This window comes from Erinaceus europaeus, chromosome 4, assembly GCF_950295315.1.
Source record: "Erinaceus europaeus chromosome 4, mEriEur2.1, whole genome shotgun sequence".
Taxonomy (NCBI): Eukaryota; Metazoa; Chordata; class Mammalia; order Eulipotyphla; family Erinaceidae; genus Erinaceus; species Erinaceus europaeus.
The window spans coordinates 13,985,829-14,057,917 of record NC_080165.1 but is presented as its reverse complement, the minus strand read 5'-3'; the positions used below and the strand labels follow the sequence as shown (position 1 = coordinate 14,057,917).

General features: G+C 45.3%; 1 long non-coding RNA gene across 1 annotated transcript; it reads left to right on the top strand.

The window, feature by feature from the left end:
* Positions 1-40,712: 40,712 nt before the first annotated feature.
* Positions 40,713-58,359, top strand: LOC132538254 (uncharacterized). The gene is made up of 3 exons (XR_009549656.1): positions 40,713-40,807; positions 48,016-48,100; positions 57,919-58,359. It is a non-coding gene; the product is annotated as an uncharacterized LOC132538254 (long non-coding RNA).
* Positions 58,360-72,089: the final 13,730 nt, after the last annotated feature.

The window sequence follows — 72,089 nt, the reverse complement described above, 5'->3', positions numbered from 1 at the left end:
TTTTTTTTTTTAAAAGATACTTAATAAACAGTTTTTTTTTTATTTAGTGATTTAATCATCATTAACAAGATTGTAGGTTAACAGTGATACAGTTTCCACCACCAGAGTTCCATATCCCATCCCCTCTATTGGAAGCTTCCTTATTCTTTATCCCTCTGGGAATATGGACCCAAGACCATTATGGGGTGCAGAAGGTGGGAGGTCTGGCTTCTGTAATTGCTTCTCTGCTGGACATGGGTGTTGGCAGGTGGGTCTATACTCCCAGCCTGTTTCTGTCTCTCCCTAGTGGGGTAGGGCTCTGGAGGGGTGACATTCTAGGACACAGTGGTGAGGTCGTCTGCCCAGGGAAGTCACATTGGCATCATGGTAGCATCTGCAATTTGGTGGCTGAAAAGCATTAAGATATAAAGCAGGGGGGAGTCAGGCAGTGGCGCAGCGGGTTAATATTGTAGCACTTGTGTCTGAGAGGCAATATTTTGCTGGCACTTTTTCCAGAAGATGCCTCACTTCTTCTCTCAGTTGCGTGTTGTGTTAATTTTTTTTTTAATTGGGGCAGAGGAGATAGCATAATGATTATGCAAACCATCTCTCCTGCCTGAGGCACGGAGGTCCCAGGCTCAATCCCCTGCACCACCATAAGCCAGAGCTGAATAGTGCTCCAGGAAAATAAAATAAAATTTTAATTGTTTCTATGCTTTGAATTAAAAAAAAATCCAAGTAGAATTGTCCCCTCCCCCCCTTTTTTAATGTTATGGATGAGAACCCATGACTAGACCTCTTAGCTCTCTGAGCACTTCTCACTGTGACATCTTCATCAACAGAGCGATTTGCCTGTTACCTTCCACTGACCCAAATGCAAGGCTTTACTAGAGCAGCTTCAGAACCCTAGTTGTCATTTCTACCGCTTTCTTCCGAGAGTCTACACGTTGAAAGCACCCTGGAGCTGCCTTTACGATATGCAGCACTTTCTGTCTTAATTAAATGCCCGTGTCTGTCAGAAAAGCCCCGTGTCCTATGACATGTGACAACACTGATATGGGTTGTAGTCTAATTCAAGCAGTTAAATGTCAGGAGAGCAGAGGCCACTCCATTTTTGGGCCTTGCCTATGAAGGCAGACTCATTGCTAGGCGTCACATGCCCTTTCTCTGCTTCCACAGCATCTAACAGAAAATGCCCCATAGCTGGGAGAAACCTTTGCACTTCATGAACTTTCTCTGTATTTTCTGTCAATCTTCCTAGGTGTAGATAGAAATAGAAGGAGATTCCCTTGAACTACATCTTCAGAGGAGTAAGCATAAATGAAATAAAGGAAGGACTATTTGATTTTTTCAGTATTTTATTTATTTGATAGAGACATGAGAAATTGAAAGGGGAGGGGGAGACAGAGGGGAAGAGACAGAGAGTGACACCTGCAGCCCTGCTTCAACACTTGTGAAGTTTTCCTCCCCACAGGTGGGGACCAGGGGTTTGCACCTGGGTCCTTGCACACAGTAATGTGAGCGCTCAGCCAGGTGTGCCACCACCTCGTCCCTAGGAAGGACTATTTGCAAGGGGTTCTATCTGTCAGCTGGTGGTACCCAGCCCTGAGGCAGAGCTGAGTGCTAACCAGAGCTTTCCGCTGTCTCACTGTGTCTGTGAGACAGGCACTGAAGTTCACCACTATCCAGGCTGCTGGGACGAGGGGACAAGACTGTGGATGGTTTCTGCTTTAAAATTCCAGTTCATCCTGCTCCGGGAGGAGGCACAGTGGATAAAGTACTGGATTCTCAGCCATGAGGTCCTGAGTTCAATCCCCAACAGCACATGTACCAGAGTGATGTCTGGTTCTCTCTCTCTCTCTCTCTCTGCCTATCTTTCTCATGAATAAATAAATTCTTTTAAAAAAATAAAACAAAATAATTCCAGTTCATCAGTTACTTAGCGATGAAAGAGAAGTAAAAGTGTCCAATAGAGTGAATTCCTTGGTCAGCGGATTATGCTCTCTCCTTTCTGGATAAAGCTGCCCCTGTTGAGAAAGTAAGCCTGAAGGGCTTTTTTATCTGATGTAGCCAAACACCCCTGGAGACAGAACACAGGAACCACAGAAAAAGCAGAGAAACTTCTGACATGTCTGGTTTTAATAGCTGATTAAGAAGATAGTTCCAACAAGGGCAACAAAAGGGAATAAATAAATATTTAAAAAAAGAAGATAGTTCAACAGAAATAACAGGCATTATAATTCAGGGTCTATCTAGAAATCAAGGGTTCTCCAGCATTTTTGAGTTGGTTCTTTGACTCTCCCCCGTTTTTTTTGTTTTTTTGTTTCCAGAGTTATCACTGGGGCTCAGGACCTGCACAATGAATTCACAGCGCCTGGAGGACATTTTTTCCCATTTTGTTGTCCTTGTTATTGCTATTGTTGTTGTTGGATAGGACAGAGAGAAATCGAGAGAGGAGGGGAAGACAGAGAGGGGGAAAGAAAGATAGACACCTGCAGACCTGCTTCACCGCCTGTGAAGCAACCCTCCAGCAGTTGGGGAGCCGGGGACTTGCACTGGGATTCTTGTGCCTGTCTGTGCACTCAACCCACTGTGCTTCCGCCCAGCCCCCAATTTTCCCATTTTTCTCTCTCTGCAATGGTCACTATCCCAAAAAATTCTTTCAGATTGAGTAAACTCTGATTAATTCAATTTCTGCTTGTTGTTTTACATTCACATTCCGTTCTTCTCTCTCTCTCTCTCTTTCTCTCTCTCTCTCTCTCAGGGGTGCTAGAGCTGGGAGACCTAGCTGTGTACAGCGCTTCCTCCTTGCTTTGTAGAGTTCACCAATTCCCACAGTATAAATACTGCACCGTGTCTCAGTCAAGCTACCACCGGATGAAATATGGAAAGGGCTGTCTTCAGTGGGGTTTGCTGTTTGTGCCAGCAAAGAGTACCTTTAAGGGGGCTGGGCAGTGGCACACTGGGTCAAGTGCACATAATACAAAGCACACGGACCTGCGCAAGGATCCAGGTTTGAGCCCCAGGCTCCCAACCTGCGGGGGGGTGTCACTTCACAAGCAGTGAAGCAGGGCTACAGGTGTGGTGTCTGTTTTCCTCTCCCCATCTCTATCTTGCCCTCCTCTCTCGATTTCTCTGCCCTAGCCAACAACAAAAATGGAAAAGAAGGCTGCCGGGAGCAGTGGGTTTCTAGTGCTTGCACCAAGCCCCAGTTATAACCCTGGAGGAGGAAAAAAAAAAAAAGGGAGAGATTGCCTTTAATAGTCTTAACTTTTTTTTTTTTTTTTTTGCCTCCAGGGTTATCGCTGGGGCTCGGTGCCTGCACTATGAACCCACTACTCCTGTGTGGGGAGCCACATGTGCCCTCAAGATTGCTATTGGCATGACCATAGAGTCTTTGTTCACAGAACACCTTGCTTAAAAGATAAGTTTCTGCTCCTCACCACTGTACCGTTGCTGATAAGTCAGGTGACTCGCCTACTTCCCCATGAATCACCCAGGACCTTCCAGATAACCAGGATCACCCTGACAACATGCCACATCAATCAGCTATCCCCAACTGCTAACTCCCCCCTTGCCCCGGCCTTAAAAACAGCACCTTTAGTGCTAATAAACAGGCTTGATCAGAATCCTGTCTTGTCTCATTTCTCTTGCGTCTCTTGTCCTCACTCCCTCTCCTAGGCTTCCCCACGTTAAAGGTCCCGCGGGACGGGACACTCCTGGAGGCCATTTTTTTCCATTTTGTTGCCCTTGTAGTTATTGTTATTATTATTGTTGTTGCTATTGTTGTTGGATAGGACAGAGAGAAATTGAGAGGGGAGGGGTAGACAGATGGGGAAAGAGAAAGACACCTGCAGACCTGCTTCACTGCTTGAAAATTTCACACACCCTTCCTTCCTTCCTTCCTTCCTTTCTTTTTTTCTTTCTTTCTCTTCTTACTTCTTATTTCTACTTCCAGGGTTATCACGGGGGCTCAGTGCCTGCACTACGAATCCACTGCTCCTGGTGGCCATTTTCCCCATTTTTGTTGCCCTTGTTGTTATTGCTGTTGTTGTTGTATAGGACAGAGAGAAATGGAGAGAGGAGGGGGAGAGAAAGATAGACACCTGCAGACCTGCTTCACCGCTTGTGAAGCAAGCCCCCTGCAGGTGGGGCTGGGTGGTGGCTCAGTTGGTTGAACACACATGTTACAATGCACAAGGACCTGGATTCAAGCCCCTGGTCCCTCCTGAGTGTGTATGTGTGTGGGAGCTTCACAAGCAGTGAAGTTGGGCTGCAGGTGGTGTCTTTCTCTCGCCCTCTTTACTCTTCCCTTTCAATTTCTGTCTCTATCAAATAAATAAATAAATAAAGTTTAAAATATTAATAATAGGATGGGGGTAGATAGCATAATGGTTTTGCAAAGAAACTCTCATGCCTGAGACTCTGGAGTCCCAGGTTTAATCCCCTGCACCACCATAAAGCAGAGCTGAGTAGTGCTCTGGTAAAAAAAAAAATTATTAATAATAATATTTTCCCATGTAGAGCCCTAAACTTCTCTAAAGATCTTTCTTTCACATAAATGCATTTATTGAAAAAAAAATACCAGCAAAAGAGTGAGCCATAGAACTAATTAGACAGTTTTCTATTCTTTCTTTCTTCCTCTTTCTTATTGGATAGGACAGAGAGAAACTGAGAGGAGGCAGAGAAGAGATAGAAAGATGGACACCTGCGGACCTGCTTTAACACTTGCGAGAGATGGTTAGGTCTTCTCTTCAAAGGAACATGAATTGAACAACTGTTTAGTACAAAAATTCTTTTTATAAATTGTTATCTATGACCACCTGTGGCCAGGAGTTTTGTATTCATTTAGGTCAGATAATAAATAGTTCCTTGCTGTGCTTGCTAATCTTCCAGCAGAGACCCTCAGACTCTCTTCCTTTCCTTATTTAGACGATGGGGAGACTGTGAGCTCTGAAACCCAGCCCAGGGGTAGAGGAGACAGTTCTGGGTCAGGTGTAAAAGATGGGAGAAGGGGGTGGGGGGCCACTGCTGCCTGACTGCCATTGTTGGTGGCACGACCTTTTGCAAAAGAATAAATGCCTTGCTTCAACTCCTTAGTTTTTTTTTTTTTTTTTTTTTGCCTTGACAAGTAATTGGACGTCATTTACAACACCATTTCTGAAGCACCTCACCACTCATCCCCGTACGTGGGGAGCAGGGACTCAAACCCAGGTCCTTGCACAGGGTAAAGTGTGCACTCAACCTGGTGCACCACTGCCTGTTCTTTGACAGTTTTCTAAAGAGATACAAATGCCCCACATAAGAATAAAATCCTCCTGAGGGTGGGGGAGGTAGCATCATGGTTCTGCAAAGAGACTCTCATGCCTGAGGCTCCAAAGTCCCAGCTTCAATTCCTCATACCACCATAAGCCAGGGCTGAGTGGTGCTCTAGAAAACAAACAAGTAAACACACTCCACTTACCATTAGAGAAATTCAAATTAAAACTATACTGAGATTCCATCTCATGCCCTGAGAATGGCTTACATCACAAAACAGGAAATGACAGGTGTTGCAGAGGTTGTGGAGAAAAGGGGACTCTGATCTCACTGCTGGTGGGACTGTAAATTGGCATAGCCCCTCTATAAGACTGTATGGAGAGTCCTGAAACAACTAAAAATGGAGGGCTGGGTGATAGCGCAGCAGGTTAAGCCGGGTTAGCCGCACATGGAGCAAAGTGGAAAGACTGGTATCCCGGTTTGAGCCCCTGGCTCCCCACCTGCAGGGGGGTCACTTTGCAAGGGGTGAAGCAGATCTGAAGGTGTCTCTCCTCCTCTCTGTCTTCCCCATCTCTCTCAACTTCTCTCTGTCCTATGCAACAATAACAATAGCTATAACAACAATAACAACCACAGCGAGGGCAACACTGGGAAAAATGGCCTCCAGGAGCAGTGGATTCATAGTGCTGGCACCAAGTCCCAGTGATAACCCTGGAGGCAAATAGCTAAAGTAAAATAAAATAAAGTAATTATATTAAAAGACAAATAAAAATGGAATTACCTTATGATCAAGCAATACCATTCTTTAAAAAAATTTTTTATTATCTTTATTTTTTATTGGATAGATAGCCATAAATCGAAAGAGGAAGGGGGAGATAGGGAGAAAGACAGAGAGACACCTGCAACCCTGCTTCACCACTCGCAAAGCTTTCCTCCTGCAGGTGGGGGCCAGGGGCTTGAATCCAGGTCCTTGTGCACTGTAACATGGGCACTTAGCCAGGTGCACCACCACCTGGCCCCCAGCAATACCATTCTTAGGCATTTATCCAATGAACACTCAAGCACTAACTAGAAGGGACACATGCACCCTATGCTCATAGCTGTATTATTCACAATAGCTAAAGAGTGACAGCAGCCTAGATGCCCATCATCAGATGACTGGCTAAGAAGTTATGGGAGATAGGCCCCTTGAAATACTATTCTGCAATCAAAAAATATGATATTGTGTCTTGTGGGACAAAAAGAACTGGTGATTACACTTAGTGAAATAAATGAAGAGATGAAAGATGTCTACTGGGAGGTTTCACTCAGATGTGGACTATAAAGAACTTCCAAAAACCAAAACAAACCCCCAAAGCAAATAAATATTTCTAAGACTCTGTGAGAACTACAGTGGCTACCTCTGGGAGGTGGGAGAGTGGGATCACAGAATGTGGCGGTGGCTGCTGTGTGTAACTATACCCTGTAATCTTACAGTCTTGTTGCTTACTACTAGCCACACATAAAAAATGGAAAACAAGGGAAAAAAAATTCAGGCTCAAGGTTCCTGGCCTGAATTTGTTGTGCTGACTACAAGGTGTAAAGTACTCCTGTGGATGTGTTTCCAGCTAGAGGCGTGTCTGAGCTAGTGATCAAAGTGGGAAGAGGAGGAGAATGGACACTTGGCCTTGGGCACTACCCTTGAAGACCTTGTGGTGACATCTCAACAATGTGCCCTTGACCCTGCACTTGGAATCCACGTCTGTATGTGATCAACCCCCCACTGACCTGTGACCCATTCTAAGCAACACAGTAGACACTGGTGGCGCACCTAATTCTGGGGTTAAGCCCTAGGGATTTTTTTTTTTGCACTTTAGGAAACCCTGAATTGGTATGTCAAAAGCTCAGGTACTTGGTAAGTGTCACCACTGAAGCTACATGGGGGAGAAAGAAAAAAGGGAAGGAAATGGGAAAATATGAAGGGGAGGGAATCCCAGTTTCTCATCTAACATTCAGTTGTCTCAGGCACTGGATATGTGGATAAAACTGTTCTGAGGGAGTCAGGCAGTAGCGCAGTGGGTTAAGCCTGCATGGCACAAAGCGCAAGGACTGGCATAAGGATCATCCCGGTTCGAGCCTCCGGCTCCCCACCTGCAGGGGAGTCGCTTCACAGGCAGTGAAGCAGATCTGCAGGTGTCTAACTTTCTCTCCCCCTCTCTGTCTTCCCCTCCTCCATTCATTTCTCTCTGTCCTATCCAACAACAATAAAATCAATAACTACAACAATTAAACAACAAGGGCAACAAAAGGAAATAAATAAATATTTTTTAAAAAAAAACTATTTTGGCACAGCGGGTTAAGCGCAGGTGGCGCTAAGCACAAGGACCAGCGGAAGGATCCCAGTTCGAGCCCCCAGCTCCCCACCTGCAGGGGAGTCACTTCACAGGTGGTGAAGCAGGTCTGCAGGTGTCTGTCTTTCTCTCCCCCTCTCTGTCTTCCCCTCCTCTCTCCATTTCTCTTTTTCCTATCCAACAACAATGACATCAATAATAACTACAACAACAAAACAACAAGGGCAACAAAATAAATAAATAAATAAAAACTATTTTGGGTGTTTCAACTCTTTTGCCATCTGACCTCAGCGGCACGTGAGACCCACAGAAGACCAGCAGAATAACTGTTCAGTTGAACACCATTCAGTCCTAAACTATGCGTTCAGTCCTCAGATAGGCACTGTGTTATGTCAGTGACTTTTCAGCATGTGATACACACACCAGGTAGGAAAGATTGGCCACTCACTACTTATTTGCTATGTTCTCATCACTTTCTCTAGCTGAAAATCCAACAGTATTTCTGTCATTTCCTTTCATGTGTTCATTGATTACCTGGCTATGTCTGCCCCTTCACTATCCAGAACTTTGATAGGGGTTGCCTGGAATTTGGAAATGGCAATATTGCCATTCTAGAAAAACTGTCTTCCAATCCATGAACATAGGTGTCATTCTGTTTACTTGGGTCTTCTTGAATGTCTCAGAACCATGTATTAAATTTTTCTGTGCACAAGTCTTCTACTTTTTAATTAGATCTATTTCTTATTGACATTATAAATGGAGTTGTCTTCTTTTCATGTTCAGACTTTTCACTGGTAGTATATGGATGTATATTAAGTTTTTGTACAGTGATCTTATATCCTGTAATTAGATTCCTTAGACTCTCTCATATACAAGGCTATGACGTCTGTGAGTAGAGATAATTTTATCCGATCAGTTTTAATCTGAATGCCATTCATTTCTTTTGGTTTCATTGCTTTTGTTTTCTTTTGCTGAGCACCACTTAACTCTAGTTAGTGGTGATGCTGGCGTAAACATGCCTCATGGCTGCTGTTTTGAAAGATTTACATACTTGAATGAGAGGGAGAGGGAGGTCACAGTACTGCTCACAGCTGGCATATGCTGCAACAGGCTCAAACCTGGGTCTCAAGCATACAATTCCTGTGCCCTACTGCCGAGATATTTCCCTGACAGTCATTTCATTTCTTCTTCTTTTTCCAGGAGACAAAGAGGGAGTGAGAGAGTGAGGGAGGAAAGGAAGGAGGGAGATAGGGAGGAAGGGAGAAGAAGAGGGAAGCAAAGAGGGAGGAAGGGAGAAGAGGGAAGCAAAGAGGGAGGGAAGGATGGAAGGAGAGATAGATGATAGATAGATAGATAGATAGATAGGTAGATAGATAGATAGGTAGATAGATAGATAGATAGATAGGTAGATAGATAGATAGATAGATAGATAGGTAGATAGATAGATAGATAGATAGATAGATAGATAGATAGGTAGATAGATAGATAGGTAGATAGATAGATAGATAGGTAGATAGATAGATAGGTAGATAGATAGATAGGTAGATAGATAGATAGATAGATAGGTAGATAGATAGATAGGTAGATAGATAGATAGATAGATAGATAGATAGATAGATAGATAGATAGATAGGTACATAGTGGCCAGGTGGTGGTGCACCTGGTTAAACGATCACATTACAGTGCACAAGGACCCAGGTTCTAGCCCCCGGTCTCCACCTACAGGGGGAAGCCTTCACGAGTGGTGAAGCAGGGTTGCAGGTATCTTTCTGTTTCTCCTCTCTGTCTCCCCCTCCCTCTCAACCCTCTCAATTTTTCTCTATTCTCTCAGATAAAATACAGTTTGAGAGAGAGAGAGAAAGAGAGAGAGAGAAAGAGAGAGAAAGAGAGAGAGAGAACGAGAGAGAGATTGAGATTATAGCACTGAAGTTTCCTAGTGTGGTGGTGGTCAGGCTTGAACCTGGTTCACACACATGGCAAAGCAGTGCGCTCTCCAAGTGAGCTATTTTGATGACCCCCTTCTTTTCTTTTCATTATTGAGTCTCCTTGGTTAGAACCTCTAGTGTACTGTCAAACCTAAGTAGCAAAAGCAGACATCCTAAGTGGTTTCTAATCCTAGGGGACAAGTGCTTAGCCTTTCATCATTAATTTAGGATTTGTAACTAGGTTTATTCATACATGCTCTTTATCAAGCTGAAAAAGTACCTTTCTATTTGTAGCTTGCTGAACATTTTTATGAAATGATGGACTTTTCTGTGTTTGAGATGACTATGGTTTTTGTCATTCTACTGATAAGGTATATTGTTACATTGATTGATTTTTGGATGTTAAAATTGCATTCCTGGGATTAGAATCCATTTAATTCCTGGGACAAATCCCTTTTGGTTATGGGAATAATCCTTTTTTTTATGTGTTGCTTTATTCAGTCTGTAGGTATTTTTATTGAGAATTTTTATGTTATATTAATAGAAGACATTGATATCTGACCACTGGTCTGTGTGCATTAAGAATTCTGTTATGTCAGCTTAACCAGAATTCTCCTTGCCCTTTATTTCCTCTTAATGATTTTTTATCCACTGCCCTCATATATACATTGGCTGTAGGTCCCCACTTTCCACACTGTATTCATCATGGCGCTTAATCATTTTCCCTACTGGAGTGATATATTATGATGCCTGAGTATATCATGATGCCCCCCAAATAAGGCGCACCTTATCATCTTTGACAAGTGTCACTGAATATTATTTTCTTTAATAATCATTGCAAATTAGGTGCATGACAGTTTGTCATATAAAAAGAGATATGTGTGACTATCATTTTCTTTGTGACCATAACAGAGATGTAGATTGGATTTCAAAAAGGTCCTTCCAAGTCACAGCACCACCAGACCTGATTTTCTCTTTTCCCACTGCTTCCCAACTGAAGCCAATGATAGCACTTATCTTCTGCTAGAAAAGATTCCATCAGTATTGCAATTAAACAATAAAAACTTCTTCAGAGGCACAGCTCGGTTTAAAATAATCAAGGCTCATTACATGGCGGTACAGCAGTATGGAATGGTATGTTTTAGATACAGCAAATGATCAGCGGGGTAAGAACAGACTAGGCCCATGAGTCCATAAGTTAGTTGCCAAAGTTCAGCTCCACGTGTTTAGTCTCTCAGGTGAGAGGCAGTATTGCAGGGAAGGAAAGCTCACAGGGGAAGAGGCCGACTCACTTAACCCTCTCAACAGTCTAGAGGGAGTAGAGGAAGAGAAGTGGAATGACTTTCCCAGGTCATAAATCCAGTGTGTATCAAAGGCTGTGTCTGGGTGGCAGCTGGCTTCCAGAACATCGACTGTTTCTGGGGCTTGTCACTAGTCTTGCATCAGTTTTTGTTCAGTGTACACTGGAGCCAAAGTCCTTAAGTCACTCTCAGGGGGTAAAAAGGCTATTTGCAGCTACCTGATGTAATTTCCCTTGTCCTAGTGGAGAAATGTTTACATAAATAACACACAGTATCTATTATTAATAAATAGAATGCCTTTAAATCCGTAAATAGGGTGTGTTCAGATATAATGTAAACAATGCAGCTAGACTGAGTGAATGAATACAATGTATTCAAACCACCAACTGGAATCACTCAGGGACCCTGGATGAACACGGGGTTCTAGAGAATTCAACTTCTACTCTTTATCGGATTCTCAGGAGGCAACACACCGTCTTTCTGTTGCTTTCTATCCTCTGCCTCTAAACTTCTCCCTGACTTCTTAGGCTCCTTCACATTCCTTATTGAACTGTACTTATTCATGTGCCCATTTCTTCTCTCCCCATCCTCTGGCTCCTAGATGTCTGTGGAACAGGCCTGACTGTTGAGTCTTTTGTCTGTTCATTTCCCTGTCAGCCTAGTATCCCCCCACCCTTTCCAGTGTCTTTTGCTGTGCTTTGCCATTGCATAAGGACTCTGTACATAGTTGATGGGAGAATGAATAGATTGCTTGACAGAAGAGGAGCCCCCCCCCCACTCACTTGTTTCTATGGCCTCAAAGATGAATCACTTGGAATTTTGCCCACTGAGTTTTCATCACATTAAAAAGGGTAGACTGAGAAAGCAAAGGAGGTCAGGTCAGGCTCAGTGGGTTAAATGCACATAGTGCAAAGCGCAAGGACCAGCGTCAGGATCCCCGTTCGAACCTCTGGCTCCCCACCTGCAGGGGGGGTCGCTTCACAGGCGGTAAAGTAGGCCTGCAGGTGTCTATCTCTCCCCCTCTTTGTCTCCCCCTCCTTTTTCCATTTTTCTCTGTCCTATCCAACAACAATAATAATAACAACAATGATAAACAGCAAGGGCAACAAAAAGGGAAAAATGGCCTCCAGGAGCAGTGGATTCGTAGTGCAGCCACCGAGTCCCAGCAATAATCTTGGAGGCAAAAAAAAAAAAAAAAAGAATAAGAAAACAAAGTTAACTTTATGAGTCCAAATGTAACTAGTGCAGTTGCATGACTGTTTGGGAAAAAAAACCACTTTCAGTTCAAATATGGACGGTCTAGATCTCTTTTCCAAGGCGACAATCACTGGTTGAGTCTGTCGGGTTCCAGTGTTTGAATGGCCCTGAGTTTAATTCCAGGAACACCTTCCCCAGTGTCTGATCACTGCTAAGGTAGGCTGGTGGTGGCAACGTGCTGATCACTCTTACACCCAGCAGTCAGGGTGGTACAGTTATGGTTGAAATCTGCCTGTGAGACCACATATACTTTCATTCTCCCAAACCAAATAGTTTCTTTTTAACATGATTTTCTCAGGTTGAGAGAGATCGAGACTAGAGCATTGCTTCTCTATTTTATATGAGGCTACCCAAGGGCCTCAGACCTCCAATACTAGTAATCGACTGCTGAACCGTCTCCTTGGCCCCATATTTTAATTTCTTATCATTAGTTGATGTATCTGTGTACAAATTAATAGCTGTTACTTTGTTGTCAGCAGCTTAACCTGCTACTGAAAATTACAACAGAGCTAAAAATGAATGATTGCCAAGATCCACTAATTATGTCCCCAGGGAAGTGCCCAAGATATTTAGACTCTTTTCTCCCGATTCCTTGCCTTCCCCTAGTGAGTAAATTTGCTCTAATTACTTTTGAAGACAGCAAGTTATATTGTAATTCTGGCACCTTGGGGTTTGTTAAGTGTACAGCTAAGAGTAGGATTGGGTTTTGTTTTCAGAGTGCTTGACAGTCTTTGAATGAGATGTACCAAGGCCTGCCCCACTTTTCTCCTCAAATGTCCTATTTTACCCCTGTGCCCAATTGCACACTGGCACAGGGTTTAAAATAGTGCAATTAATGGCACCGGTTTAAACTCCTGAGGACACTGGCTTATTCAACATGCAGGAAGACGAGAGCAGTAGAGATTGCGCATGTACCAGTTCAGACTTGGAGGGCACTGTTTTTGGTACACGGTCAGCTATCTTTGAAAGCTGACTTCACGATATGAGCATTTTAAGACTTTGTTTTATACAAGCAACATTTAACTTCTTGAGTAAATCATTAGAGATTTAAGAATTTGGGTGAGCCTGGGGAGCTAGCACAGTGGTTCTGCAAAAAGATTTGTATGCCTGTGGTCTGGGAGATGGTACTGTGGATAAAGTATTTCAAGCAGAAGGTCCTGAGTTCAATCCCCAGCAACCCATGTACCAGAATGATGTCTAGTTCTTTCTCTCTCTCCTCCTATCTTTCTCATTAATAAATAAATAAGGGGAGGGGTAGATAGCATAATGGTTATGCAAAGAGACTCTCATGCCTGAAGCTCCAAAGTCCCAGGTTCAATCCCCTACACCACCATAAGCAGTGCTCTGGTAAAATGAATAAAGAAAGAAAGAAAGAGAAAAGAAAAAAATAAATATTAAAAAAATAGATTTTCTTGATGTTGTTGTTGCCAGATAGGACAGAGAGAAATGGGAAAAAAAGAAAGACAGAGATGGGGAGAGAAAGATAGACACCTGCAGAAATACCTAGAGGTAGAGAGATACCACAGCATCAGCGCTTCCCCACAAGCCATTGCACCTCCCATGTGGTTCCAGGCCTCATGCTTGAGCCAAGGTGTATGTCCTGCCCACTGAGTTCTCTCTCTGGTCCCTGTAAATGCTCTGGGGGCTCTCACAGCTTGGTCTGATGTGAAGTGGTTGTGGTGTTTCCTAGTCACGACAAGGTTAGAATGGGGCCTTGCATTTTTTTTTAAAAATCTTATTTCTTAAATGTTTATCTTTGACAATTTTAGAAAAGATGAAGCGATGCAAGAAATTTTCTCACTTTGGGAGGAGACTGATGTGGAATATTGCTTTCTTTAAACTTGGGCGAGCTTTTGTTTATTTGTTTGTTTTTAGGATTATCACTGGGGGGAAGTGTCCGCAGTATGAATCCACCAGTCCCAGGAATCATTTTCTTTCTTTTTTTCTTTCTTCTTTTTCTGACAGAGACAGAGAGGAATTGACAGAGACACCTGATTCACCCCTCATGAAGCTTCTCCCCTGTAGGTGGAGCCTGGGGGCTTGAACCCAGGCCCCTGTGCACCATCATTTGTGCATTCTACACGGTGTGCCACTGCCCAGCTCCACTGGCGAGCTTATGTACAGTTTTCCCCTTGCTTTGCCTCTATCAATTCTGAATTTCTCAAGTTGCTATCTTTTAAAAAATATTTACTTGTCTTATTTCATACAAGAGAGAATTTTATGAGAGAGAGGTGGGAGGGAAAGAAACCAAGGTACCAGTCCAGTACATATGTTAGCGGGAGATCAAAGCAGGAGTCATGGGCACACAAGCCCTGTGCTCTACCGGCTAAGCCATGTGCCAAGGAACAGTCTGGAGGAGACCAAACGAGGTTCCAGCATGATGCTTCTGGAAGTGTCTGGCCTCAGGACAGGACGACCATCCCTGGGGCTGTCTGGAGAGAAGCTTTTCACAGATGACCCAGGATCCAAAGGGAATGGAGAGACTGGCCCTGGATCACTCTCAGACACCCCAAACCCTGTCCTATGTATGCCTGAATGCCCCTCAGTGACAACTCTGGTGGCAAAAACCAAACAAATAGATAAACATAAGCTCACCCAAGTCTAAGGAAAGCAATACGCCCCTAAAGTTTCCTCCCAAAGAAGGGCGAGTTCCGTCTGCAGCTGCCACCCGTCCATGTGGCAGAGAAGGGAGAGCAAGGAGCACAGATGTCCTGAACTGACTCCTCTCCTTTTGTCGTTAGTGCTGGCCATTGGTAGGTGAACAGAGTAGCATGTCTCTTGGTCAGATGGGTGCAGGCCCCTGGTCCCTCTCTGCCTCTCATCGAAAGTATTTGTGAAGAGTTTCTGAGTGTTATCTACCACATCTACCACAGTGAGTTCTGGGCAATGGTTCCGGCACATTCTCATTCCATTTATGATACTCAGACTATTTGGTCTCCTGGTGATGAGTGGTCCCGGTGGGCTATTTTCCTCCATTGCATCAATCAATCCTTGGAGAAGTGGGGCACACGTGGGCTGTGCACTCAGCCGACGGCTGTGCTTTTCCAGCGCTGTTTCAGTCAGTGGTGAAGATTACACACACCGCTCTGTAAAGCAGATGACTTTTTCACCCAATAGATCCTAATAGCTCTCCAGAGTTGTTAAAGCCTAAACAGCCCTACTGAGGGTTTGTGGAGGTAGGGAGTGTGGAATATGGGTAGAGGGAGCATTGGGGAGGAGGAGAGGGAATTGACAGCCTCATCATGTCAGTCTTCCAGAAGGTGGCATGATAAAAATTGGCCCACAGAGAGGATATGAACAGAATATTCACCAAAGAAGAAATCCAAAAGGCCAACAAGCCTATAGAAAAATGCTTTCAAGTCATTGATTGTCAGAGAATGGGATTTTGTCAGCTTCGGAGACAATTCCTGATGGATTATTGGAGCCTGTTTCTTTATGCAAATAAAGACAGCAATGAGATACCACTTCACTCCTGTGAGAATATCATGCATGAGAAAAGGTAGCAGCGTCAAATGCTAGAGAGGTTGTGGAGATAAAGGAACCCTCCTGCACTGCTGGTGGGAATGCAAATTGGTCCAACTCCTGTGGGGAGCAGTCTGGAGAACTGTCAGAAGACTAGAAGTGGACCTACTGTATGACCCTGCAATTCCTCTCCTGAGGATATATCCTAAGGAACCAATCCAAAAAGATCTGTGTGCACCTACGTTCTTCGCAGTACAATTGTAATAGCCAAAACCTGGAAGCAACCCAGGTGTCCAACAACAGATGAGTGGCTGAGCAAGTTGTGGTCTATATACACAATGGAATACTACTCAGCTATTGAAAATGGCGAACTCACTTTCTTCACCCCACCTTAGATGGAGCTTGAAGGAATTATGTTGAGATCAGCCAGAAAGAAAAGGATAGATATGAGATGATCTCACTCATAGGCAGAAGTTGGAAAATAAGAACAGAAGGGAAAACACAGAGCAGAACTTGGACTGTATTTGGTGTATTGCACCAAAATGAAAGACTCTGGGGTTGGGGGTAGAGTTCAGGTCCTGGAACATGATGGCAGAGGATGACCTAGTAGGGGGGATTATTATGTGGAAAACTGAGAAATACATGTACAAACTATTGTATTTTACTGTTGACTGTAAACCATTAATCTCCCAATAAAGAATTAAAAAAAAATTGGTGTATACTTTTACTAGAACTCCAACCCCCAACATCTGTACTTAAGGGGTTCATGAATATCATTGAGCCCTTTCCCGTGATTGCACACAAACCTTGATTTGCTGACAACCTACTCCCAATGCTTCCTCAGTAATACCCATCCTGACTACCCTGGGCAGAAGACCTTACCAGTGTGTTCCCAAACCCCACCTCCCCAGAGCCCTGCCCCACTAGGGAAAGATAGAAACAGGCTGGGGGTATGGATCAAGACCAAACACTACTCATTTCTAAATCTTTTACCTTTGTGAGTCAGCTTAATACAACTACTTGTTAAGCCCATTCATATCATTCCTGTTATTTTGATCAGGAAACTGAGTCAAAGCAGCTTAAGTGAGCACTCCAGCTATGAGCATGACTGGCTAGAGAAAGAGCGAGGGCTGGGACCCAGCCCCCACAGGAGCCTACCCCACACCCACCAGACAGGCTATGTCTCTGGGATGACAATCTCTCGGGTTTGGCCTTTTATTCCTGCTGGAACGAATAGCTAACTGGCCCTGCTGATATGCCTCTTGTACTTTGAATTGGAGTCATCTCTTTACCTTTGCACTCCCAAGGTGTACACGGTAAGGGCTCAGTTAGCAAGACCAGCTGGCATAGCTCTGTCAAACAGGGTAGACTGTGTTCATCCCATAGTCACAAGGTGCTGGCTTGGGCCAGGAGAAGTAGGTGATTAGAAGCAAGATGTGGGGGTGAGGGGAAGATGAGGCTTGGTGTTCCAGGGACTGGAGTGGCAGCTAGGGGTTTGTTTGGCAGGGTGAAAGCATAGGTGCAATTGTTACTATGATTCCATCCTGAACATCCTGGGCAGAGGACCCCACCAATGTGTTCCCAGACCTCACCTCTCCAAAGCCCTGCCCCACTAGGGAAAGATAGAAACAGGCTGGAGATATGGATCAACCAACCAAAGCCCATGTCCAGCAGAGAAGCAGTTACAGAAGCCAGACCTCCTACCTTCTGCATCCCATAAAAGTTTTGGTCCATATTCCCAGAGGGAGGGAAATGTTAGGGGAAGATGGCCAGAGGACCCTGAACTCCAACTCCATCGGGACCCAGAGAGAGAAGAAGAAGAAAACTAGGAAATAGTAGGTGTAACTTAGAAAGGGAGAGACGACAGGACCATAGGAAAACAGGGCGAATATATATAAATACAGACAAAGAGTCAGAGGAATAATAGCCAACTCACATCTGTGACCTTGGGGGAACCACTGCAGTTTCCAGTGGAGGAAATGGGGACATGGAACTCTGGTGGTGGTAAAGGTGTGGGATTATACACCTGTTATCTTATGATTTAGTAAATCAGTATTAAATCACAAAATATTAAAAAATAAAAAAACAACAAAAATATTGTTTAAAATTCATATTAAGTGGATTAATTGTAAGTAGTCATGAATGTATGAAATGCTATCTCACAGGCGTCCGGAGTCTGGCAGTAGCGCAGCAGGTTACGCGCACATGGCGCAAAGCACAAGGAAAGGGTTCAAGCCCCTGGCTCCCCACCTGTAGGGGAGTTGCTTCACAAGCGGTGAAGCAGGTCTGCAAGTGTCTGTCTTTCACTCCGCCTCTCTGTCTTCCCCTCCTCTATTTCTCTCTGTCCTACCCAACAATGACAACATCAACAACAATGGAAACAACAAGGGCAACAAAAAGGAAATAAATAAATACATATTAAAAAAATAAAATTAAAAAAAAGAAATGCCATCTCACTGTGCATGTGTACATGTTTTAACATGTTGGGGGATACTCCTTTGTATTTTGAGCATGTATGATATGACCCCTGATCAGTTGTATACCATTTATTCCTTATTTTAAATGTTTAATTAAGTTTAATGAAAATTAATGTATCTATCCCTTTTTTCTTTCTTTTTTTTCCTTACCTGGGGGATTAATGGTTTATAGTCAACAGTAAAATACAGTAGTTTTTTTTTTATATAATTTATTTCTTTATTGGGGAATTAATGCTTTACATTCAGTAGTTTGTATATGCATAACATTTCTAAGTTTATCACATAACAATTCACCCCCCTCTAGGTCCTCCTCTGCCAACATGTTCCAGGAGATGAACCTCCCTCTCTCCCTTAGAGTCTTGACTTCGGTGCAATATACCAAAGCTATTTTTTCTTAATAGCTTGTAAATTTTGTTTTTGTCTCAGAAAATACTTCTTATCAGGAAAGCATAAAGACTTTTCTTTTTAAAAAATATTTTATTTATGGGAGTCAGGCGGTAGCGCAGCGGGTTAAACACACGTGGCGCAAAGCGCAAGGACCGGCATAAGGACCCAGGTTCGAGCCCTGGGCTCCCCACCTGCAGGAGAGTCGCTTCACAGGCGGTGAAGCAGGTCTGCAGATGTCTTTCTTCCTCTCCGCCTCTCTGTCTTCCCCTCTTCTCTCCATTTTTCTCTGTCCTATCTAACAGTGCCGACATCAATAACAACCACAACAATAACTACAACAATAAAACAAGGGCAACAAAAGGGAAAATAAATAAATATAAAAAATATTTTATTTATTATTGGATAGAGACCGGGAGAAATTGAGAGGAGAGGAGGGAGACAGAGAAGAAAAGAGACAGAGAGACACCTGCTTCACCACTCATGAAGCTTTGCCCCTGCAGGTGGGGACCAGGGGCTTGAACTGGGGTCCCTGCACACTGGAATATGAGCACTTAACCAGGTGCATCACCTCCTGGCCCCTATATGACCTTTTCTAATTCCCCATAGTTATATTCTTTTCCTTTTGTTGAAGAACATTTTGTCACACATGTAGTACTTCATTTTTTCTATGTCTTAGTGCATTTTCCCTACTGTCCCCCCTCAAAATTCTATGCTCTGAATCTTATGAAAACACTCAGCTTTTTTTTTTCTGTCGAAATCAGTATTTTCTTCTATTTGAAAATAAGTAGGAGTAATTTAACAATGTCCCAAGTTCTCTTCCCTACTAAAAATATCTAGGAGGGGTGACACTTTGTGTCTGCATTTTGCTTCATTGTTGTACAATTTTAAGTATAGGTTGCAATGATACTGGATAATCCAAGAGAGAGAGGAGAGAGAGAGAAAGAGAAAGTAAAAGAAAATGAAAGCAGTAAACATAGAGTGAGCAGGGACTCCACTTCTGAGTATATCCTGCAGAAAAACGGAGACCTGGAACTCAAGCCAGGGCTTGATCATCAAAGTATAGTCCCTAACAGCGCAACAGTAGAAACAGTTCCTGAACCCATCTCTGTGCCCATTTCTCTTTAGGCTGGTGGTCAACCCTGGGTCCATACACATGACAAAGACTGTATTTTACCTGGTGAGCCATCTTCTAGCCCCCGCCATCCTTTTTTTTTTTTTTTTAACATTTCTTTATTGGGGGATTAATGTTTTACATTTGACAGTGAATACAGTAGTTTGTACATGCATAACATCTCCCAGTTTTCTTTTTTTTTATTTCTTTATTGGGGAATTAATGTTTTATATTCGACAGTAAATACAATAGTTTGTACATGCATAACATTTCCCAGTTTTCCATATAACAATACAACTCCCACTAGGTCCTCTGTCATCCTTTTTGGACCTGTATTCTCCCCCAACCCCACCCACCCCAGAGTCTTTTATTTTGGTGCAATACACCAACTCCAGTTCAGGTTCTACTTGTGTTTTCTCTTCTGATCTTGTTTTGCAACTTCTGCCTGAGAGTGAGATCATCCCATCCTGCCATCCTTTTTTGTTGTTGTTATTTTTAATTGATTTAATAATAATTGATAATATTGTAGGACAAGAGAAGTACAATTCCCATCATCAGAGTTCCATATCTTATCCCCTCCATTGCAAGCTTCCCTATTTTTTATCCTTCTGGGAGTATGGACCCAGCACCATTATGGGGAGCAGAAGGTGGAAGATCTGGCTTCTGTAACTGCTTCTCCGCTGGATATGGGCATTGACAGGCCAATCCATACCCCCAACCTGTCTCTCTCTTTCCCTAGTGAGGCAGGCAGGGCTCTGGAGAGGTGGGATGCCAGGACATATTGGTGAGGTCACCTGCCCAGGGATGTCAGGTTGGCAAGGTAGCAACTGCGACTTAGTGGCTGTAGTATTGCTAAGCTGCTGTTATACTCCCTCTGCAGTTGGGAGCTGAGGGCTTGAATCTGGGTCCTTGTGCAGCGGGTACCGTGTTCTCTTTCAGATGTGACACTGAGTCCTGGAAGAAGTTTTAAGATAGTTTGAGCAGATCGTGTTTGTTGATAAAGCAGAGCCAGATGGTGTCCCACCATCGTCTTTAAGGCTGAGTGATATGCCATTGTGTGATTAGTCGAGAGAACGTTCTCTGAGCCACCATGGCTATTTGACGGGTTTCTACCTCTCACGCAGTGACAGACAAGCCCTGCCTTGAGTCCCTGCTTTCCATTCTTCTGCAGTATCTACCCAGAAATGGATAATGTGGACCCTAGGATAATTCTGTTTCTCTTTCTTTTCTTTTTCTTCCTTCCTTCCTCCCTCCCTTCCTTCCTTCCTTCCTTCCTTCCTTCCTTCCTTCCTTCCTTCTTTCTTCCTTCCTTTTTTTCTTTTTTTGCCACCAGGGTTACTGCTGGGGCTTGGTGCCTGCGAGATGAATCCACTACTCCTAGAGGACATTTTGCTTCTTTTTCTTTTAATTTGATAGGAAAGAAATTGAGAAAGGAGGGGGAGTCTGAGAGGGAGAGAGACAGAGAGACACCTGCAGCCCTGCTTTACTACTTGTGAAGCTTTCCCCCTGTAGGTGGGGAGCCAGGGTTAGAACCTGGTTCCTTGTGCATGGTAACTGCCAGACCCTTTGTTTGCTTTGTTATTTTAAAGAACTGCCTGCTCTAACTTGCTTTATACTCTCTCGGTAAAATATTTTATTTCGGTATAACTTCCTACTTTTCCTCAAGTCTCACCTCCTCTGGTGACACTCCCTTTTCAGTCTCGATCACTGGTGTTTCCTGTCTGAATGCTCCCTCCCGGCCCAGCTCCAATGTCTCCTAACCTGCGCCTGTCTGCGACACTAGGTGGCGCTGGAGAGTACTTTGGCTGTTTGCTCCAGAGAAAGCGTGTGCGTGTGCTTGTGTATGTGGGGGGATGGGGTGGCGCTAGAAATTCTCTGCTATCTGGAAGATGGGAGATGGGACACTGCTTTGCATGTTTCTACCTAGGTTCACCGTGCCTTGAAACTTGCTTTCTTTTTTTTTTTTCGTTTGGAACCTACAGTGTCTTTTTTTAAACTTAAAATATTTTATTTATTTATTTATTTATTTATTTATTTATTTATTTAGACAGAAAGAAACTGAGAGGGAAGGGGGATATAAAGAGAGATAAAGAGATACACCTGGGAGTCGGGCGGTAGCGCAGCGGGTTAAGAGCACATGGCTCAAAGCGCAAGGACCGGGTCTAAGGGTCCCGGTTCCAGCCCCCGGCTCCCCACCTGCAGGGGAGTCGCTTCACAAGAGGTGAGGCAGTTCTGCAGGTGTCTGTCTTTCTCTCCCCCTCTCTGTCTTTCCCTCCTCTCTCCATTTCTCTCTGTCCTATTCAACAACGACGACATCAACAACAATAATAACAACACGGGCAACAAAAAGGGAATAAATACTAAAAAAAAGAGAGAGAGAGAGAGAGAGACACCTTCAGCACCGCTGCAGTGAAGCTTCTTCCCCCTCCAGGTGGGGAGCAGGAGGGGCTTGAACCCAGGTTCTTGCACATTGTAACGTGTACTCAACCAGGTTCCTCACTGCCTGCCCCCACTTTCAGTGTCTTTAGTTGGGCTAGTCCACATTATTCTCTTTAAAAGACATTAGAGGCAGGGGCTGAGTGGTAGCGCAGCGGGTTAAGCACACATGGCACGAAGCACAAAAAATGGCTTAAGGTTGCTCAACAATTTCTTTGGCTTTGTATGTTAACTCTCTTTTCAGTCACCAGGTTCCAGATGTCATCAGGATGCTGGCCAGGCTTCCCTGGACTGAAGACCCCACCAATGTGTCCTGGAGCTCCGCTTCCCCAGAGACCCACCCTACTAGGGAAAGAGAAAGGCAGACTGGGAGTATGGACCAACCAGTCAACGCCCATGTTCAGCGGGGAAGCAATTACAGAAGCCAGACCTTCCACCTTCTGCAACCCACAATGACCCTGGGTCCATACTCCCAGAGGGATAGAGAATGGGAAAGCTATTAGGGGAGGGGGTGGGATATGGAGATTGGGTGGTGGGAATTGTGTAGAGTTGTACCCCTCCTACCCTATGGTTTTGTTAATTTATCCTTTCTTAAATTTAAAAAAAAAATGGCTTAAGGATCCCGGTTCCAGCCCCTGGCTCCCCACCTGTAGGGGTCGTGGCTTCACAAGGTCTGCAGGTGTGTCTCTCCCTCCCTGTCTTTCCCTCCTCTCTTGCTTTGTCTCTGTCCTATCCAACAACTTTAACAATAACAATAAAAACAACAACAAGGGCAACAAAAATGGAAAAACTGGCCTCCAGCACCAGGCACCAAGCCCCAGCAATAACCTTGGAGACAAAAGAAATAAAAAAAATTAATGGCACTGAGGAAAACCTTGGCATGTTAGGAAAACACTATCTGGGGTATCAGAAAGGCTGTATTTTTTTTTAAATACTTTCATTGTATATAAATTCACTGTACTTAGTTGAAACAACACATGAAAACATTACAAAACACACACTGGTTTATAGTCTAGCCTGTAACACACAGGCACAACTGCCCATCTCCCCTTGGCTGGAGCCTAGAAGATGCACTGGAGTCCCAATGTCCCTGTGCCCTGTCCCTCTCCCTCCTTCCCCAGAGTCCTTTGCTTTGGTGCCATATGCCACACACAGTCCAAGTTTCATCTTATGTTTTCCCTTAATGTGTTTTTTAAAATATTTTGTATTAGGGGGATTAATGGCTTACAGTAAATACAGTTGTTGGTACATGTGTCAAATTTCTCAGTTTTCTGCAAAACACTTTCACACACCCCCCCCCCCCCCAGTCTAGGTCATTCTCCACCATCCTGCATCAGGACATGAGCCCCACCCTCACCGCCCAGAGTCCTTTATTATTATTTTTATTTTTTTCACTTTCTTTTAAAATTTTTTAAAAATTTATTTTCCCTTTTGTTGCCCTTCTTTTATTATTGTTATAGTTATTATTGTTGTTGTTGTTGTTGTTATTATTGATGTCATCATTGTTGGATAGAACAGAGAAAAATGGAGAGAGGAGGGGAAGACAGAGAGGGGGAGAGAAAGACAGACACCTGCAGACCTGCTTCACCGCCTGTGAAGCGACTCCCCTGCTGGTGGGGAGCTGGTGGCTCGAACTGGGATCCTTATGCCGGTCTTTACGCTTTGAGCCATGTGTGCACTACCGCCTGACCTCCTCACTTTCTTTTTTTTTTAAATTTCTTTATTGGGGGATTAATGTCTTACAGTCAGCAGTAAATACAATAGTTTGTACATGCGTAACATTTCCCAGTTTTCCACATAACAATACAACCCCATTAGGTCCTCTGCCGTCCTGTTCCAGGACCTGAACCCTCCCCCACCCACCCCAGAGTCCTTTACCTTGGTGCAGTGCACCAACTCTAGCCCATGTTCTGCTGCATGCTTCTCATTCTTATTTCTCAACTTTTTTTTTTCTAAGAATTTATTTATTCATGAGAAAGATAGGAGGAGGAGAGAGAGAAAGAACCATACATCACTCTGGTACATGTGCTGCCAGGGTTTGAATGTGGGACCTCATGGCTGAGAATACAGTGCATTATCTACTGTGCCACCTCCCGGACCACCATTCTCAACTTCTATCCATGAGTGAGATCATCCCAGATTCATCCTCCTTTTTCTGAAAAGTCTATACTTCTGTTCTAGTTCCATCAAGAACTCTGTGTGACCAAAACCCCATCCAGAGCTGCTGCCCACCTTGCCAGCTACCTTTGTGGAGAGGACAGTTGAGGTAACAGTTCAGGCAGGTCCTGCTGATGGTGGTGGAGACAGCTGACCTGAAGGCTGGTTGTGCGCTGGTGTCACACCTCATAGGCAGATGTGTGGTCTCCAGCCTCTCCTGCCCAGCCCCACCCCTCCATGAGAAAGAGCCCTCTGCTGCTGAAAGATGATGTGGAGGCACACCTGGAGCCTGCCAACTGACTTGGACTCAGTGTCAAGGTGAGAGCTCCCATCTCCAATGAAGTGCTGGTGGGTAGGAATCCAGCTTGAAGCTGTCAGAGGAAGAACCAACCAAAGACCCAGGTTATCCTTTTTTTTTTTTATTAAAATTTTTTAATATATATATATGTTTATTTATTTTCCCTTTTGTTGCCCTTGTTTTTTTAGTGTTGCTATAGTTATTGTTGTTATTGATGTCGTCATTGTTGGATAGGACAGAGAGACATGGAGAGAGGAGGGGAAGACAGAGAGGGGGAGAGAAAGACAGACACCTGCAGACCAGCTTCACCGCCTGTGAAATGATTCCCCTGCAGGTGGGGAGCTGGGGGCTTGAACTGGGATCTTTCCGCTGGTCATTGCACTTCGAGCCACATGTGTTTAACCTGCTGCGCTACCACCTGACTCCCATGATCTTTTTTTTTATTAAAATTTTTTTATTATCTTTATTTATTGGATAGAGACAGCCAGAAACTAAGAGGAGGAGAGAGATAGAGAGGGAAAGAGACACAGACCTCTGCAGCACTGCTTCACCACTTGTGAAGTTTCCCCTGCAGGTGAGGTCTGTGCACACAGTAATGTGTGTGCTCAACCAGGTACACCACCGCCCAGCCTGGGCCACTCTCTAAACTGTCTGGCTCGGCTTGGGGTTGGGTAAGGTCAATAGCCCAACACTTGGAAAACACTGAGTTTTGGGGAATCTTAAGTCCTCACCCCAGAGCCAGCCAGCTTCACCCTGAAGCTGTCTGTGTTCACCTCTGGGCTCCATGTGCCTATCTGATGGGTCGAATTTCCCTTGGGCTTATAAATAACCTGGTGTGTGACCTTGACCCACCTTCCTGCTCAGGACAGATCCCTCCACATATACTTGCATGTACACACACACACACACACACACACACACACACATGAGGAGGGGACAAAAGTTTGTCCAGGCAGCATCAGAGCGGCTGCTGGCCATGGTCACTTGTCCCCTCTGCCCTCTGGTACCTCCGGGTGCCTGCAGAGCTGTCGCAAGTGATCCCTCACCCATCTTCTCAGCTGACTCTCTTTGTCCGCGCTGAGCCCTCTCTTCATGTCACATCCTGAGGAGCCCATGGTCATCTCATCCTCTCTGAAAGCTAAACGGGCTGGGGAGATGTCTGTGTATGGAATGTGGTTGCCTGGTTACCAGGGTTCCATGTCTGTCGGTTTCTAGCCCAGGGAGGCAAAGTCACTTCCTGGGTCCACTGACTTGGGGTTGCTCCTTAGGAAGAGATTTCAGTGGCCTTGCAGGTTGATGATGGCTCACTCTGCAGCTCACGCCACATGCACACACAGTGACACCAGCAAAACATTCCACAGCCTTGGGAACTGTGGGCATAACCAGGGCCCTGACACTGAGGATACAAGTTTCAGGCAGATCCCAAGCCTCCTACTTAGCAGTGATGAGGGCCTGGGTAGTCGCCACGTTTTAAAAAGGAAAAACAGGAGAGATTAATCTCTACCTTATTTAGCCCAATATATCCTAAAACTATTCATCCACCATGCAGCCACATAGCAGTTGTTAACAAGACATTTCCATTCTAGTACTTATGTTCGTTGAGCTTTATAATGTGTAGTGATAGAAGGTGACAGACATCTAAGAGTGAGCTGAAGTGGAAAGTGGAAAGAGGGAAGATAAAGGTCTTTTAAAGAATTACCTCCTGGGCCAGGTGGTGGCACACCTGGTTGAGTGCACGTTACCATGAACAAGGAAGCAGGTTCAAGTCCCAGGTCTCTACCTGCAGGGGGGGATTCACGAGTGGCGAAGCTATGCTGAAGGTGTCTCTCTCTCCTTGTATCTTTCTCATAAATCAATAATTTTTTTTTTAAAAAAAGAATAAATTATCTCTGTTTCTGTTTCTAATTCAGTCCCTAACCAACTGGTTCTAAGAGTCACTATCATGTGCCAGGGGGCTTTTGAAATGTGGCTGGGTGAATGGGCAGAGCCTAGCTCCCCCACAGACACCAGTAGGCAGCTTCAGATGAGGAGGCAGCTTTGCCAGCCTTGTGTGGTGTCACCACCGCTATGAGTTGGGCTAGGCACCAGCTCTGACTTTCTTGATATCCTGTCATCCCTCAGTGGGCAGGCCTGCCCGTTCCACGGGGCTCCTGGGGGCCAGAGCCACCCCACTTCCTCCCAGGTCCTAGCCAGGCTCCGGCAAAGGACTGCAGCTGTCAGTGGAAGAGTGACAACAGCCCCACTCTAAGGGGTGTGCAGGGAGGCGTGGAGAGACGGGGCGCCTCTGCTCCACAGAGGCAGCCGAAAGGGGCCTGCCACCTCTCTCCTGTCTGATTCTTTGCAGAGCTACCATTAAGAGTTAAGGAGGCAATTACTGTGGGGGCTGCGAGTCAGCTCTCAGGATGAAAGATGATCAGTACTTCCGGAAAGGAGTGCTCCCAGCCGCAGCACGTTCCTGAGTCATGGTCCCTTGAGGGGGAGGGAGGCGGTGGGAGCAGCACCTGGGACCTGTGAGTTTCTACTTCTGTTTCTGTCTTTATTTCTTCTTCTTCTTCTTCTTTTTTGTTTTTCTTTTTGTTTTTCCCTTTTTTTGCCCTTGATGTTTTATTGTTGTTGTGGTTATTACTGTTGTTGTTACTGATGTCCTCATTGTTGGATAGGACAGTGCTGGTCTGCTTCTAAAACCCCTTCTGTTTCATTGGTTTAATCCCCCCTGCTTAACACTGTATTCTATTTACATAAACCACTGTTAACTAAGCACCGCCCTGCCTGCAGGGCATTGGTTTAATCCCCACTGGTTTATGATGTCGTTTTGCTCCGCCCCCTCTCCTTGTCACACCCTGATTTTCCAGTCTCTTTTCGCTCCACCGTCTCTACGTCACATCCTGTTTACATCCTACTTGGCAAGTATATATAAATGAGGACAGGATTGTGATTATAGTTAGTTTAGATGGCTTAGATTGTGCTGCATTCTACATGAATAAAGAGATATTGCTTTCCAGCTCAGCCATGAGTCCCTGGTTGTCTGTCTCCTGCCTGCGAAGCTAGCCCTGCAGGACAGAGAGAAATGGAGAGAGGAGGGGAAAACAGAGAGGGGGAGAGAAAGATAGACACCTGCAGACCTGCTTCACCGCCTGTGAAGCGACTCCCCTGCAGGTGGGGAGCTGGGGGCTCGAACAGGGATCCTTATGCCAGTCCTTGTGCTTTGCGCCATGTGCACTTAACCCGCTGTGCTACCAGTTAACTCTCTGTTTCTATTTCTTAAGTATGAATTTCACTTTTGATTATTATGAGGGAGAGAGGACCAGAGCACTGTTCAAACCTGACAAGAGGTGGTGGCAAGGAATCAAACCTGTGGCCTCTGGGGCCTCGGGCATAATACTACTTTGTGCTCTGAACACCTCTACTCCTCTACCACTGAGCTGTGGCCCGGGATTTACTGCTGGGCACTTCTCTTCCCCTGATGGCTTAATGTAAATGTGTGGAAGCTGTGAAGTTGGTCTTCTCCCTCTGCCCTTAGTCCCTGTTTGAGACACAGAGCCCCGTCTCATCCCTTCCACCACCACCACGTCCCAGCAACTCCTGACCCCACGACACACTCAACACACTGACCAACATGTCTTCCCACCTGGGCCGACACACTCACGAGCTTTTGGATGACATTTCCCCCATGAAATTGAGTCACCTGGACTTGCACTGGGACAACTGGGCTTCAAAGTCACTCTCAGGGCAACAGATTATAAAAACTGCTGAAAGTTTCAACACCGAATTTATGGGGACCCAAAGCGGATCTGTTTTGAGGTAACACGTAGTATGATTATGAATCAGCTTCTAAAAGATCACTATATATACTATACACATGTTAAATCCTTTACAATGTGAAAAGCTCCCCCCCCCTCCTGGGGGTTTTGAACCTGAGAGCCCCACTCTGTCCAGCCAGCATGCCAGCACCAAGTGCAAGCAGGCTTCAGGCTGGCCTGGTGTCAAGAGCACGCTGTCAGCACTGAACACAGGGTAACCTTCCCTCTCCTGCCTCTTCAAAGGCCCCAGGAGCCAGAGCAGGCAGGCAGAGTTTGGGGTGGTGAACCTTCAACCCACCCAGTCTGTCACCCCTCACACACCAGGGCCCCAGATGAAGAGCTGGCCAGTGGTAGAGCAGGGGCATTTTTTTCTCAAGGGCCCAGCCCACATTGGGCAAACACCTGCTGATTTTCTGGGGAAACTCTACCCCAGCAGGCTCAGGGCTGGGCCAGGTGCTTCCTGCAGTCTGCACTGAGCCCCGTTTCCTCCTGTAGCTGGGTTCTGCTGTGGTGCAGGAGAGGTGAGGACCCTGGCTTCCTCTCTAATTTAAACTCCCTCCACAAGCACGCCGAGCCGAGTGTTTTTCCTGTCACTTACTGACTGCAGGGAGAGAATCATGCGAGTGCGTTCTTGGCTTTGCCAACAGCAAAATTCGTCTTGGAGAAAGAATACTTTCTTTCAAGGTAGTGAAGTTATATTATTCTCTATACCTCTCTGCACACCCTCACCATAAATAAGTAGTCATTTGTGTTTTTGGCAAATCTCGCTTCAAAAATAGGCAAAGCAGAAAACAAACCAAAACAATAAAGTCACAGTGCTCTGAGATCCATATTCCCTTCCATATGTCAGATGTGAAAGCACCAAGTTCCTTCCAAGCACATTAGCAAGCCATGGCAGGCCATTCCCAGCTACTCAGCTCTTTTGAAATAAACCCAAATTGCTGGGCAGAATCTCAGGCCAGACACAATTCCTTTATTTATGTTTCTTATGTAACTGTTCCCGTGACTGGGGACTCCTGCTACCGTTCAGAACGGACAGAAGATGCAACACTAACGACCAGTTTGCAAATGCTCTGGAATATCCTAGTTCACCACAGGCCCATCAGTGCATCATTGGACATCCACTGACCACCTACCATGGCCAATTCAGTCCTCATGTCTCCAAAGGTAGGTGTTTGATTATTTATTACTACCAATATATTACTAGTATGATTTTTATTACTACCAATAATACTCCCCACTTGATCGCCAAGGTCTCTGTGGTGAACATGATAATGCCCCCTTCCAAGGATGTTCACACCTTGGTCCCCAGAACCTATGACTATGTCATCTTTTTTTTTTTTGATATTGAAAACAGTTTATTATTTTGTGGTCCAAAAAAATTGTTACTGCGTAGCAAAAAAAAAAGGAGTCTGGGCAAGAATGTAAGTAGCTGAGATACCTTTATGCACTGCTCAAAGTTATATGTGTTAAAATGATCAGAGGAAGCGAGTAAAATGGCTAGCTCATCTGGGAAATCAACTACTTGGCAATGTATGGTACCCAGGTTCAAGTCCACAGGACCTAAGGCTCTGGGGTATATTTTGATACTAAGTATCTCTCCTTCTCTCTGTCTCTCCCTTTATATCTGCCCAGATATGACCTGATCCTCCCCCCACTGCCTGACCTTCACTGCCTGAACCTCTCCCAGAATTAAGTATTTTATAAATGTCAACACTTTTATAACATCTGTCAAGATTTAATCATGGCATTTGGCTCATATAGTGACAATTATGATTCTGCTCCCCCCCCCTCTCTCTCTCTCACACACACACACACACACAATGTGTGTGGTTAAGTAAATGACCGTATATTACACAACTGAAAAAAAAAAAAGCTTCTACATCAATTTCAGTCCATGCCTATTTTCTCTGAAGTGTTTTACTGTGTAGTTGCTCCACTATCCAAACTATCTTTAACTCTAATGCTGTGACTATTTTGCTAAAGTACACATAGAGTCATGTCATTGCTTGTCTAAAAGTGTTCACTATATATCTCCTTTTAGGCCTTGAGATTACATTTACCCCCTCTTTTAAAATTTTTTATTTATAAAAAGGAAACATTGACTAAACCATAGGATAAGAGGGGTACAATTTCACACAATTCCCACCACCAGAACTCCGTAGTCCATTCCCTCCCCTGATAGCTTTCCTATTCTTTATACCCCTGGGAGTATGGACCCAAGGTCATTGTGGGATGCAGAAGGTGGAAGGTCTGGCTTCTGTAATTGCTTCCCTGCTGAACATGGGCGTTGACAGGTCGATCCATACTCCCAGCCTGTCTCTCTCTTTCCCTAGTGGGGCAGGGCTCTGGGGAAGCAAAGCTCCAGCACACATAGGTGGGATTGTCTGGTTGTATCCTGCTAGCATCTGGAACCTGGTAGCTACCTGAAAAGAAAGTTAACAAACAAAGCCAAACAAATTGTTGAACAATCATGGACCTAAAGGCTGGAATAGTGCAGATGAAGTGTTGGGGGGGGTCCTCCATTTTGTAGATAACTAGTGTGAATATTTTAATTATATTTCAAAGGGCCTGTAGCTATACTAGTTTTTTTTTTTTTCTGAGCCTAAAATCTGATATGCAGGTAGATCCTAATTATTGTCTGGGGAGATAATGCCATGGCTAGGAAAAGGACCAGAAAGCTGGGTCAGGGAAGAGAGTAGCTCTCTAATATGGGAGAGGGGTGTAAATATTGTTGACTGTAAACCCCATCGATTTGATGTGATAAGGGACCCATAATTAGCTTAGGAGGCTGTGTGACCTCTCCATCTCTCTAGATCTGAGCTCACATTCTGTGGTCATGAGCAGGAATATTCCATGCTGTCCCAATATCTACCATCTCCCTCAGGTGGAGCATAGAGTATGTTGCCCATCCTCCCTTTGGAGGATGGAACATTCTCTACCATTGTTGATCCAAGTTGAGAGCAAGGTCCTATGGGGGCCCACAAAGGGGTCTATTTTGTTGTTCCTGTTAGAAATGACTGGTAACAATGGAGAGAGGGATTTGTTTGAGATCTAGGCCCATCATGTCTGTTTGGGGATCTCAGGACTCTCCAATTAGGGCCCCAGACTATGTCATCTTATATGGCAAAAGAGACAGTGCAAAGATAATTAGAGATCTTGAGATAGACCCTCAGTCTAGCACAAGGCTGCTTACAAGGGAAGAAAGCAGACAAGAGAGTAGAGAAGGGGGGATTGGAAGGTGGAAGATGGTGTGCTGATGACTCAAAAGATAACAAGGGGTGGGGCTGGCTGCCTGTTAAGCTTACATATCACCAGGAGCAAGGACCTGGGCTGAAGACCCTGCTCTCCATCTGCAGGATAGAATCTTCATAAGCAGTAAAGAAAGTCTGCAGGTGTCTACCTTTCTCTCTCCCTCTATAGCTCCCCTCTCAATTTTGTTCTGTCCAGTCAAATAAAATGAAAAGAAAAAAAAAAGGAAAAATATGGCCACCTGGATTGGTGGATTCGTATGCACTGAGCCCCAGCAGTAACCCTAGTGGCAATAAAAAAGAAAAGAAAAGAAAAGAAAAGAAAAGAAAAAGATAAGAAGGGGCTGTGAGGACTGGTGAAGTAGGACAGTGCACTGCTTTTCCATGTGCATGACCCAGGTCTGAGCTCGACCCCCCACTGCAATGAAGGAAGCTTCAGTGCTGTGGTCTTTCACTACTCTGCCTCTTTATCACTATCTAAAAAGAGCAGGAAGAGGAGGAAGAGGTGGAGAGAAAGGTGGAGGAGGAGGTGGAGTGAGAGGAGGAGGAAGAGGAAGAGTAGGAAGAGATGGAGGAGGAGGAGAAGCATGAGCCACAAGCAGAGAGCGTTGTCTAGAAGCTGAAAAAGGCAGAAGAAATTACTTCCCTAGACCCTCCAGAAAGAACAGGGTCTTACCTGCACCTTGCCCTTAGGACCTATGGCCTCCAAACCTGTAAGAAGATCGGGACTGAGGGTGTGGCTCAGTGGGTAGAGCGTGGGGCTTACACAGCTTGAGACCCTGAGTTTGAACCTGGGTTCTGCATAGGCCGCAGCAGAGTGACACTCCAGTTTCTCTCTCAGACACATATGCATTACAAAAGAAAACGGTTTAATTTCAAGACAGTTTGTGTTGTCGAGTGTCTAGGAGGGAAATGAAAGGCTGTGTAACAAAAAATGATTTGCTTCTCACAGCCTGGAGTCCAAGATCAAGTTACAAGTGCCTTGTGGTCCTGTCCTCACATGGATGAGAGAACTCTTCTGAGAAAGCCACTAACCCCACTCATGAGGGTCTCGTTTCTCCACTAGGGAAGCCCATTGAGGGGCCCCTCTCCTCTTCTCACTCTCTCATCTCCACCACCCAGCCCTCTTGTTTTTTTTTTTTTAATCCCCCATCCCCACCCCAGCAGTGCTCAGCTCTGGTTTATGGTGGTGTGGGGAATTATATCTGGGACTTCAGAGCATCAGGCAGGAGTCTCTTTGTATAACCATGCCGGGCTAGCTTGAGGATGTTTCTTCCTGGGCATGTGCTCTCTGGGTTGGAGAGAACTCGGCTGGAGCCAACCTAGGCTGCTGCTTACTCAGCGACACGGGAGAGGAACCAGGAACTCTTGGCTGAGCGGGAACGCAATGCAACTCTCCTTTATTGATCATATACAACGCCTTTTATATACCTCTCTTTAACCAGAAGTGGCAAATGGGGAAAGGAAATGGCTAGGAGAGGGGGCGGAGCAAAAAAAGAGCATGAACATAGAAAGCTTCCATAGCAGCTGTTGCGAAGGTTCTAACCAATGTTATTAAACGAATACCCTGCAGGCAGGGCAGGTCTCAGGCAAAACAGTGATTATGTAAATAGACCACAGCATCAAGCAATGCCGGGGACCTGGCATAATGACCAACATAACCACTATGCTATCTGCCCAGACCCTGGCTTCCCTGCTCTTTCTCTTATACTTTATGCGTCCTCTAGTATGGGTCCTCCAACCTGTCTCATTATCCCACCAGCTCCAAGTTGTCCTGCCTGGTTTTTTAGATAGAGACAAAGAGACATACAACAAGTGAAGGGTGGGAAGAGAGAGAGGGAGAGGGAGAGGGAGAGGAAGAGGGAGAGGGAGAGGTGGAGAGAGAGAGAGAGAGAGAGAGAGAGAGAGAGAGAGAGAGAGAGCCCGCAGCACTGAAACTTCCTTCAGTGTGGTGGAGGCCAGACTCGAACCTGGTTGCTCACATTGCAAAGCAGCTAAGAGAGCTATTTTGCCAGTGTCAGAAGATGTGTCTAAAGCCACAGTTGGATTTGGCATCTGGCTTCAGGATTTCCTCTGTGGAGTCAAACTGCCTCTCTAAGAAGATAAAACAGAAAAACAGAGCAGGGAGAAGTCACACGAGGGAGCTGCAGAGACTCCTGAAATCAAAACATAAATCTGTGGTGATGTGTGGTTTGCCAGCTTGCTGTTGAGAAGTGAATGACGAAATGCTGTCCGTTATGTAAATTTCATCCCTGATGATGTACGCTGAGGATTAAGGAGACTTAGAACAACTAGGTTGGGAGAAGCCTTAAGATGCATCAAATACAATCGCCCACTCGATGCTTTTAATCTCTTCCACAGCAGGAATGCAGGGGCAACATGTTAGGAATTTGCCTGGAATCTGCCATAGAGGAGAAGGTGAGGCTGTTACATTACATCCAAAATAAATACGAACGTAGTAGCATAGTTACCTGAGAGGCTCTCGGGTTTTATGCAGAAACGTCAGGGTCTGGGTTCTGGGCATCTGTTTGGAGGGTTCAGCAGTCTGCCTTTGCCTTTTGTGATTCTAGGCAGTGTTCTGTAGGGTGAGGGGAGGCGCAGACTAAGTATCTCCAATCAGGCCAGGAGTCCCTCTGGAGTTGGCTTTGCCAACTGGATCTGGTTGTGTCTGCCTTTCAGTCTGAGGTGGTGCCTTGCATGGGACGCCCCGGAAGAGGCTGGTCACCTTTGAGTGTGGAGCAAGCAGTGGGAAGGCTTTTCACAAGGCTTCTAGGCTGCCTATGGTGGCTGAGAATGATGCATGAACACAGCAGCTGAAAATGTCACCACCCACCTCCCAAACTTTCCAAGAAAAACCCAAGACATTGGCCCGGGGTGCTGCCTTCTGTGAGCAAAGTGACGAAGCAACAGTTTATTTTGTGGCCAGGGACTAAGCTTCCCTAGGAAGGAAAGTCAGCTCATGACTCTCTTTGTTCATCGTCCAAGGACAAACAGATGCCTACTGGGTCATCCCACGGCACTTGATAAAGCCCTGCTCCCAGCTCCTGTGGAGGCACAAGTGAGAGGGGGACATGGTGGCAGGTCCATTGTAGAAATATAATGTGGCATTGAAGCCCACCAGCCAGCAGTTTCGTTTATTTAAACTTTTATTTATTGGATAGAGACAGCCAGCCAGAAGTAGAGAGGGAAGGGGGAGATAGAGAGGGAAAGAGACAGAGAGACACCTGCAGCCCTGCTTCACCACTTGTGAAGCTTTCCTCCAGCAGGTGGGGACCGGAGGCTTGAGCCTGGATCCTTGCTCATTGTAACATGTGCACTCAGCTAGGTGAACCACCACATGACCCTTCATCCTTTTCATTTTAAGTAAAGAGTAAGAAGGAGAGAGACAGAGAGATATCACAGCGCTTTCCCCTTCCCCTGACACCATGGTGCTTCTATGTGATTCTAGGAATTGAACCTGGGACCTTGGCATGTAGGCAGGTATTTTACTGAGTGAGCTATCTCTTGGCCCCACTGTTGTATTGATCAAGGTCACTGGGAAGGCAGTCTTGGTCCTGTTTTACAGGTGAGGTAATGGAGCCTCTGCGTATGCACTTCTCATCGGGCTTCTGGCTAACAGTCTGGCTGAAACGCAGGCAGCTGGTCCCCCCTGGTTAAGAGGGTTCACACTGGTGAGTATCACTACCAGCCTCTTGGGGAGGGATGCTGAACCATGGTGCTGGTCTTGGGGACCACTTGAGGCAATATAAAGAGGAAGGGTGCTTGACCTCCCTCCAAGGTGGTACTCTTTTTCCTTTCCTCATTAGAAAGACTGAGCCCACGAGCCGGGCGGTGGCATACTGGGTTGAGCGCACATGGCGCCAAGCTCAAGGACCCGCATAGGATCCCAGTTCATGCTCCCCGGCTCCCCACCTGCAGGAGAGTTGCTTCATAGGTGGTGAAGCAGGTCTACAGGTGTCTATATTTCTCTCCCCTATCTGTCTTTCCCTCCTCTCTCCATTTCTCTCTGTCCTATCCAACAACAACGACAGCAGTAACAACAACAATAATAACAATGATAAACAACAAGGGAAACTAAAGGAAAAAATTTAAAAATTAAAAAAGAGCAATAAAAATAAAGAAAGAAAAAAAAGAAGAAATACTGACCCCCTCCCCCATCCAAGATAAAATCCAGTTGGAGGGAGAGGGGGTTTGATCTTGGGGCCTCAATCTTGCCAGTCCAGTGCTCAGCCACTGTGCCATCACACTGGACCTGCTAGACAGCTCCAGCACAGCTCTTCTCTCCCCCTTATACTTCCTGACAGATGAGATAAAGTTGTGGAAGTGGTTCTTCCTTTCACTCACCAGAGGATTCGAGAAACATGGGTCTAGATCCCTGTGAAGACAACATGCAAGTACCTTGTTAGTACACATCAAGGCTGAAACAGACCATCGTAGGACCAGATGGTTGCACACCTGGTTGAGTGCACACATTACAGTGTGCAAGGACCTTGGTTTAAACTCCCAGTCCCACCTGGAGGGGTGAGGCTTCAAGAGCAGTGAAGCAGGGCTGCAGGCATCTCTTTCTCTCTATCTCTCTACCTCCCCTTCCCCCTTTCAATTTATCTCTTTCTTATCAAATAACTAGATATTTTTTAAAAACCGACCAGTCTGGTTTTTTAATATTTATTTATTTATTCCCTTTTCTTGCCCTTGTTTTATTGTTGTAGTTATTCTAGTTGTTGGATAAGACAGAAAGAAATGGAAAGAGGAGGTAAAGACAGAGAGGGAGAGAGAAAGACAGACACCTGCAGACCTGCTTTACCGCTTGTGAAGCGACTCCCCTGCAGTTGGGGAGCCGGGGCTCGAACCGGGATCCTTATGCCGGTCCTTGCACTTTGCGCCATCTGTGCTTAACCCGCTGCGCTACTGCCCAACCCCCAGAAACTAATTTATCTTTTGAATAAAGACAGAGAGAAACTGAGTGGTCCAGGAGGTGGCACAGTGGATAGAGCATCGGACTCTCAAACATGAGGTTCCAAGTTCAGTCCCTGGCAGCACATGCGCCAGAGTGATGTCTGATTCTTCTCTTTCTCTTCCATCTTTCTCATTAATAAATAAATAAAGTATTTTTTAAAAGAGAGACAATGAGAGGAAATGGGGATGACAGAGAGGGAGAGAGAGACCTGCAGCACTGCTTCACTTCTCATGAAGCTTCTCAGCTGAGGGTGGGGACTGGGGGCTTGAACCCAAGTCCTTGAATATAGTAGCATGTGCACTCAACCAAGTGCACCGTCGTCTGGCTCCTTGCTTTGTTTTACCAGAGCACTGCTCAGTTCTGACTTACAGTGGTTCAGGGGGTTTGAAGCTGGGACTTCCACGCCTCGGTCATGAAGCTCTGTTGTGCTACCACTGCTGCTGTCTCCTGGCCTGATCAGTATGATTATACTCACAAGGACTTTTGGAAGCTTTTTTTTTTTTTAATTTACTTATTTTATCTGATAGGACAGAGAGAAATTGAGAGGGAAAGAGGATGGAGAGGGAGAAAGAGACAAAGAGACATCTGCAGCACTGTTTCACGGCTCATGAAACTTCCCCCTGCAGGTGGGGGCTGGGGGCTTGAACCCAGATCCTTGCACATGGTAACACATATACTTATCCAGGTACACTACTGCCCAGATAGACTGTTGAAAGTGCTCAGGGGACTGAAGAGACACAAAAGGTACTTTCTGGGGGTTGTGGAAACTTTTCGATTTTGATTGAGGTGTAGATTACATGGGCATGTAATTTTGCCAAAACACACTGAAGTGTGCTCCTCAAATCAGTGAGTCTCACTGGATACATTTGCTTGTATGAAACGATAAAGAAGAAGGCCCCACCCCACCTGCAGGGGGAAAGCTTTGCGAGTGGTGAAGCAGATCTGCAGGTGTCTCTCTGTCTCTCTCCCTCTCTAGCTTCCCATCTCCTCTCAATTTCTGGCTGTCTCTATCCAATAAATAAATAAAGATAATTTTAAAAATAATAAAGTAAATAAACAAATTTTTTTTTTAATAAAAGAAGTCCCCCTAAAGGTCCCCCTATACAAATCTGAGTTACGAGGCAGGAACCATGGCCTCTTTCATGAGATGCCATCTGGTGGCAGTAGGGAGCCCTGTAATATGAGGGCCTTGGCTGGCTCCTGCTTTGCAGCCACCATCGTCCAGGCCCCCCGTCGACTCTGTGCAGTGGAGGACACCAGCCTCTGTGTGTTCGCGGGGGTAGGGTTGGGGGAGACTAGCACTGAGATGAGCAGGTGACTCAAGCTGGGGTGAGCGGGTGAGACAGCCATGTGGGACTCACTGTGAACAGCCTGCACTGTTTATAGGGTGCTGATGTCTTCTCGGTGGTGACTCATCCTTTCTGCTCAGACACGTCAGTGTCTCTGGAACATATAGCATGGTGTTCCTTTGGGTGAGCAGGAAGGTGGGATGATGGCCTGGGTGTTTATAGCCCAGACCAGAAAGCAGCAAGTTGGGATCCTGGAGTTTCTGAGTTAGAAGCTTGGTCATAGGGAGTGTGTGTGTGGGTTGGGGGGAGTGATCAGATTCTGGGACATGATGGTGGAGGAGGACCTAGGTGTGGGGTTAGAATGTTATGTGGAAAACAAAGAAATGTTACACATGGGGCCAGGTGGTGGTGCACCTGGTTAAGTGCACACATTACAGTGAGCAAGGACCCAGGTTCAAACCCCTGGTCCCCACCTGCAGGGGGAAAGCTTCACAAATGGTGAAGCAAGGCTGCAGGTGTTTCTCTATTTCTCTCCTTCTCTACCTCCCCTTCCCCTTTCAATTCATCTCTGTCTCTATCCAATAAATAAATAAATAAAATAAAAATAGAAGATTAAAAAAATAAAGAAATGCCAACTGCTGTATTTTACTGTTGCCCATAAATCATTAATCCCCCAGTAAAGCAGGAGGAGGGGGAGGAAAAAGGAAAGATGCTGGGGGTATGGATCAACCTGCCAATATCCATGTCCAGCAGAGAAGCAGTCACTTTCTGCACCCCATAAAGAATTTTGGTCCATACTCTCAGAGGGATAAAGAATAGGGAAGTTTCCAATGCAGGGACAGGACACAGAACTCTGTGCTGGGAATAATATGGAATTATATCCCATCACAATGATACCCCTTACAATCTTGTAAATCAGTATTAAATCATCACTAATAATAAACAACAGAAAAGGAGTTTGTTGGCCCCAGAGTTCCCTCCATCACACACGCACGCACGCACGCAAGCACGCACGCGTGCTCGCTACTATTTTGAACCAGGGATGAAGACTCACGCATGCCTCTGTGTGTACTTGGATATCCTGGGGAGATACACGTGAAACCAGTAGTATGATTAGTATTTTTTTTTCTGTTTGCCTAATGTGATAACTATTGTGTGCATAGCTCAACTGCATGCCACTTGTAGATTCATTCTCATACACATTGTCAAAGAAATGATGGAAAAATGATCTCTGGCGGGAGTCGCGCGGTAGCGCAGGGGGTTAAGCGCACTTGGCGCGAAGCACAAGTAAGGATTCCGGTTCCATCCCCCGGTTCCCCACCTGCAGGGGAGTCGCTTCACAGGAGGTGAAGGAGGTCTGCAGGTGTCTATTTTTCTCACCCCTCCTTCCCCTCCTCTCTCCATTTCTCTCTGTCCTATCCTGCCACGTCCCTATCAAACCAAAAACGAAGGGTCTGACGAAGTCGACACCCGGGCACCACATTTTCAAGGAAGAGTGATTCTGGGAACGGGACATGGCATGCCGATCAAATTTAGATTACAATTCCTTAGTCTTATGATCACAATGAGTCTTATGTTTGGCGGGAACAGGTAGGGATAAACTCCCCTGGGCTAAAGATTAATAACAAATGATCAGGATACTCAGTTACTAATTCCCGGAGGCCCAGCCCGGCATACAGTCCCTGATGACTCACATTTCCAAGAAATAGAAACTGAAGAAAAACCCAGAGTTCAGCAAGTTAGGAAACCAGACAGAGGGTCCTACCACAGACCAGCACCTACAGTTATGACCAAATGGGGACCAGCTTACCCCACGGGTGGTGGACTGTGGTTTCCTCCCTATCTTTACTGAAAATATTTACCTAAGCCCACTAACCGCCCTTTGCACTATACCGGTGCCTACGTGCAAGGTGACAGAAAAGTTAGTAATAAAGGCACTCATGTATCTTGATATAGTTTGTCCTTTTTTAGAAAGATTAGCAAGAAGCAGACCTTCTTGGTGTTTGCTTCCTCTAAGTACATGTTATAAATTATATACCCAACTGACACATTTGTGGTGCACCAGGTACAGAGACTGCAGTAGATCTAGAGTCCCTAATGTAGGTAAGTTAAAAATTAGTAAATATATTAAAAAGTAATGAGCCAGAAGAGGTATCAAAAATAGAAGACATACATATACTTTTAAGAAAATTCCTCAATCAGACATATGTTGCCCCCCTTAAAAGCCGAAGCCTTAGCTTACGCTGCCCCCTCATGATTAAGGAGGGAGTTAGATTTTCACAATAGGGAGAAAGTTAAACTTTTACAGAGAGCTCCTACTCGTGAATGCATTGCAGGTTACTCCCGCAGGGCTTGACACTCCCTTGAAATAACCACAATTATCAGAAATGCTTTACTTTCTGTTCCAGATTCCTGGTTTCAAAATATCATGTAAATGCTAAAAAAAAAGTATATAAACGCTTGCCTGTCTAATAAACACTGAGTTCAGATTCACCCTCCAGTAGTGTGGTGTCTCTCTGTTCTCCCTCGTGCCGACTCCTGACCCACCCGGGGCTCTCTTCAGCAGACCCTGACAACTCCTGCTGCTCCCCCGCCTGAGCAGTCCATAGCACTATCCAACAACGACACCACCACCACCAATAATAATAACTACAACAATAAAACAAGGGCAACAAAAGAATAAATAAATATAAAACATGATTTCTGGCTGTCTCAATATATAAAGATAATTTAAATAGATGAATAAATAAATAGAAGAAGAAGAAGGAGAAGAAGAAGAGGAAGAAGAGGACAGTGATGAAACACTTCAGGGCCTTAACATTAAAGATGTATTTGCATGCTTCACCCCATGGGCAAGGGAAACTAAAACAAGAATGAATAAATGGGAAAGAGTTCTGGAGGTGGGGCTACAGAGTAGCAGCTGCTGAGCTCCTCTCCTCTCCTCTCCTCTTCTCTCCTCTCCTCTCCTCTCCTCTCCTCTCCTCTCCTCTCCTCTCCTCTCCTCTCCTCTGCTCTGAGTATCTGAGAATGCAACACCTGAAAATGCAACAAGACAAGACTAGGACTTCTTTGGGAACCCACCAAGTCACCACCCATCTTAGATGAAGCTTGAAGAAATCATGTTAAGTGAGGTAAGTCAGAAGCAGAAGGATGAATATGGGATGATCTCACTCACAGGCAGAAGTTGAAAAACAAGATCAGAAGGGAAAACACTAAGCAGAACTTGGACTGGAGTTGGTTTGTTGCACCAAAGTAAAAGACTTTGGGGTAGGTTGAGGGGGAGAATACAGGTCCTGGAACATGATGGCAGAGGACCTAGTGGGGGTTGAATTGTTATGTGGAAAACTGGGAAATGTTATGCATGTACAAGCTATCGTATTTACTGTTGACTATAAAACATTAATTCCTTAATTAATTAATTAAAGAATGAACAAATGGGACTATACCAAATTGAAGAGCTTCTACACATCAAAAGAAAATTCTATAAGGATAAATAGAAAACCCAGCACTTGGGAAAAGGTATATGCACATTACACTTCAGACAAGCAGCTGATATCAATATCTATAAAGAACTCATACAGCTCAAAAAAAAAAAAAAAAAGAAAAAGAACAACCCATTGAAAAAGTGGGCATATGATATGAATAGACAGATCTCTAAAGAAGAGATACACATGGCCCACAGTCACATGCAGAAATGCTCCAATTCATTCATCATTAGAAAAATGCAAATTAAAATGACATTGAGATTCCCCTTACACCTGTGAGAATGGGCTCCATCAATAAAACAAAAGAAGGATTGGAGAAGATGTGGAGAGAGGGGGAGAGAGAGAGAGAGGGAGAAACCCTACCACACTACTGGTGGGAGTGCAAATGGGTGCAGCCATTACAGAGAACAGGATGGAGAATTCTTAAACAGGGGGCCAGGCTGGAGGAGCAGTGGATTCTTAGTATCAGCACCAAGCCCAAGTGATAATCCTGGAGGCAAAAAAAAAAAAAAGAGAGAATCCTTAAACAAAGCAATTCCACTCCTAGGCATTTACCCAAAAGATGTAATAATGCTGATTCAAATGGATATATGCACCCCCATATTTATAGCAGCTTTATTTACAACAGCAGCAACAACAACAACAATAACAAAAAACCCTTGGGAATGTACTCAGTGGAGTATTACTCAGCAATAAAAAAGATGATACCATGTCCTTCAGGATAAAATGGATGGAATTGGAGAAATTATGCTCAGTGAAGCAAGTAAGGAGGTGAAGGACAAGTATAGGATGATTTCATTCATTTACGGAATAGAGAGAATTGAACATACAAATGTGAAAAAAAAAAAAGTCAACCTATATCTAAGACTGTGGGAGAACTAGAGTGGTTATTTGTGGAGTTGGGGATGGGTACACAGACCTTTGGTGATGGGAGTACTGGGGGGAAAAAGACTGTACTGTAAACCACTAAACCCTTAAAACAAAATGAATAGAGAAAGAGCCAAAAGAGAGACAGCTGAGAGTAGGCAGAGTTGAAAAGAAAACAATAAATGTCACTCTGTTCTTTAGTCTGTCGTGTTTCAGCTTCAGAATGTATAGAGGTAAGGGGGGGAGAGAGAAGGAAGGAAAGGAAGGAAGGAAGGAAGGAAGGAAGGAAGGATGGAAGAAAGGAAAGAAAGAGATAGAGAAAGAGATGTTCAGAATAAGAGAAAAAAGAAAAACTTCTGATGAAAAACTTTATTCTTAGTGGGGGTAGATAGCATAATGGTTATTCAAAGAGGCTCTCATGCCAGAGGCACTGAATTCCCAGGTTCAAGCTGTACAGTGCTCTAGTTAAAAACTGAAAATAAAAAAATAATTTTTTTAAGAAGAAACCTTCATTCTTTAAAAAGGATTTTACATGTTCCGAGGAGAAGGGGGCTCTCCTAACCTTGTTATTTTATTGACGTGAGTAAGACTATGCCAGCAGTTGCTTTGAGTTTCTCTACTCCATTGCATTATTTTTGAAGGCTCACATGCATGGAGTATTTCACAGGCACCATGTCTGATCTCAACATGTTTTGCTTTGGTTAATAAAAGCCACCGTTGATAAATCAGGCATATGAGGATGGCATCCCTCCCTGCCCCCCACCCGTCCCCCAGTTCCCAGGGTGATGTAATGATGAATTCAGAAGCTTCTGTCTTCCTTAATTTTTCTCTTTTATTTCTTTGTCTGAATTTCCCTGGGGCCCAGCCTCCAAGTAATTTCTCTAGGAGCTAGGTAACCTGTGCTGCCTCTGGGTTTATTGTTTTGCCTGTACATATTTGCAGCCTATTTCTACTGTTAGCTTTGGTTACTAACTGTGGTTCTAAATGACATTCTCTCTATCCTCCCTTCCCTCCTCAGAGTGAGTGGGGTGGGGTGTCTCTCCCTCCTTTAGCTATTGACATCTCAGTAATATTTTGGGAAAGGGAGGGGCCCAGCGAGATACCAACATTTCTCCCAGTCACGACTCCTCTGGCAATGGAGTGTGGTCCTGAGAGGCAGCCTCTTGAAAAAAGATATTGGGAAGCAAGCTCACTGGTCAGTGTCCCCTCAAACACTGAGGACCTCTCACAGCTGTGCTAAGAAGTGGCAACTCTGGTATTGGTAATGATTCAGGTGATGGTGTCAGTGACAGCACATCTAGAAGTATGAGATGCTAGACTTGGAAGAACCATACTGATGCTTAGATCAGCTCCCTGTTAAATAGGTGAGGAAACTGCTTAATGGCTGAGTTCCAGAGAGGTTAAGTGATTGGTCCAGGTCACTGTGTACTGGAGAATTTGACCTTGTCCAGAGGGATCTGCCTGTTGTCTCTGGCTCCTTGGAGATTGCTGGCCTAGTGTGGGGGTGCCTCTTTCTCGGGCACATGCTCTCTGGGTTGGAGAGAACTCGACCGGAGCCAGCCAGGGCTGCTACTCATTCAGCGACACAGGAGAGAGAGACTTGACCTCATGGAGGGGTGGTAATACAATGTCTTTATTGATCAGAGAGACAATGCTTTTATAGGATAGAACCAGAAGTGGCAAGTCGGAAACGGAAATGGCTAGGAAAGGGGGTGGAGTAAGGCAAAAACAGGCTGGGAAGGTAGAAACTTCCTTAGCAACTGTTGCAAGGGGGTTTTAACTGGTGGGATTAATGTTACCCTGCAGGCAGGGTGGGTCTTGAAGTAGAAAGAAGATAGATCAAAGGAATGGAATGGGTGGCGATCTTTCAGGCAAAACATTGATTATGTAAATAGGCCATAGTATCAGCAATGCAGGATGGAGCAGGGGGAGCTGGCTTAATGCCTGACAGGAGATCATCCTGAAACTTAGGAATTTCCTGCCGGGCTAGCCTGAGGGTATTTCTTCCTGGGTACGTGCTCTCTGGGTTGGAGAGAATTCCACCAGAGCCAACCTAGGCTGCTGCTTACTCAGCGACGTGGGAGAGGAACCAGGAACTCTTGTGGCTGAGTGGGAATGCAATGCCATGCTGGCTTTATTCATCTGCATTTATAGCGTCCAAGGCAGAAGTGCTAGGTCAGAAAATGATATACGTAGGAGAGTGGGTAGAGAGAAGGAAAGCTTCCATCTAACCAGTGGGGATTAAACCAACGCCTTGCAGGCAGAGCGGGCCTCTGACAAAACAGTGATTATGTAAATAGACCACAGTGTTAAGCAATGCAGGGGGTCTGGCATAATAACCAACAATTTCCGGTGATAGGAGGGTCTGCTTTTCATGGGACTCCCTTTAGACCCCACCTGGCAGCTTGTACCATGTGGCGTCAACCTAACCTCTAGATAGGGGATCAGGAAGACTGAGTTCAATCATGTATGTAGGTGGTTAGCCAAGCAATTGTGCAGGCAAAATGAAGCCCTAATATTTTTTTTTCCTGTGATCACTGAACTTACTGCATCAGGCCAACTTTTTCAGAAAAAGAGAGAGAGAGAAAGAGGGGGTCAGGTTGGCACACCTAGTTTAGTGCACATAGTGTGCATATAAGTGCAAGGACCAGCTCAAGGGTCCAGGTTTGAACCCACCTCCACTCCCCACCTGCAGGGAGGTTGCTTCACAAGCAGCAGAGCAGGTCTGCAGTTGTCTGTCTTTCTCCCTCTTTATCTTCCCCTCCCCTCTCAATTTCTCTCTGTCCTATCCAATAAAATGAAAAAAAAAGAAGTCTGGGAGGTGGCTCAGTGGCTAAAGAATGGACTCTCAAGCATGAGGTCCTGAGTTAAATCTCTGGCAGCACATGTACCAAAATGATGTTTGGTTCTTTCTCTCTCTCCTTCTATCTTTCTCATAAATAAATAAATAAATAAATAAACAAATAAATAAATTTAAAAAAATCTTTTTTTAAAAAAAGGAAGAAAAGGGGGAGTCGGGCTGTAGCGCAGCGGGTTAAGCGCAGGTGGCGCAAAGCACAAGGACCGGCATAAGGATCCCGGTTCGAACCCCGGCTCCCCACCTGCAGGGGAGTCGCTTCACAGGCGGTGAAGCAGGTCTGCAGGTGTCTGTCTTTCTCTCCTCCTCTCTGTCTTCCCCTCCTCTCTCCATTTCTCTCTGTCCCATCCAACAACGACAACAACAATAATAACTACAACAATAAAACAACAAGGGCAACAAAAGGGAATAAATAAATAAAATAAATATTAAAATAATTTTAAAAAAGGAAGAAGTGGCCCCCAGGAGCAGTGGATTCATAGTGCTGGCACTGAGCCCCAAAGATAACCCAGGAGGGGGGGGGAGACTGAGAGAGAGAGAGAGAGACCACAGCACCAAAGCTTCCTTTGATATCATGGAGACCAGGTTCCAACCTGAGTCGACAAAGCAGGTGTCCTATCCAAGTGAGCTGTCTTGTCCCCATGGTGACTTTCAACACTGAGTCATGTTGAGCTGCCCAGGGTGGCAATACTACAGGCATATTGTCACACACCAAGCCCAGGGAGGGTAACAAAGCCTTCAGACAATAGGAACGTTGCTTCTAGAAGCTTGTAAACTGCCCCTCAGGCATTGGGGTGGAATCAGTAGCTATCTTTTCCCTGCAGGAAAACCACAACAGTGAACACAGCGACTACTGGTGAGTTCTGGAAATTATGGATTTAGTGTGAATTATGTGATCCTAAAACCCTGCTAGGAAATGATGGATTTTCACTTTTTTTTTCTTACTTGGTTTTCCTGGGGACTGCACCAAAATTTCTGCAGTTTCTTTCAAGCAATTTTGCGCTGCAGAATGGAGAATGATTTGTTCATAGTTGGAGGAAAGTGTTGGAGGCTAGAATGTGAATTCCATGGACAAGACAGCTGGTATGCAGGAAGAGAGTGAGGCTTAGTTGAATGGGGGCTTGGAGAGGAAGTATAGGGAGGCAGTTGAGGTGTTTAATATATGATAGCATCAGAGAGAAAATGAGAGGGGGGAGGGAAGATAGAGGGAGAGAAGGAGGGAGGAAGGAAAAGAGAGAGCTGCAGCACTGCTTTACTACTTGTGAAGCTCTCCCCCTCTAACAGGTGGGGACCAGGGACTTGAACCAGGGTCCTTGTACATGATAGCATCAGGTGCTCTCAGCTGGGTGTGTCATTGCCGTGTCCCCTCTTGGGTTTTTTTAAAGGCTAGGAACCAGGCAGACAGTTCCCAGAATATTCTTTGCATCTGGGGGGCAAATCTGCTGCCTGGTTGCTTTGTTTGTGATGGGAGATGATCAAAGGACAGCAGGACCTCCCACACCCTCCCCAAAAGACACATGTGTTGTCTCTGGGTCAGTCCTGCTGATGTGGACAAAGGTTAACAGTCCTTTGCTGAGTTTTCTCTTTACCCACTCAAGATTCCCCCCAAGCCCATTCCTGTTCCCTCTGCTAGGAGTACAGTCAGGACCTTGGAAGCCGATTGTAGGGGTACTAGAAGGTACAACTTCCAGTTGTTAATGCTATGGGCTCTTGCTGTAATTCCCCCACCAAGGATTCTGGGGGGCTGGAGTTGGGGGGGGTCACAGCTGCCTTCGGAGGAAGTTCTTTGTGGGGAGACCTCCAAGAGTGTCAGAGGCTTGTCCTCCCTGGCTTCCTCCAAGGGGACTGAAGGAGAGGACCTGGAGGATGTCCATTCCACTGCCTCTGTGACCTTGCGTCCCACCAGTCAGTGCCCTGGAGCCCTGTGCTTTATCCTCGATGCATAGAGGCACAGATGCTGCTGCTGCTCTCCATCCCTCTGCTGCTCAGGCTGGAGGGAAAGGGAATGGGGAGCCCTCAGGGGATGGATCTGCTGCAAGCAGTAACAGCAGCTCAGGAGAGCACAGAGGATGGAGCATGGAGGATGGAGAATGGAGGACGGAGGAAGGAGGATAGGGGATGGGGGACGGAGCACAGAGGTCGGAGAACAGAGCATGGAGCACAGTGGACGGAGAACAGAGCATGGAGCACAGTGGACGGAGAACAGAGCATGGAGCATGAAGGATGGAGCATGGAGGATGGAACATGGAGGATGGAAGATGGAGGAAGGAGCATAGAGAAGGGAGGGCGGAGGACAGAGCATGGAGGACGGAGGGTGGAGAACAAAGGAGAGAGGACGTAGCACAGAGGACTGAGGATGGAGGACGGAGCACAGAGGATGGGGAACGGAACATGGAGAAGGGAGGGCGGAGGATGAAGGACAGAGCACGGAAGACTGAGGATGGAGCACAGAGGATGGAGCACGGAGCATGGAGGATGGAGCACAGAGGAGGGAGGACAGAGGAAAGAGGCTGGAGGACGGGCTTGCGAAGCATCAGTACCTCCCCCTGTAGAATGCGGAGGGGTCCAAATCTAGCTTAGACATGGGGAGACCTGGCTGGGGGTGATGACGAGGGTCTTGGGGGTGGGTGGCGGTGCACCCGGTTAAGTGCACATAGTACTAAGCACACACAGTACTAAGCGCAAGGATCCAGGTTTGAGCCCCTGGCTCCTCACCTGCAAAGAAGCTTCACAAGTGATGAAGCAGGTCTGCATGGGTCTATCTTTCTCTCTCTCTTTCTATCTCCCCTTCCTCTCTCAATTTCTCTCAGTCCTATCAAATAAAATGGGAGAAATGGGCACCAGGAGCAGTGGACTCATAGTGCTGGCACCCAGCCCCGGCTATAACCCAAGGGGCAAAATAAGGGGGTCTCCCTAACCTGCTCCTTCCCTTCTTCCCCACACTTCTCTTTTATCAGCATTCTTCCTATACCTCCCCCCCACACTGGCTGTGAGTTTCGCCCCCTGGCCCTCTTCCCGAACCCCAACCTGTGGTGCTTCCCCACTGGAGGCTGCCCGCTTCTCCTTGCCTGGTTCAAAACCTGCCTCCAGAACTCACACTCACTTATTGTTCATTCATCCTGTGTTCTAGGATCACTCCCCAAGCTGCTCCTGTGGGCTGAGGACACAGAAGGTAACCAGGCCTAGGCCCTGAGCTCTACAGAAGCTTCTGGATGGTGAGTCTAGGTATCGGCCAATGTGTGAGTGTGCATGACATGAATGTGAGGCATGGGTCTGGAGGCGGGACGTGGAGATGGGGAGGGGGTACCCATTCTCTATCAGGAGTGGTGACATTAAGGCTGGGCTTGGGGGCATTCATCACCCCAGTCTCCCTCCTGCAAGTAGATGGGCTCACTCAGACCTCCCCGTCCTCTCAGAGCCAATGGCTTTTGTCATCTATTCCATAGTCTAATGATGAGAACCACAGAACTGTCCCTTGCAGGCAGCTAGCCGAACCAGGACTCCCCTATGTGGGGCCCTGGAGAAAGACTGGCTAAAGTCACCCCACCCCACCCAGGGTCAGCATCATGTGTGTGTGTGGGGGGGGCTGGGCTAGTAAACTGCACAGGATCTGGCACTCAGGGGTCCGCTGCCACTGCCTTGGAATCCTTAATCATTTTTCAGCAGGGACTTTCATTTTCATTTTGCACTGAGTCCTGCAAATTATGTGACTGTTCTAGACTGAGACTTAACCCTTTCCCTCCAGCAAAGATGCCTAGAAACAGACTTGCTAGTTTCTTGGACACTTGACTTCATTGTAGTTAACGTGCCATTGTATTTTTTCTGGTCTAACCAGACATTAGCATTTTGACAGCCACTGGGAATGAAGTTTCCAGCAACAAAGACTGTCTTTGTAAGACAGTCTTTTTATTAAGAAGAACAGTGCTGTCAATGAAGATTCCCACACAGGCACGGTATGAATGAAGAAGAGATTACTCCCATTAAGAGAGATTCTCTTTAGAATAGAATTCCCTATGGAATTCCCTTAACTAGTCAGATTTCCTAATGCATTTTTAATGTGCTTCCTATATTAAAAATTATTTGCATGCAGTCTTCTTGGATCTGTTCATTTTGCCAGCGTGTGCTGAGCTCTGAGCTGAGCCAACTGCACAGCCAGGGCTATAAGGACTGGACTGGAGGAGGTGTGGACCCTGGAGGGACCTGAGCTAAGAAAGTGTCACCGCCACAGAGGAAGTCTGGAGGTCTTCCCAAAGCAGGGGGTGGGGGCGGCAGGTAGGTCTGGGAAGTGGCTCAAATAGAGATTCCAGGAGAGGGAGTTTTGTCAAAGACAACCAGTGAGAAAGTGAAGGTGGGGCACGAGGCATTGGGCATTGTGTTGTGAGTTGGGCATTGTGTTGTGAGGAGATAAAGGGGCAGGTTCGGTTGGAGGCAGAGAAAAGGTCTCTGTGCTGCCTTGAGGAGGGAGACTCTAGGCCGTGGGGAGCACGGGAGAGGCCCCAGAAATATGCTGTGTGAAGGTAATGCAGCCACAGGAGGAAGATGGGTCAGAAGCATACCAGCTGGGTGTGGTGCCCTTGCTGGGCAGCTGGAAGGATCCAGGGCTCTATAGAGCAATCAGGTGGCATCAGCCAGGAAGTCCAAGCTGTGCGACTAAGGGCAAGGTGGGGACAGTGAAGAACAACCAGGATATATATATATTTAATTTAAGAAAGGAGACATTAGCAAAACCATAGGATAGGAGGGGTACAGCTCCACACAATTCCCACCACCCAATCTCCGTATCCCAACCCCTCCCCTGATAGCCTTCCCATTCTCTATCCCTCTGGGAGTATGGACATAGGGTCATTGTGGGATGCAGAAGGTGGAAGGTCTGGCTTCTGGAATTGCTTCCCCACTGGACATGGGTGTTGACTGGTCAATCCATACTCCCAGCCTGCCTCTCTCTTTCCCTAGTAGGTTGGGTCTCTGGGGAAGCGGAGCTCCAGGATGCATTGGTGGGGTCGTCTGTCCAGGGAAGTCTGGTTGGCATCGTGCTGGTATCCGGAACCTGGTGACTGAAAAGAGAGTTAACATACAAAGCCAAACAAATTGTTGAATGACCATGGACCTAAAGACTGGAATAGTGCAGATGAAGAGTTGGGGGGTACTCCCTGCAGACTCTTGTGTACTTCTGCTTTCAGGTATATATTTTTCCCTAGTTTATGGGCACATGTGAACATATGCTCTATCTCAGGAGACCTGGACTATATCTTGGTTTGGGGACTTTATGGGGGAGTGGAACACCTGGAATGGAATTAGAGAATACTATGAAAGGAAAGGTCTCACCCGAGTGATGAAGCTGAAGGGTTGTCATTCCACATTGCTTTTAAACCAGAGCACTTTGGTTCATGGTGAGGCTGAGAACTGAAACCGGGACCTTGGGTGCCTCAGGCATACAAGTCCTTTTGCAGAACCATTATGCTACCTCCCCAGCCCCCAGAAGCATACTTCTAATTCAGGTGGCAGAGGCTGGCTTCTCAGTGCTTATTCTGTTGGAAGCTTCTAATGTGGGCAGGGTGAGGGGCCTGTAGAGTGGGTAGGGAAGGAGGGAGACAGGAAGAGAAGTTGGTGAGGAGAGAAATAAGGAGGAAAAGTGAGTGTTTAAAGTGGCTAAGTCTGACCATAGTGGGGAGAGCCAGGCTGGCAGGCCAGAGTGGGTGGAGGGTGGGAGAGAGGGTATTCAGAGTGAAGAGGAGGCAGGAGTGTGGGAGGCGGCTAAAGAGGTCACCTCAGACCCAGGAAGGGCAGGAGGAAAAGTTCAGGTGAAGGAAGCTGGTGTGGGTGAGTAAGGAGTGAGGCTGGGGGAGAGGAAGGCTTGGACAGAGCCTTCGGAGCCAGGACATTCTTGGCTTCCTAACTGCCCAGTGGAATAACACTTGTGTCATATCCTTTGACCCCCGCCCCCCACATATGTTCCCTCAGATTTAACAAGGAGCTTTCCCCAGGTGGGGCGCAAGTTCAGGAGCTTGGGGGACTCTCACTATGTCTGCTGCCTAGGAGGGGAAACCCATATTCTCTCCCTCTCTCTCTCTCTCTCTCTCTCTCCCTCTCTTTCTCCCTCTCCCCCTCCCTAATATTTTTTTTTGAGAGAGAGATGCGCACACACACACACACACACACACACATACACACACACACACACACAGCAACACCAGAAGAGTGAGCAGCTATGGCTTATAGTGGTGTGGAGGTTTGAACCTGAACTTTGGAGCCTCAGGCATGAGAGTCTCTGTGCATAACTATTATGCTATCTACCCCACCCTGGGAGTCCCATTTCCTAAGAGGGAGGGAAGGATAAAATAAGGGCACAGAAGTCCCTCTGGAATTTAGGATTTCCTGGGGCCTCTGACAGACTGCTATGAAGGGCCTGGGCGGTGGCGCACCTGGTTGAGTGCACATGTTACAGTGTGCAAGAACCTAGGTTCAAGCCCCTAGCCCCTACCTGCAGGGGGAAAACTTTGCAAGTGGTGAAGCACTGTTGCAAAGTTGCAAAGACAGACAGGTGTCTGTCTGTCTTTCACCCTCTCTATTCTTCCCTCCCCTCTCGATTTCTGACTCTCTCTATCCAATAAATAAATAATTAAAAAATTTTTTTAAAAGTCTGTTGCTGGTTAAAACACACACACACACACACACACACACACACACACACACTCACTACCCTATCTTGCATCATAACCTTTCCTCCACTTCTTCTGAGAAACTTCTCAAGGTTATTTAACATCCTTGGTCTAGACCAAGTATTTGTGGGAAATTAGATGTTTGAGATGAAAAATTTGCCCCCACCTTGCTGTTTGGGAAAGGCAGCTTAAAGCCCAAATTGTGTCTCTACAAGATGGTTCTGTTTGCTACCTAGTTGTATCCTGTCATTTCTGCCTCCTCAACCAATAGTGTGGGCAGTTCTCCCTGGCCACCTATTTCTGGCGCCCCCTGTGTGACTCCACTGGCACTCCAGGAGCTTGCTTTCTTTCTTTCTTTCTTTCTCTCTCTCTTTCAATTTTTTAATTTTATTATTTTTTCCAGGGGTTTTTTCTTAGGTATCATCTTTCATGAAGGTCAAGCCCTTAAAAATCTGGGCTTGGGAGTCGGGTGGTAGCGCAGTGGGTTAAGCACATATGGCGCAAAGCACAAGGACCGGGGTAAGGATCCCAGTTCGAGCCCCCCCCTTCCCCCGTCCCTACCTGCAGGTGGAAAGCTTTGTGAGTGGTGAAGTTGGACTGCAGGTGTCTGTCTCTCTCTCTCTCTTTATCTTCCCCCTCCTCAATTTCTGGCTGTCTCTATCCAATAGATTAATAAAGATAATTAAAATATTTTTAAAATAACACTTAGCAAAAGGACCTGGAGCCATTCTGAGTCCGGATAAAAGCCAAACAAGAGTCAGAAGACTGATCCGTGGGCCAAGTACGGCAGAAGCACCTGCAGACCTGCCACCAGGTCAGTGAAGTAAGCCCTCCCAGGATTGGCCCGTCAGCGCTTGGTGAACCTTCTACCAATCAGAACCGCACCGACTGAAACCTTATTTGCATAAATGGATGCGCGGGCCACTGCAGGCCCACTGCGTTGCCTATGAAAGCTAGTTCCTTTCTCATAATTGGAGTACTAATTTTAAGGGTCTGTGTTCCTTGAACTGCCCTCCTGAGGTCTTAAATTCGTAAACGAGGCCATATAACATGATGAAGAATCGTCTGAGCTACAGTGGCAGTTTGAGCAGTGGCAGGCTGATTTCCTAGGCTCCAGTTCTTGGCGACAACCTTCTGGCTACTGTGGGCTCAGCACATGGAACCACCCAGTGCCCAGTAGTGTCCCTGCTGATGCCAGAATGCAGTGGTGACAGCTCCAGGGTTGACACCATCTGTAGTTAAGGTTTAGCTCTTTTATTTGGGGCTACATTCTTTCTTTTTCTTCTTCTTCTTCTTCTCCTTCTTTTTTGTTAACTTCTTTCCTTTCTTGAAGAAAAGAGGTTCTACAGCGGAGGGTAGATAGCATAATGGTTATTATAGCAAACAGACTCTCATGCCTGAGGCTCCAAAGTTCCAGGTTCAATCCCCCGCACCACCATAAGCCAGAGCTGAACAGTGCTCTGGTTAAAAAACAAACAAACAAACAAACAAACAAAAAACAGTAAAAAGAAGAAGAAGAAGAAGAAGAAGAAGAAGAAGAAGAAGAAGAAGAAGAAGAAGAAGAAGAAGAAGAAGAAGAAGAAGAAGAAGGAGCCTCTGTCTTTGTGGGAGTCTCGAGATTCCAAGGTTGCTGTCTGCATTAGGGCCCTGAGGTGGTTGTTCCAATCTGAGGTTCTTAGCGAGTTCCTGAATTTCCACCACCCTGCAAAGGTAGGGCTGAGAATGGTACCACCCCACCTGTCACGCCTGCAGGCTTTACGGTTAATACCTGTGGATCCTTTTCTTGCAAGTACCCGACCTGAAAAAATGATTTGAGATTCAATTAACCAAAACAGGGAACTCCTGAAACCTCCAAGCCAGTTTATTTGGGTGGACACATGTGGGTCTCTCCTGGGAGGTTGAGCATGGACGGTTGCCGCCCTGGAAGTCTGTCTGTCAGTCTCCCACTGGCATGCCAGTCGTTTTGGTCAAGCAAGGCAGGCGAGTATGTGAGAAATTCCAACCGGCCTATCAGTCTCACTGCAACACTTCACCCTCTTCCCTCTGATGAGTTTCGCTTTCTTTAAGTTTCTGTTTCCCCTTTCCAGCATCACCCTCCATACCTTCCCCTTGCCTTGCTTTCTCTTTCCTTATAAGGAGATGTTAGTCTCATTGGTTGGCTTGGCTGCCTTCCCCTGCACAGCTTTATAAACTTGTAACCCAGCCCGCAGGTATAAGATTTATAGTTTTGCCAGACCATCCACCTTCTGAACCCCATAAAGAATTTTGGTCTATACTTCCAGAGGGATAAAGAATAGGGGAGCTTCAAATAGAGGGGATGGGCTACAAAACTCTGGTGGTGGGAACTGTGTGGAATTGTACCCCTGTTATTTTATAAACTTGCTAATCATTACTAAATCACTAATAAAATTAGAATAAATAAAGAGCTTGCCAGACTCAACAAGAAAACAAATAACCCCATCCAAATATGGGGAGGACATAGACAGACTATTCACCACAGAAGAGATCCAAAAGGCTGAGAAACACATGAAAAAATGCTCCAAGTCTTTGATTGTCAGAGAAATGCAAATAAAGACAACAGTGAGATACCACTTCACTCCTGTGAGAATGTCACACATCAGAAAAGGTAACAGCAGCAAATGTTGGAGAGGTTGTGGGGTCAAAGGAACCCTCCTGCACTGCTGGTGAGAATGTCAGTTGGTCCAACCCCTGTGGGGAGCAGTCTGGAGAACTTTCAGAAGGTTAGAAATGGACCTGCCCTATGATCCTGCAATTTCTCTCCTGGGGATATATCCTAAGGAACTCAGCACACCCATCCAAAAAGATCTGTGTACACATATGCTCTTAGCAGCACAATTTGTAATAGCCAAAACCTGGAAGCAACCCAGGTGTCCAACAACAGATGAGTGGCTGAGCAAGTTGTGGTCTATATACACAATGGAATACTACTCAGCTAAAAAAAATGGTGATTTCACCGTTTTCAGCGGATCTTGGATGGACCTTGAAAAATTCATGTGGAGTGAAATAAGTCAGAAACAGAAGGATGAATATGGGATGACCTCACTCTCAGGCAGAAGTTGAAAAACAAGATCAGAAGAGAAAGTACAAGTAGAACTTCAACTGGAAATGGCATATTGCACCAAAGTAAAAGACTCTGGGGTGGGAGGGTGGAGAATACAGGTCCAAGAAGGATTCAGAGGACCTAGTGGGGGTTGTATTGTTATATGGAAAACTGAGAAATGTTATGCATGTACAAACTATTGTACTTACTGTTGAATGTAAAACATTAATCCCCCAATAAAGAAATTAAAAAAAAAAAAAAAGAAAGAAGGCAGAAACAGAAAGATGAATACAGGATGATCTCACAGGCAGAAACTGAAAAACAAGATCAAAAAAGAAAACACTAAGCAGAACTTGGACTGGAGTTGGTGCGTTGCACCAAAGTAAAAGACTCTGGGGTAGGTGGGTGGGTGGCGGAATTCAGGTCCTGGAACAGGATGACAGAGGACCTAGTAGGGGTTGTATTGTTGTGTGGAAAACTGAGAAATGTTATGCATGTACAAACTATTATGTTTACTGTCTATTGTAAAACATTAATCCCCCAATAAAGAAATTTTTTAAAAATCCACATTTGTGTGATTAGGAGAAGGCTCAGCTGGTAAAAGTGCACGATTGAATGAGGCCCCAGGGGGCTGACCCCCAGCACGACAGATGCCCTAGCAGTGCACACATGTTACTACGTAAAAACCCTGTACTAGGCTGGGAGTATGGATAGACCTGTCAATGCCCATGTTCAGCAGGGAAGCAATTACAGAAGCCAGACCTTCCACCTTCTGCATCCCACAATGTCCTTGGGTCCAAACTGCCAGAGGGTTAAAGAATAGGAAAGCTACCAGGGGAGGAGATGGGATACAGAGATCTGGTGGTGGGAATTGTGTGAAGTTGTACCCCTCTTATACTATGGTTTAGTCAATGTTTCCTTTTTATAAATAAAAATTAAATAAATTAAAAAAAAAAAACACAACCCTGTACTCCTGGGAGCCGGGTGGTGGTGCAACAGGTTAAGCTCTCATGGCACAAAGAACAAGGACTGACATAAAGATCCCAGTTCGAGCCCCCGGTTCCCCACTTTGCAGGGGAGTCGCTTCACAAGCAATGAAGCAGGTCTGCAGGTGTCTATCTTTCTCTTCCCCTCTCTGTCTTCCCCTCCTCTCTCCATTTCTCTCTGTCCTATCCAATATCAATAGCAACAATAATAACAAGAGCAACAACGATAAACAACAAGGGAAACAAAAGGGAAAATTAAAAAAACAACAACCCTGTATTCCCATCTGCAGAGGGAAGCTTCATGAGTGGTAGAGCAGTGCTGTAGTTGTCTCTCTTCCTCTGTCTACCTCTCTCTCTTTCTTTATTTCTTTCTGTTATTAAAAAAGAAGGGGGGACGAGTGGTGATGCACCTGGTTGAGGGCACATGTCACAAGGCACAAGGACCCCAATTCTTGCCCCTGGTCCCTACCTCCAGGGAGAAAGCTTCACGAGTGGTGAAGCAGGTCTGTAAGAGTCTTCCCGTTTCTCTCTCTCTCTCATCTCCCTTCCTCTCAATTTCTGGCTGTCTCTATCCAATAAATAAATAAAGATAGTCAAAATTTAAACAAAAAGAATAAAAAGAAAAATAACTGCTAATAAAATTGTCTGGTTTTGATACGATATTGTAAAATGCTTTTCTTTATTATTTAAACCATGGTGTAAGGTGGTGCCAAGGATTGAACCTGGAATGGTTCCTGTGGATGGAGACCTTCAACCTGACCTTCGATCAGGATAATAAGTAGATTGAAATGACAGTAAGTAGCTCAAGGATGCCCCTCAGCCCCGTAAGAACAGATCAGACAAGAGATATCTAGTCAGTCAATCTGTTGATAAACACAAAGATGTAAACAAAATGAATTTGTGTTTCTAAAAAATTTTTTTTGAAGATTAAAAAAAAATTTATTTATGCTTATTTATTCCCTTTTGTTACCCTTGTTGTTTTATTGTTGTAGTTATTATTGATGTCAATGTTGTTGGATAGGACAGAGAGAAATGGAGAGAGGAGGGGAAGACAGAGAGGGGGAGAGAAAGACAGACACCTGCAGACCTGCTTCACCGCCTGTGAAGCAACTCCCCTGCAGGTGGGCATCCGGGGGCTTGAACTGGGATCCTTACGCTGATCCTTCTGCTTTGCACCACATGCACTTAATCCGCTGTGCTGCCGCCCGACTCCCTAAAGATTTTCTTTTCCATGAGTTACAGCTTCAGGAGAAGCCAGGGTGTCTGACATGTGTCCGGGAGGCTGAGGCATGTGGCTTGTGAGCTTGCTTACTTTCTCTTTCTCATTATGATTCTTAATTTTTTAAAATTTTTATTAATTTTTTTAGCACTTAATATTTCAAATTTGTAAATTGATTGAATTCTGACACTGGGCTTAGATTGTTAAAGCATTTCTAAAAATAACATTTTTTTTTCTCAAATACTAAAGTACCTACAGTCTTAAACCAGGTAGATCAGAATCAACCTGGTCAGTCCTGTCAGTATCTAAGATATAGTTATTTGTAAATAGCATTAAATGATATAAATCAAGATGAGGTCATATATGGTACAGTAAATCCTAACTAAGGCACTTTCAAAGTAAGCCAAGTTCCCAAATGACTTGTTTATAATAATAATAATAATAATAATAATAAGTATCTACTGCCTTCTTAAATTCTAAAACAGCAAAGAACATTCCCATTCTCTTCAAAATCCATATTTCTCCCAATCCTGGGACCTCTGGGGATTTTACTTGTAGGATTAAGAGAATACTCAAGTTTGGACTTGGTCCTCTTGTCCCTAGCCACGTCTTGTGTCCCTGCTGTCTTGAGTCAGCAGAAACGGAGTGTGGTTCTGTCCATCACCTCTGTCCTGCAGTAACTCCAGCAAAGGATTTCACTACAAGATCCTCAGAGCTGTCACCTGGGAAGCAAGGGGCCTGTGGAGTGGGTAAGGGGAGGAGGGAGGCAGGGAGAGGAGCCGATGAGAAGAGAAATAAGAAGGAAAACTGTGTTTCAAGTGCAAGCGAGACCTTGCCTCCTCTCCTTGGGTGTTGCTGTGCATTGCAGAGTTCTCCAAGCACACTCCCAACAATTCTAGACTCAAACATGAGCAGAGGACTCCCCAAGGCTGATTGGCGTGTGGGCTGGTGCACCGAGTAGAAAGAACGTGGTGACTTGCTGCTTCCTCTGCCAGAAACCACTGAATGGCAGCGGACAGAAAGGGGGCAGATGTGCTTGTCAGTTCCCAAGGGAGACAGATCTCCCTGCCAAATTGAAGCATTCTCTTCTGCTTTTCAATTGCTCCAGGTCAAGGAGACCCAGGACAGGCTGCTGAAGCAAGTGCTAACAAGCATTTGCAGTGCTTGAAGAAAGCGACATCTAAAGGACCCAGGCAGAGAGCCCAGGCAGAACCGGGCAGCGTGCAGCCGACTCACACTGAGAAATGTTCTTCCCAGCAACCGCAAGTGTAATGGTTGCCATATACCGTGGGAGGAGATAAAGAGGTTTCCGGTTCCACTTGGGAAGCTGGCAGAATGTGGAAAGAACCTAATTGCCAGAAAGAATCTGTTTCCACCACAGAGATAAGCAGAAAGCTTGGGTATGGAGCCTGGCAAAGAAACTGCCTGGACATTCTGGGCAGGTAACCACTTGTGGCACTGTGAGCCGGGCCATTCTCACAGGCATGGTGATGTCTCTGTAGCTTTTATTTGCATTTCCCAGATCATAGGTAATGGTGAACATTTTTTTTTTCTTGTGCCTATTGTTGCCCAGTGGTGCACGCAAACCTCAGTTTCATCATCTGTAGATGGAGGATGAGAACTTCAACTTGCAGCTCCGTCCAGAATGAGGCTTTCAGTTGGAGTTCTTATCCTCACCTTACCGATGATGAAACAAAACTTGAAGGAATCATGTTCAGTGAGAGAAGCCCAAAAGAAAAGGATGAGTGGCGGATAATCTCACTTATAGGTGGAATTTAAGAAAAAAAAGAACAGAACTTCAGATGACCCCACCAATGTGTCCTGGAGCCCTGCTTCCCCAGGCTGGGAGTATGGATCAACCTGTCAACACCCATGTTCAGCGGGGAAGCAATTCCAGAAGCCAGACCTTCCACCTTCTGCATCCCATAATGACCCTGAGTCCATACTCCCAGAGGGATAAAGACTAGGAAAACTATCAGGGGAGGGGATGGGATACAGAATTCTGGTGGTGGGAATTGTATGGAGTTGTACCCCTCTTATCCTATGGTTTTGTCAGTGTTTCCTTTTTATAAATAAAAATTATATTAAAAAAAGAAAGAAAAAGAAAAAAGAACAGAAAGGGAAAACACAGGAGTCGGGCAGTAGCACAACAGGTTAAGCGCACTTGGCGCAAAGCACAAGGACCGGCTTAAGGATCCCGGTTCGAGCCCCTGGCTCCCCACCTGCAGGGGAGTCACTTCACAGGCGGTGAAGCAGATCTGGAGGTGTCTGTCTTTCTCTCCCTCTCTGTCTTCCCCTCCTCTCTCCATTTCTCTCTGTCCTATCCAACAACAATGACATCAATAACAACAACAATAATAACTACAACAATAAAACAACAAGGGCCCCAAAAGAGGAAATAAATAAATATTTAAAAAATTAAAAAAATAAAATAAATTTAATAAAAATAAAGAAAGGGAAAACACAAAGTAAAACTTGGATGGGTTTGGTGTATTGCACCAAAGCAAAGGACTCTGAGAAAGACTGCAGGAGTGGGGAGCTGGGACAGGTTTTGGCGTCCTGGCGCATAATGGCAGAAAAAGACTCAAGTCAGGGGTGAGAGTGTTTAGCAGACGCGTATCATGGGGAGATGAGGAATTGTACCCATGTGTCAACAAGTGTATTGTAATCCATTGACTCCCCAGCCCAAAAATGATAAAAGAAAAAAAAAAAAGCTCCAGATTGATGTACAATTACCATGAGGAATGAATGATACAGGCCCCCCCCGACCTAGCACCTGGCAGAGAGCTGGTGCTCAGTGAACCCCCATGCTGGTTGATGCTTTCCAAGGCAACACTGAATGTGACGTGAAAACCCTCTGACAGTAGCTCAGAGCTACTAGACGGAGGTCTACTGCCTGTCTTGATTGTCTTTCCCTCCTTCCTGTGTTTGGAATTAGGCTTCACCAACTTATATAGAAGAATGAAGGGGGTGGGAGCTAAACTAAAACAAGTATAATAACCATTACAATGGCAAGAACAGAGAGATTCAAGTTGGAGCGACGGCCAGTGAGAGTTGTTGTCTTCACTGAGAACCATGTGGGGGCGTGTTGATGCCTCTTTGAATGCAGGGATGAGCTGTCCAAGTCATGTTCCCAGCTTCCAAGGTTTCCAGGGCAGGTCCATGCATGGGGAGAATTCCAGAACTGGAAGGCTTTTCAGGAACCTTCAGATCACTCCTCTCTCTAAGTGGATTAACTGAGCCCCTTGGTCAGTAGTTGGTGGGCACAGCAGTCAAGTGGAGAATGGTCATCACTAGATGTCCCATTTGCCTCGGGGGCTGTTGCAAAGACGTGGTGACATCAGAAAACATGACTTCCTGTGTGATAACATGTCTGAGGAATCTACACTGGTGATAGTGGCAAGTGTCGAGCTAAAGAATATGGCTTAATGAGGCCAGGCAGTGGTGCATCTGATTAAGTGCACAAAGACCTATATAGGTTCAAGCCCCTGGTCGACACTTGCAGGGGGAAAGTCACAAGTGGTGAAGCAATGCTGCAGGTGTCTCTCTGTCTCTTTCCCTCTCTTTATCTCCCTGTACCCTTTCAATTTCTCTCTGTCTCTAGCCAATAATAAATGAATGAATGAATAAATAAATAAATAAATAAATAAAGGATTTTTAAAAAGAGAGAATATAGCTCAACTCTTAGTGGAGGCTGGCTGCTGTTTGGGCTGGAGCTGTCTACTTTGCTCTCTACTTCTTTGATCTGCATAGACTCAGACTCTGGCTGTCATTCAAACAACTTGAATCTCAGTGGAGTCTGCCCTGTCTCCAAAAATATAAATCAACCTTCTTCTGTACCCTAGTAGGACTTCTTTGGGAATTAAATGAGAAAGGCGATAAGGTATTAAAGTACCATTGGTGTCTTGCACCAAAGTAAAGGACTCTGGGGTGGAGGAGAGTGTTCAGGTCCTGGAACATGATGGCAGAGGAAGACCTGTGGTAGGGGGTTAGACTGTTATGTAGAAAACTGAGAAATGTTACACGTGTACCAACTATTGTATTTTACTGTTGATTGTAAACCATTACCCCCCCCAATAAAGAAAAAAAATTATTAAAGTACCAATGTGCTGCTCGTAGAGGGAAAGGTATTCTCAGGCCCTCTGTTGTGGGTGTGTGTATAGGTGGGTTGGTGGTTTGACTCCACTTTACTAACTTTCAATCTTGGGTCCACCTTGTGATGGCCTTGTCCCCGATCCTCTTGATGGCAACCCATCAACACATGATGCCATTTATAAACTCTGCCACATTGACTGTTTTACTTGGATGAGTCTAAAATGAACTGATTTCCAAATTATGCCTCTTCTATGCAGATCCATGTTGTCACTTATCTAAAGTTATATAGAGAATGTGCAGCATAAGAAAGGGCTTTAAATAACTGAAGAACCACCAAACATCTCTGCTCCGGTTTCTTTTAATAAACAAAAGTTCCTCCCTCTCTACTAAAGATAGCAGAGACTATATTCACTCCGGCTCATCCTGAGTAAGGGAAAGAGACAAACCCTGGAATGCAATTCTCCTGTGAAACCAGTCAACCTTCCTCTCTGGGGCTGTTTCTCGAGCTGTGAGCACACAACCCAGAGTATGACTGTGCTGGGGGCTGGGGTGATTATTGTTCTCACTTTATTTTATCTTTAAACTTAATTATTGGATAGAAACAGAAATTGAGAGGTGAGGGGGAAATAGGGGAGAGACAGAGACACCTGCAGCCCTGTTTCACCACTTGTGAAGCTTTCTCCCTGCAGGTGGGGACCAGGGACTTGAACCTGGGTCCTTACATACTACAGTGTGTGTGCTTAACCAGGTGTGCATCGCCTGGACCCTGTTGTTCTCCTTTTTATATCTGTAAATTGTCACTTAGGGAAGGGTCCCCAAGAGCTTGAGTCCTGATTCTTTGATTTGGAGGTGTGACATCTTGGCATCTGGATCTCTGGGGTCATTGGCTAATGGCTGCTTCTGTTTGTCTCAGTTTCCTTCATTTTTATATTTCCCCTCCCCCCTTTTTTAAATTATGAAAAGCTGGATGAGATCAGTGGATCTTAATTAGAAGTTGAAGATAACCATGACTTGGGGGTATTTTCAAAATCTTAAGTGGCCAGGCCCTGTCCTGGGTCAAGTGCTTGGGTTTCAGACTGGAAGACGGAAGAGTGACCGGAGGAGCAGTCTGCAGGCTTGTCCAGGATTCAACCCCCCCTGGAATTTTCTGGTTTCACTGGCACAGAGGCAACAAACAGCCTGGCATTCTCATGGGTAGATTTGGTTGACTCTGTACCACCCAGAGTCATCTCACGAAAGGTGGGACTTTGGGTCAGTGGAGTTGGCTGAAAGGGAAATCAGAGCTCTGGGATTATGGAGACACTGGAGATCCCAGAGGTCCTCTGAGCTCTGACTTGCCACAGTGCAGTGCATTGGGTGAGTGGCTGAGTCAACAGAAAGAGAACGTAGTGGCCTAGGAGGTGGTGCAGTGGATGGGGCATTGGCCTCTGAGGTTCTCAATCTGGTCCCAGGAGTCACATGTCCCAGAGTGATTTTTCTGACTCTCTTTCTTTCCCCTTCTCTCTCTCATAAATAAACCTTTGAATAAATAGAATAGGAACTATTAAGGTCAGGGGGATATCTCAGGATTTCCATGCATGAGATCGCAGGTTTGGTCTCTTATACAACATATGCCTGACACACCCAGTTAAGTGCACACACTACAGTGCACAGGGACCTGGGTTCAAGCCTCTGGTCCCCACCTGCAAGAGGAGAACTTCACAAGTGGTGAAGCAGGGTTACAGGTATCTCCTTCCTTCTCTACCTCCCCGCCCCCTCAATTTATCTCTGTCTCTATCTAATAATAAAAAAATAAATAAAACTACTTTAAAAAGAAAACTATGAGTTACAAGTGAAAGAAAATAAAAGACATAAATTAATATATGCCATGTTCATAGACTGTAAGAACAAATTACTAAAATAAGCATCCTACCCAGAGTAATACACAGATTTTAATGTAATCTCTATCAAAATTCCACTGAATTTAAGGGAAAAGAACAATTTTTTTTTTTGCCTGATCTGAGGTGTCCTCTGGTCCCATACAAATTTTAATCTTTATTTCAATTAATCTTTTTTTAAAGGGTGGCAGTCTGGGAGGTGGCACAGTGGATAAAGTTTTGAACTTTCAGGCATGAAGTCCATTGTTCAATCTACCTGTACCTGAGTGATGCTTTGATTCTCTCTTGGCAGATAAATACACCTTAATAAAATAAAATAAAATGGCGGCAGTGGCGAGAGAAACTCAGTGCTTAGAGCACGTGCCTGGTGATGTGGAGAGCCGGCCTGGCAGGAACGCTTTGGGCAGCACCAGGGGAGCGGCGTGGATAGTGGAACCAGGCTTTAGTGTGTCTCCCCCTCCCTAAGAACAAAATTGAGACAAAAACTGGACTGAAATGGATGAAACTGGAGGCGATCATGCTTAGGGAAATAAGTAAGGAGTTGAAAGACAGCTACCAAAGGGTCTCACGTCTCACGTCTCACTTATAGGTGGAACTGAGAGAACTGATGCACGTGGACTTGCAAAAAACAAACAAACAAACAAACAAAAAGCAGAAACAAAGAAGCTGTTTATAAGACTTGTGAGGAATGTGGTGGTTATCATTGTGGGGTGGAAGGATGGGGAGACAGAACTCTGGTGGTGGGTGTGATGTTGAACTATACTCTGTAATCTTACAATCTTGTGACCACCTGTTAGTCGCAAGTAATAACTGGACCGAGAAAGCTGCTTGGCAATATCGTGCATGCGCAAGGTCTTGGGCCCTCTTCCCCACATGTTACACACACGCACACACACACACTTAAACCATGGTCTTTCTACAGAACTCCAATCCAGTTGCACCTCTGTACATGTGTGTCTGAGGGTCCTGCTTATCTGCAGACAATTTGTTTTTAATTAATTAGTTAACTTTGGATAGAGACAGAGAGAAATTAAGATGGAAATTAAGATGTGTGTGTGTGTGTGTGTGTGTGTGTGAGAGAGAGAGAGAGAGAGAGAGAGAGAGAGAGAGAGAGAGAGAGGGATGCAACACTGCTTCACACTTGTGAAGTTTCCCTCTTGAGGTGAGGACCAGGAACTTGAACCCAGGTCCTTGTGCACTGTAATGTGGGTTCTCAGCCAGGTACCCAGTGCCTAGCTCCTATTTTTTAAATAATTTTTAGAATGATCTTTATTTGTTTATTGGATAGAGGCAGCCAGAAACCAAGAGGGAAGGGGGTGATAGAGAGGGAGAGAGACACCTGCAGCCCTGCTTCTCCACTCGCAAAGCTTTCCCCCTGCAGGTGGGGACTGGAAACTGAAACCCAGGTCCTTGCACATTGTAACATGTGCTCTCAACCAGGTGCACCACCACCTCCTCCGCCAGCTCCTATCTTTAATGTGGGCCAAAGTTAAAACAGTGTGGGAACCACTGCTTTGGAACAACCTTCAGACAGACGTGTGTGTGTGTGTGTGTGTGTGTGTGTGTGTGTGTGTGTGTGTGTGTGTGTGTATGTTTGTCTGTGTGTCTGTGTACCCACCCAGACTGGAGCTTCTTCCTGCTGTTGGGCTTCTTCCTGAAGTCTCTGACATGGTATGGAGACCTATACTTGCTCTGGCTGTGCTTCTCTGGAGACGTTCAGCTCCCAAGGGGCTGTGCATGCTCAAGGGGACAGTCTGGAAGGTGAGAGGCATCTTGCCAAGATGACCAGTTGGTAGTGGCTGCCTGGAAGCCATGTTAAGAAGGACTCACAGATCAAGTTCAGGCTTAGCCAGGAAGAGAGCAGTGATTGATTGCTCATGTCTGCCTCAGGAACAGGGTGGGCAGCTGGTACATGTGCCTTACAGATGTTCTCTCTAGGGAACAGAGAATGGGGTGGGAGCTAAGATCTTCCTCCTGCCACAGACTTGAGACACAATCACATTTCTCTGAATATCCTTTGTCACGTGAGAGGAAGGGCACTCGAGCTTCAAGAACTGTTGTAACTGAGTTTAACTGGGTTCATCTCACAGGGTCTGTGTCCACTTGATTCTGCCTAGAATCTGTGTGTAGGTGTGAGCATGTGTGTGCAGGGGGGGGAGCTTCAAGAGGACTCCTTGCTACTCTGGGCACAACCAACCATTTTCACAGACTTGAAGATGGGAACCTTCATGAGGGAAGGGCACTCAGGTGAGAGTACCATACAGGCTCTCTCTTCCTCTCTGCTTCTCCCTGACTTGGCACTGACTGAGTGCCCACTGTACACTCCAAAAGCACCTGCTGGGTGTACGCCCCATACCAACTACCTGCTATCCCCAGAGGACTCACAGGGCAGAGTCTGCAGCAGGTGTGGTGCTAGCTGGGCCTGGGACACAGGGCAGATTGCTTCAATGGAATCTGACTCCTGCTTCCTGGGGTCCAGTGATATAGTTTAGATTTGTCACCCTTTAGTTTCTCAGCAAGGGAAGATCAGCTGTCTAGATTCTACCCACCTTATGTTCTTTTGGATATATTTTTGGTGGTATTAATGGTTTATAGTAAATACAGTTGTTGGTTCATGTATAAAATTCCTCAGTTTTGGGAGTCGGGCTATAGTGCAGTGGGTTAAGCACACATGGTGCAAGTGCAAGGACTGGCTGAAGGATCCCGGTTCGAGCCCCGGCTCCCCACCTGCAGGGGCATCACTTCACAGATGGTGAAGCAGGTCTGCAGGTGTCTATCTTTCATTCCCCCTCTTTGTCTTCCCCTCCTCTCTCCATTTCTCTCTGTCCTATCTAACAACAACGACATCAATAACAACAATAATAACTACAACAACAATAAAAACCAAGGGCAACAAAAGAAAAATAAATAAATATAAAAAATTAAAAAAAAATTCCTCAGTTTTCTGCAAAACACTCTCACCCCAGCCTAGGTCCTTGTCCACCATCCTGCACTAGGACCTGAAAGGCTTCTCTCACCCCAGAGTCTTTTATTCTGGTGCGATACTCCAAATCCAGCCCAAGTTCTACTTTGTGATTCCCTATCTGTTCTTATTTCTCAACTTCTGCCTATGAGTGAGATCATTTGGATATATTTTTACCTTCCCCATGCTCTGTTTGTATGAAGAAGATGCCAGGTCTGCATCAGGTCTGCAAACCCAGCCACATGTAGGACTCCTCCTCCCTCCTGACCCAGGCAAGTCCTGCAGGAGAGAGAGGGGACTCTGGACTGAGTTCTATGGGACAGGAGGTGGCAGGGCACAGTCCTTCATCCCAGGGAGCTATCTGTGGTGGGAGAGACAGACAGACATGCACCAGACAGTGGTGACAGAAAGCAGGAAAAACAAACCTGAGGATGTGCAGCTCACAGGCAGGGCAGGTTCACTGCACAGGGGGAAACGTGGGTCCCACAGACATGGCTGGAATGTGGTATCGGGCTGTTTGCGAAACCCCAGCAGCTGGCTCAAGGCTCCCCAAACCTGGGATCTCAGGTAGACCCTCAGAGATATGCTCAGGCCAGCCTGGGGTCTGGGGCTGTCTGAGGACCTTAAACCCTCTCTTTATTAGGGTTTATTCAGGGCTCATACTCTTTTTCCCACATAAAAGTCCTTTTCACCTTCCTGGACGCCTTAGTGGCTGGTGTCTGTTCTCCCGGCACCCCCTCCTCAGGCCTTTCTCGACTCTGCACAACCCTTTACCATACTCAGAGGCAAACTCAAGCTCTCCCACCTGGGCTGGTCAGGCCTGATAAGGCTATTAGCATTGCAGTTATTGCTTTCCTTTTTCTACCTTTCTGTAGTAAGATTGAGAGAGAAGGGGGAGGTAGTGAGGGAGAGAGAAAGACACCTGCAGCACTGCCTCACAACTTATGAAGCTTTCTCTCTGCAGGTGGGGATGGGGGTTGGCACCCTGGTCCTTGTGTATGCTAATGTGTACTCAACCAGGTGTGCCACTGCCTGGCCTCTGTTGTTCTTATTGTCACTATCTTTAAGGCCCACTGAACTGGGGTCTCACCCCACGTTCCATTTCCCTCCAGCCCACCCCTTGCACTTTCTGCCCCAGGGCCTCTGCTCAGGCTCTCTCTCTCTCTCTCTCTCTCTCTTTGCCTCTCTCCTCTCTCTCTTCTCTCTCTCTAACAGTGGTCACTGGCCACTTTATTTCATTTTATTAATTTATTTTTATATTACAGAATTACATGTCAACAGGGGTTTGAATTCCCACCATTCCCACCACCAGAGTTCTGAATCTTCAGTCTCCTCACTACAATCCACCATAGCTCCCCTAAAGCTTCAACCATCTCCTCTACAACTATCTATCCACATTTATACATAGTTGCCCCTTCTTTTTCTGATTCAACCCTCTCTTCCCCTCTAAGCCACTCCTGACATCGTAGCTACCTCTATATGTCCCTCTCCTTTTCCTTCTCTCTCTCCGGGTGCTGATGGAGCTGGAGTGCAGAGCCCTCTTATCTTCCTCCCATCACTTATCCCCCTGCTGGGAGTGTGGATCAAGGTTGTTTATGGGGGGGCAGAAGGTAGGAGTCCTGGCTTCTGTAACTGCTTCTCTGCTGAGCATGGGTGTTGACAGGTCGATCCACACCCGCCAGATCAGGCTGTTTCTCAGTCCTGCTTCCATTCCTTGCCTGGATGCCTCTTCCCGTCCTCGGGGCCTCTGTTTGCATGCTCTCTTTTCCAGCATCCTGGGACTCCACAGCAGAAATGGATTCCTCTTATCACTCCCAACCCCCTTATGTCCTCCTGCAGAGGGGTCTTGTCCTGAACTAAGTCCTGTCCCCCATGCTCCTGTGTTGAAGCCCAAGCCCCAGTGGGCCTCTCTTTGGGATATGAAAGTGAAATGAGCCCCTAAGCATAGCCTAGTAGGACTGATGGTTGTATAAATAGCAAGAGATCTCTGTCTCTGCAAGCACACACTTAAGGATGGGAGGACACGATCCGAAGCTGATAGTCTGCAAACCAGGAACTGATTTTTCTGGCACCTTTCTCCTGAAAGCCCCAACTTCCACCAGAACTTTGAGTAGTGTCTGTTTTCTGCAGTTGACCCAGCCCCTGTTCATCCCTTCCCACCTGTGCTGTTCTGTGCTAAGAGTTTCCGGTTCCAGAAGTAAGTTCTGTGGAGTCAGGACTTCCTCATGCATAGCTGAGCCTCAGACCCCAGGCTGCGCCTGCCCAGCTCAGGGTGGGTCCTGAACAAATATTGATCAAATGTTCAGTGAATCCTTAGGGCTGAGTGGGTATCCATCAATGCTAGGGGGTGTTAGGGAAGCAAGACCAGCAGCTTTGTAGAAAAGGGGTGTGTGTGTTTTGAGTCAGACTTGACTCCCCCACACACATAAAACTAAAGATCTGGGCAGAGTTCCAGAGGGCAGATGAGATACAGGGGTGCATGTATGTGTTTGTGTATGTGTGGTGGGGGACACCCATTGGGAGGGGCTGGCTGAACACCCAGGGCAGGGTAGGCTCCAGATAGGGTTGCTCTGGAGTCAGGCAAGGTCCCAGCTTGATATTCTGCACAAGCTTTGCTACAAAGATAATCTCTTTGAGCACTTTATCCTACATGGGGACTCCACGAAAGAAGACCTGCTCCTTTCCCATATTAGGCAGCTATTCTCTTCCCTGATCCAGCCGTTTGGGGTCCTTTTTTTATTTTAAATTTATTTCTTTATTGGGGAATTAATGTTTTACATTCAACAGTAAATACAATAGTTTGTACATGCATAACATTCCCTAGTTTCCCATTTAACAATACAACCCCACTATGTCATTTATCATCCTTCATGGACCTGTACACTCCCCACCCACCCACCCCAGAGTCTTTTACTTTGGTGCAATACGCCAATTTCATTTCAGGTTCTACTTGTGTTTTCTTTTCTGGTCTTGTTTTTCAGCTTCTTCCTGAGAGTGAGCTCATCCCATATTCATCCCTCTGTTTCTGACTTATTTCACTCAACATGATTTTTTCAAGGTCCATCCAAGATTGGCTGAAAACAGTGAAGTCACCATTTTTAATAGCTGAGTAGTATTCCATTGCGTATATATACCACAGCTTGCTCAGCCACTCATCTGTTGTTGGACACCTGGGTTGCTTCCAGGTTTTGGCTATTACAAATTGTGCTGCCAAGAACATATGTGTACACAGATCTTTTTGGATGGATGTGTTGGGTTCCTTAGGATATATCCCCAGGAGAGGAATTGCAGGATCATAGGGTAGGTCCATGTCTAGCCTTCTGAGAGTTATCCAGACTGTTTTCCACAGAGGTTGGACCAATTGACATTCCCACCAGCAGTGCAGGAGGGTTCCTTTGACCCCACACCCTCTCCAGCATTTGCTGCTGTTACCTTTTCTTTTTTTTTTTTTTAATAATTTATTTCTTTATTGGGGAATTAATGTTTTACATTCAACAGTAAATACAATAGTTTGTACATGCATAACATTCCCCAGATTCCCATTTAACAATACAACCCCCACTATGTCATTCATTATTTTTCATGGACCTGTATTCTCCCCACCCACCCACCCACCCCAGAGTCTTTTACTTTGGTGTAATACTCCAATTCCATTTGTTACCTTTTCTGATGTATGACATTCTCACAGGAGTGAAGTGATATCTCATTGTTGTCTTGATTTGCATTTCTCTGACAATCAGAGACTTGGAGCATTTTTTCATGTGTTTCTCGGCCTTTTGGATTTCTTCTGTGGTGAATATTCTGTCCAAGTCCTCCCCCCATTTTTGGATGGGGTTATTTGTTGTCTTGTTGTTGAGTCTGGAAAGCTCTTTATATATGTTGGTTATTAAACTCTTATCTGATGTATGGCATGTAAAGATCTTCTCCCATTCTGTGAGGGGTCTCTTGGTTTGGGTAGTGGTTTCTTTTGCTGTGAAGAAGGTTTTTAATTTGATGTAGTCCCATAGGTTTATACTTGCCTTGGTCTTCTTTGTAATTGGATTCATTTCATTGAAAATGTCTTTAAAATGTATGCGGAAAAGAGTTCTGCCAATATTTTCCTCTAAGTATTTGATAGTTTGTGGTCTAACATCCAAGTCCTTGATCCACTTGGAATTTACTTTTGTATTTGGTGAGATACAGTGATTCAGTTTCATTCTTCTGCATGTTTCAACCCATTGTTTCCAACACCATTTGTTGAAGAGACTCTGCTTTCCCCATTTAATAGTCTGGGCACCTTTGTCAAAGATTAGATGTCCATAGGTGTGGAGCCTCACTTCTGGGCTCTCAATTCTCTTCCACTGGTCATTGTGTCTATTAATGTTCCAGTACCAAGCAGTTTTGATGACAATGGCCCTATAATACAGTTTGAGATCTGGGAGTGTGATGCCTCCGGTTCTGTTCTTTTTTCTCAAGATTGTTTTGGCAATTCTAGGTCTTTTCTGGTTCCAGATAAACATTTGTAGCATTTTTTCTATTATCCTAAAAAATGTGCTTGGGATCTTGATGGGGATAGCATTAAATTTGTAGATGGCTCTGGGTAATATATTCATTTTGATGATGTTAATTCTTCCAACCCATGAACATGGAATATCTTTCCACTTCTTTGTGTCTTTTTCAATTTCTTTGAGTAGTGACTCATAATTTTCAGTATACAAGTCTTTCACTTCTTTGGTTAGGTTTACTCCTAGATATTTTATTGTTTTTGTTGCTATAGAAAAAGGAACTGATTTCTGGATTTCAATTTCTTCTAACTTAGTGTTTGCATAGAGGAATGCCACTGACTTTTGAATGTTAATTTTATAGCCTGACACCTTACTGTATTGCCTGATGATTTCCAAAAGCTTCTTGCTGGATTCCTTAGGTTTTTCCATGTATACTATCATGTCATCTACAAATAAGGAGAGTTTGACTTCTTCTCTTCCAATCTGTATGCCTTTAATTCCTTGCTCCTGCCTGATTGCTATGGCAAGAACTTCCAACACTATGTTGAATAGTAATGGTGATAGTGGGCAGCCCTGTCTAGTACCTGATCTGAGTGGAAATGCTTCCAGTTTTTCACCATTGAGTATGATGTTGGCTGTAGGTTTGCTGTATATAGACTCCACTATCTTGAGGAATTTTCCATCTATTCCCATTTTTTGTAGTGTTTTGATCATAAAGGGATGTATTTTGTCAAAGGCTTTCTCTGCATCTATTGATATGACCATGTGGTTTTTGGTCTTGCTTTTGTTGATGTGGTGGATCACATTGATTGATTTACATATATTAAACCAACCTTGCATGCCTGGGATATACCCCACTTGGTCACGATGAACAATCTTTTTAATATACTGCTGTATATAGAATTTTGTTCAGTATTTTAGCATCTATGTTCACCAGAGATATTGGTCTGTAGTTTTCTTTTTTGGTTGTGTCCCTGTCTGCTTTTAGTACAGGGCTTCATAGAAGCTGGCAGGGAGTATTCCAGTGTCTTCAATCTTCTGGAAGACTTTTAAAAGTAGAGGTATTAGTTCTTCTTTGAAGGTTTTGTAGAATTCATTTGTAAAACCATCTGGTCCAGGACTTTTATTTTTGGGGAGATTTTTGATAACTGTTTCAATTTCATTAGCTGTGATGGGCCTATTCATGTTATCCACTTCCTCTTTACTTGGAAGTTGGTAGGTATCTAGGAAATTGTCCATTTCTTCCAGATTCTCTAGCTTGGTGGCATATAGTTGTTTATAGAAGCCTTGCATGATATGTTGAATTTCTGCAGTGTCTGTTGTGATATCTCTTCTTTCATTTACTATCCAATTTATTTGGGTCTTCTCCCTTTTTTGTTTTGTGAGTCTGGCTAAAGGTTTGTCGATTTTGTTTACTTTTTTGAAGAACCAACATTTACTTTCTTTGATCTTTTGTATGGTTTTCTTATTCTTAATGTTATTAATTTTGCCCTAACTTTAGTGATTTCTGTCCTTCTGGTTGCTTTAGGATTCCTTTGTTGTTCTTCTTCTAGGTCTTTAAGATGTGTAATCAGGCTGTTTATTTGTGCTTTTTCTTGTTTCCTAATGTGTGCTTGTATAGCTATGAACTTCCCTTTTAGGACTGCTTTAGCTTTGTCCCAAATATTTTGATAGCTTGTGTCATCATTTTCATTGAACTCTTGATACATTTTGATTTCTTCCTTGATTTCCTCTTTGACCCAGAAGTTGTTAAGAAGTGTACTGTTGAGCTTCCACATTTTGGGACTGTTACTAATCTTTGTTTGATTGTTAAGTGTTAGTTTAATTCCACTGTGGTCTGAGAAGATGCTTGGGGTGATTT